This window comes from Helianthus annuus, chromosome 3 (assembly GCF_002127325.2).
Source record: "Helianthus annuus cultivar XRQ/B chromosome 3, HanXRQr2.0-SUNRISE, whole genome shotgun sequence".
NCBI classification, from domain to species: Eukaryota; Viridiplantae; Streptophyta; class Magnoliopsida; order Asterales; family Asteraceae; genus Helianthus; species Helianthus annuus.
The window spans coordinates 69,125,791-69,197,879 of NC_035435.2; the positions used below are offsets into that span (position 1 = coordinate 69,125,791).

Genomic DNA, 72,089 nt, shown 5'->3' on the forward strand with positions numbered 1-72,089 from the left:
CCTTGATACCGCCCACGTACGTGTTGAGGTGGGTCTACGCGCCCCGCCTTTACTTAATATTTATTGTTTTTATTTTATTTTTAATGTTATATTGCATTTTGGGCTCGGTTTTCACATACGGGGTGTAATATAAGACATATTGGGACATTTTAAGATATACTAGGGTGTCGGAACTTATTATGAGGGTGTTGGTTTTACCGAGGGTTGTTACATTAGGGCTACAGGAAAACTATGGGTCTATATAATGGGGAATGTAATTTAAAAAATAACATTTTAAATCTTCATGAGATCCGCCACATATTTGACACCATGTACCATAAGAGGAGCGAAAGTAAACATGATCAGTATCACTCATGTTTGTGTCAGAAATTACCAACCGTCGGGATCTTACGGTTCTGTTTTCAGTATCTGAAGCTTTGGCACGGGGGCGTGTTCAGTGGGCACGGCCCCGTGTTCAACTACTGTCTAACTTAAAACAGGATTGCCAGTACCAAAGATTGGGCACGAGGGCGTGTTCAGTGGGCACGGCCCCGTGCTGCAGTCTGCAGAAACTGAAACATTTAGAAAAAATCCTTAAAAAACAGAAAAAAGATAAACGATTAGGCCGTTGATTCCTAACTTTCTTAAAATCCTCGTGTCCCCGGCAACGGAGCCAAAAACTTGATGCGTGTGTAGCGTTATATGTTTTTCTTAATATTTTAAGCCATTTTTAACATATTAGTCAAGTTTTAAATTTATAAAACACGATATTCTACTAGTACTAAACATACATATGGGCAAGTGCACCCATCGTGAGCGTAGTATAGTGTTGGTAAGATACCGAGGTCGTCGAAGGACACAAGAGATTTTAGTACCGGTTTATCCTCAACGCCTAATCAAATCAAAAGTTTTAGAAAAGGTTTTAAACATGAAAAGTAAAAACTTAAAATGCTGAAAAATAAAAATAAAATAAAACAGATAGACAAGATGAATCACTTGGATCCGACTCGCCTTTAGTGTAACCTTTGATGATTTCCACACTTTTGCACTTTCTAAGAGATTATCTTAGTTATGGTAGTAGGCCCCTCTTTTGAAGGTGACGTTACCCTCAACCCAGTGGTTTGAGTCAGCAAGGATACAATCCCAAAGGGTCGGAATATTGAAAGATGATTAATTAAGTTATTAATGTGTAATGTGGTAGACCCCTCTTTTGAAGGCGATGTTACCCTTGTCACACCCCCAAAATCCACATGCGGAGTATCACCGCTTGGGAGCGTGACATGACCAGGATCAAGCCACCAATCATATTGAACATGTAATTAAATAGTAAAAGTTACCCATCAATACGAAAGGTGTTTATCAAAACCAACATAAGTAAATGTAGCGGAAGCATTTATGTAAAACCCAACATAAGTATTAATGTTTGAAATGTCATAAGTGTTTAATAAGTAATCACGATCCGTCTGCCCACAACGACCTGCTCCTCCTTGTGCAAGCTCCGTTAGTACCTAAGGTCCTGCAAGGCATGCAGCAGAGAGTCAACAACTAGTTGAGCGAGTTCACAGAAAGTAAATGCGTAACAGTAAGTTCATGAGTATCAAGTGGCTCTACTGGGCCAATATAGGTTTCTATTAGTGGGGGCTTCCCAAATATTAATCCACTAGACTATGCGTAACCATATGTGTTCTTCACAACCGAGAACAGTAATACGTACAAGTTTACGCAGGATTTACGTAAGTATCCTTCACAACCGAGGATAGGGTACGTGGGGGTTTACGTAGGTTTTACGTAAGTGCCTGACACAACCGAGGCAGTAGTGAGTATCCGTTCACGCAGGCTTTACGTGAGTATCCTTCACAATCGAGGATAGCGAGTAACTTAGTTATACGTAGGTTTTACGTATGTGTCCTGCACAACCGAGGACGATGGTTTGGTAGTCTAGTAACAATGTCCGTATGAATCTATTCAACCTTATCCTTATCAATCCCATTCCCAACACCCCGGGAATCCCATGCCTTGGTAAGAGTGTGAACTCACCTTGGGTTGCTCGGCAGATACACAATAAAAGGTTCTTGAACTAAAGTGGTCAACCACGTCCTAACAGGGTTACCACACAAGTCGGGTTTTGACATCAAGTGATGCACGTATAAGTCATACAAGTTAACACGTTACGAGCACGTATACAGTCAAAGCATAACAATGAAATCATACTTGTGCGTCTAAACCATTAGCCCAACGATACCCGGCCCACAATTAAGTAACCAGTCCAAACATATACGGCCCAAAACAAATAAACAACATCTTGTGCGACCCGGTTAACCTTGTGCGACTCGGTTAACCTTGTGCGACTGAACTGGATTGTGCGATTGGCCTTTGGGCTTTGAGGCCCAACACCATCAGTCCGTTGTCATACGCAGCCCAATGGACGATGTAGCTTATGCGATCCGGATGGGCTTGTACGATCCGGTAATCTTGTGCGATCCGTACCAGCCCAGTCCGATATGCACGTCCGGCCCAACACGTGATAGTTTGTGCGATCCAAGGAAGCCTTATGCGATTCGCTGGTTCTTGTGCGAGTGACTTGTACGCTTGGATCAGATCTTGAATGATCTGATCTTGTGCGATTGGGCCAGCCTTGTGTGATGGGGGGGGATCTCTTGTGCGATTGGTTTGAATTTCCGGAAAACATGCATTCGGTTACAAGCATTTAGTAATTTCCAAATTTACAACAAACAATCAACACATTATCCAAACATTCAGTTACCCTAATATCGATCAGACAGGGATTTTGAGCATCAATTCTTACGAGCCCTAATCCTGATTCAAAGCATAGCAACAACTATCAACTCAAAACATTTAAACATATAATTCTAGCTTCGTGTTCTTGATCCCTAACACCGAACATGTGAACAATATTCAACCAAATAACATCATACAACAGCCGATCCATCATGCAATCATATATCCGATTCATGTGCAAGCCGATTACATGAACACTATATATCATTAATTAGCAACATCCAATCTAACATTATCATACAATAATCTGAATATATAACATGGTGGCCGATTTTCATCTCTTATGCTTAAACATCATGTTCATCATACATACAATACAAAATCATTTAATCAATCGTGAAGTCATAACACACTAATCATAATACCATGTAACAAAACATAGATCACTAACCGATTAGAAGGTAACAAGGGTGATCCGAATAGTATGAATCTTCGGTTAGGAATGGGTGTTTTGCCCTCGGCTTCAAGAGGATGGAAGAACTAGGGTTTTGTGTGTGTGAGGGTTTTGGTAACAAATGAGGAGTAAACACCCTCACCATGTGTTATGCGATCCAAAGAAAGAGTGGGCCGAACCCTCTCTTGGGCTGCCCAATGTTCCGTGTGCAAAGCATAAGGCCCGAATGGGCTTGTGCGAGTGATACATGTTGTGCGGTTCGGATTGTGTGCTTAACATACATACTTGTAACACATAAAGCACATAACATTTCATAAAAATCATTAAATAGAAAACTTTCACATAAGCACGTAACGTTACAAGATAAGTCTAAAGTACGAGTTGTCACATTATCCCCAACTAAAAAGAAATTTCGTCCCGAAATTTGGTATGCACTCACTGAGGAAGCTAGGTAAGTTCAATCGTTCACTGGTTTTCCTGGGGTGTCACATCCTCCCCCCGTTGATCTGGAATTTCGTCCCGAAATTCCGCAGTAGTAGCTTCAGTCTCAGCAGTGGTTGCATTGGTTCCGAATAACTGGGGGTACTTTTCTGTCATCCTGTCTTCGCGTTCCCAGGTGTACTCTGGGCCACGTTTGGAGTTCCAACGTACTCGAACAAGAGGGATTCTCTTGTTTTTGAGGACCTTCACATCCCGGTCCGTGATTTCAACTGGTTCCTCGACGAACTGCAACCGCTCGTCGATAGTGAGTTCCTTAAAAGGAATGATAAGGGTCTCATCTGATAGGCACTTCTTCAGATTCGACACGTGGAAGACGTTGTGAACTGCACCGAGTTCAGCTGGTAGGTTCAACTTGTAGGCTACTTTGCCAATCTTTTCTATGATTTCGAATGGTCCGACGTACCGCGGATTTAGTTTTCCCCGTTTGCCAAAACGTACCACACCCTTCCAGGGTGAAACTTTGAGTAAAACCCGGTCCCCGACCTGAAATTCCAAAGGCTTTCTACGCTTGTCCGCGTAGGCTTTCTGACGGTCGCGTGCTGCCGCCATGCGTTGTCGTATCTGTGCTATCTTTTCCGTGGCGTCCACTACGATCTCTGGACCCGTGATCTGACTATCCCCTACCTCTGCCCAACAGAGAGGTGATCGGCATTTACGTCCGTACAATGCCTCGAATGGAGCGGCTTGAATGCTGGTGTGATAACTGTTATTGTACGAGAACTCCACCAAAGGGAGATGTTTTTCCCAGCCGTTGCCGAAATCGATTACGCATGCCCTAAGCATGTCTTCAAGAGTTTGGATCGTTCGCTCAGACTGCCCATCCGTCTGAGGATGATACGCTGTGCTCATGTCTAATCGTGAGCCGAAAGATTTGTGCATCGCTTGCCATAGCTCTGACGTGAATCGTGCATCCCGATCCGAAATGATGGAAGTGGGCACTCCGTGCCTCGAAACAACTTCTTTAAGATAGATGTCTGCGAGAGTGGAGAACTTATCCGTTTCCTTTATAGCCAGGAAGTGTGCAGACTTGGTGAGTCGATCCACGATCACCCATATGGTATCATTCCCACGCTGGGATCTAGGTAGGCCTGTAACAAAATCCATGGAAATTTCTTCCCATTTCCATTGCGGTATCTTAGGTTGTTGTAGTAGGCCTGCTGGTTTCTGGTATTCGACCTTGACTCTCGCACAGGTCAAGCATTTTCCAACGTACGTAGCGATGTGGGCCTTCATGCTAGGCCACCAATAAGTAGTTCTGATGTCGTGGTACATTTTGTCCGACCCTGGATGTACCGAGTAACGAGACTTGTGAGCTTCGTCCATCACAAGTTCGCGTAGACCGCCATAAAGTGGGACCCAAATACGCCCCGTTACATAGTAGGCACCATCTGCCTTCTGTTCCATTCGTTGTCGTGAGCCGCGTAAGGTTTCAGCTTTGACATTTTCAGGTTTCAATGCTTCTACCTGAGCATTTCGTATCTGTGCTGGAAGACTAGACTGAATCGTAAGCTGTAGCGCCCGCACGCGCCGAGGTAAAGTGTCTTTCCGACTGAGGGCGTCAGCCACAACATTGGCCTTGCCTGGATGGTACTTGATGGCGCATTCGTAATCGTTCAGTAGTTCAACCCATCGTCGTTGACGCATGTTCGAATCCTTCTGCTTAAGAATATGCTCGAGACTCCTGTGAGCGGTGTAAATCGTGCACCTGGTACCGTACAGGTAGTGTCGCCATATCTTAAGCGCGAAAACAACAGCTCCCAGCTCTAAGTCGTGCGTCGTGTAGTTCCGTTCGTGAATCTTAAGTTGGCGCGAGGCGTAAGCAATAACCTTATCGCGCTGCATTAACACACATCCAAGTCCCCGAATGGATGCATCACAATAAACCACGAAGTCGTCTGTGCCCTCTGGCAAAGAGAGGATAGGTGCACTGCAAAGTCTATCCTTTAGGTGCAGAAAAGCAGTTTCCTGCGTGTTGCCCCAACGGTAGGTGACACCCTTCTGTGTCAGTAGTGTAAGCGGCTGAGCAATCTTTGAAAAGTCTTTAATAAACCGTCTGTAGTAACCTGCCAAACCCAAGAATTGGCGTATTTCCGTTGGCGTACGTGGTGCAGGCCAGTTTCTGATCGAGTCTACCTTGGATGGATCGACATGGATCCCATCCTTGTTCACTACGTGGCCTAGAAAGTGGACTTCACGAAGCCAGAAGTCGCATTTCGAAAACTTAGCGTACAGCTGTTCCTTTCGTAGGAGTTCCAAAATAAGGTGTGACACCCCAGGAAAACCGGTAAACAACACAACTTACCTAGCTTCCTCAGTGAGTGCGTACCAAATTTCGGGACGAAATTTCTTTTAAGTTGGGGATAATGTGACAACTCGAGTTTCTGAACCTATCTTGGTGTTTGATGTAACTTGTTTGAACGTTTATAAATTGTTTTATGTGATACGTGGAATATTATATGTGAATGTAATTGTTAAATAGTACGTGTTTAATATCATGTGTATGTTTGTGAACATATGATTTGGTGGGGAACCCTTGGTCGCACACTTCATCTCGGGTCACACAAAAAACCTTCGGACCGCACACTTCGCTCGTAACCGTACACCACTATTTAGATAGTTTGGGCTTTCGGCCCAATCCCTACACAACGCTAAGCTGGTAATAGCCCAAGACCTTCTCGAATTCATGCTGGGCTCGGCATGTCCCCTTATGCTTATACTTGCACACTTTTGTGTGTAACTTATCACGTATTGCACACACAAAAGAACTCCAAAAAAAAAACCCTAATCACTCTTCACCTCCTCTCGCTACCCTTTGAAACCCGACGGCAAACTTAAGATCCCGAAGTATCTTGCACCGACCGATTCATCATCTCTCCGGTTTGGGTTAGTAAGTCAAATATTGATAATTAGTTGATTGAATTTATCATGAACTATTCGTTGTCATCATGTGTCAATTGTTATGCGATTATGGTGGTGGCTCAATTGTTGGTAAATAGTTGTATGTCACTGGTTGAATTGTCGGCTGCCTAATTGTTGGTTCAATCAAAAAAAAAAAAAAAAAAAAAATAAACAAAGAAATGGAACACACTAAATACTCAAATATATCAAAGGTCTATTGTGCATTCATGTGATATCTTTTTATATATTGTCGGCCAACATGTAGAATCGGTCCAATAGTTTTCTTTTAGGGCGGCTAGTTTTGTCTTCATCATATATGCATAGCCAAGTTTAGTTATATGTATCATGATAACCATGTTGAAATCTATAAAAGTTAGAATGAATGTTGGTCCAATAGAAGCATGGAAACAATATGTACTTGTCGGCTAGTATTGAATTGTTTAATGAATGTGTTGGTGATTTATATGTAAATTTATTGAATGAGTTTTGTACCATTGGTTCAATTGGTGGCTGAATGAAGGGTGGTCCAATCGAAAATGATGGAATGTTGCACACTCAAATACATTAAAGGACTATGGTGGAGAGCATGTGATTCTTAGCAAATGGTCGGCTATTATGCATGTGCCGCCCACCAAAAATGAATCGGTCCAGTAACCTTTTGTTAGCTTTAAATAATTGTCGGTCCAATAATCTTTTGTTGTTTGTTTGATAATATTTTTGGCCGGTAAACTAGGTAAGTTCTTTTGTGGATGGATAACTAGGCATAGCTGGTACATGTGATGTTGATTAATTATGACTTATAAGGCAGGGGTTGGTTGGCATGTTTAACTCTTATTTTGTTACGCACGGTCCGGGTTGTACATGATAACGGTGAACATATGTGAGCTCGAAATAACTGAAAAGTGTTAAGTGTTAGTGTTGCTTGAATACACATTTATGATTATGACCTATATGCGAATGATATGGATGCCAACTGATATGATATGTATGTATGATACTGCAAGCTTCGATTGAATTGTTATGTTACCTGAACTCTCATTACAACTTGTATAATGATGTGTGATTACGTGAACGCTACTTGTACAATGTGAATATGGAATACATGATTCGTGTGTACATGTAACTGATTTAATCTTTGGTAACCACAGTAAGGTTTGGTTGACCAACTGGGGACTGATCTAGTAACTTAGCATACCGAGCAAACCCAAGGTGAGTTCACACTCTTACCAAGGCATGGGATTCCCGGGGTGTTGGGAATGGGATTGAAAGGTTGATTAGATACTCTATTGACACTATGACTAGACTACCACTTTACTATCCTCGGTTGTGAAGGATACCTATAGTTACGAGTAGTCTAGTGGTTATACAACGTGGAACACCACCACCAGTAACGTGGAACACCACCACCAGTAACGTGGAACACCACCACCAGTAACGTGGAACACCACCACCAGTAACGTGGAACACCACCACCAGTAACGTGGAACACCACCACCAGTAACGTGGAACACCACCACCAGTAACGTGGAACACCACCACCAATAGAACATACAAACGGCCCAGTAGAGCCACCTGTTACAAACGAATTTACTATTACGCATTTACTTTCTGTGAACTCGCTCAACTAGTTTGTTGATCATTCTGTTGCATGCCTTGCAGATCGTTAGGTACTTGGAGCTTGCACACGGAGGAGCGGGTCGTTGTGGGGCTTGGATCTTGATCATCTTGTTAAACACTTTTGATGTTTGATATTTATTTGCTATGGGTTTTACAATAATACGCTTCCGCTAAACAATGACAACTTACTTATATTTTGGAAATACCTTTCATATGGAATTGGTTTGGATTATAATGCTTTTACTTTTACTTTATACAATGTTCTGTATGATTGGTGGCTTGATCCTGGTCAGTCACGCTCCCAAGCGGTGATACTCCGCGTGTGGATTTTGGGGGTGTGACATAAGGCGTAGATGCTGCTCGTGCTCCTCCTGACTCCTGGAGTAGATCAGAATGTCGTCGATGAAGACAATGACGAACTTGTCAAGATAGGGTTTGCACACCCTGTTCATAAGGTCCATAAATACGGCAGGTGCGTTCGTTAACCCGAACGGCATGACAAGAAACTCGTAGTGGCCGTAGCGAGTTCTGAATGCTGTTTTGGAGACGTCCTCCTCCCGGACTCTCAGCTGATGATACCCTGACCGTAGGTCTATCTTGGAGTAGTAACACGACCCTTGCAACTGGTCGAATAAGTCGTCTATGCGTGGAAGAGGATAACGGTTCTTCACCGTCACCTTGTTGAGTTCCCTGTAGTCTATGCACATCCTGAAGGTACCATCCTTCTTTTTCACAAATAGTACTGGAGCTCCCCAAGGCGAAGAGCTTGGACGAATGAAGCCCTTTTCCAAGAGCTCTTGTAGCTGCTTTGACAATTCCTCTAATTCTGATGGAGCTAGACGGTATGGTGCGCGAGCTATGGGTGCTGCTCCTGGAGCGAGCTCGATTTGAAATTCGACCTGACGATGAGGCGGTAAACTAGGTAAGTCTTCAGGAAACACCTGAGGGTAGTCACGAACGATTGGAATATCCTCCAATTTCTTTTCCTTCACTGATGCATCTGAAACGAGTGCCAAGATTGCGGTGTGACCCTTCCGCAGACACTTCTGAGCCTTCAAGAAAGAGATGATGCCAACCACAGACCATTCTTGTCGCCTTGGACTTCGAGAGGTTCTTGACCAGAACGTGGAATACGAATGATCTTCTCACTGCATAAGATCTCTGCCTGATGTTGGGACAACCAATCCATCCCAATAACGATATCAAAACTTCCCAAGACTATGGGAATAAGGTCGATCGAGAATATCTGACCGGCTAAGACGATACTACAACCCCTGACTATCTGCGTGGCTTCTACACTCTTACCATTAGCTAGTTCTACGACGTGTTTGTTGTTTAGGGGTGTTGATGTACGTTTTAACAATTTACTCATTTTCAAAGACATGTAACTTGTATCCGCACCCGAATCAAATAAAGCAGTAACATAAATGTTGTCGAGAAGAAACTTACCCATAACGACGTTGGGATCATTCCTGGCATCACCCTGCCCTAACACAAATGCACGACCCCTTGCCTCGTTGCCGTTGTTGTTTCCCCCGTTGTTGTTGCCATTGCCCTGATTGTTGTGATTGTTGTTCTGGTTCCTGTTTAGCTGAGGACAGTGCCTCTTGAAGTGACCTTCTGCCCCACACTGAAAACATACTTTGTTGCCCTGTTGCTGATTCTGCTGTGCTTGTGGCTGCTGCTGGTTCTGGTTCGCCGGATGAGGGCTTCTACAATCCTTAGCCTCATGACCCATCTTGAGGCATCTTTAACAGCGACCCTTGTTACACTGGCCACTGTGGTGTCTACCGCAGTTGTTGCACTTTGGGAGGTTCCCTCGATATCCGCCCTGCCTGTGATTACCTGAAGAGTGTTGACTGGGACTCTGATAATTGTCAGTCTTTCGCTGCTGGGCCTGAGACTGAACTGAAGCTGATCCCTTGCTGGAATCCCCATCCCATTTTCTCTTACTGTCACTGGGAGTAGCAGGAGTAGCTGAAGTAGTAACGGTAGCAGTAGCGCTGATACGTTTAGGCAGTTTGTTCTGATCCACTGCCTGGTCTGTGATGCGGTGAGCGAGGCGTTGAATATCCTGAATGTTATCAAGATTAGCCGAAGTAACGTGGCTCTGGATCTCTAGCGCCAACCCTTTGAGATACAACTCAATGCGCTTAATTGGAGGGTCCACCATAGTTGGACACAGCACGGCCAGTTCGTTTGACCTTTTGGTGTAAGCTTCAATTTCCGATCCAGTCATCTTCAGATGGTAAAACTCATCCTCCAGCTTATGGATGTCTTCCCGAGTACAATACTCCCTCTTGATCAGTTCCTTGAATTCGTTCCAGGGTGTGGCGTTAGCAGCTGCCAACCCTAAGATCTGAACTTGGGCGTTCCACCAAGTTAGTGCTATTCCTTCTAGCGTGCCAGTGGCGTATTTCACCCTGCGAGCCTCAGGGCATTCACACATCTCGAACACAGACTCGAGCTTTTCAAACCAGTGGAGGAGTCCAACCGCTCCTTCAGTGCCACTAAAGGTACTTGGACGACAGTCCATGAAGTTCTTGAAAGTGCAGACAGGTTGCTGCGCGTGTTGACCTATTGTGTACGAATAGGACGAGATTAAATACGAGAGTTAATGCAGGATCTAAGGATCCTAGTATGAGTCTATACTGCAGGGTATACTACCTGCTTGAGCAGCTGCAAGTGCCGCAGCAACTTGAGCTTGAACGAGAGCCTCTAGCTGGGCTTGAGTCATGTTGATTCGTCCAGACATGATCTTCATAGTATAAGTAACGTAAGTGAGAGTGGTTCGCGAGTAGGGCGATGACAGAAAAGCGTAAGCACGTAGGTATTCTCATGTAATAAAGTCATGTGTATCTAAGCGTAATGCGAGCAAAGTTCTAAGCAGTTCTAGCAAACAGGCAATAAACATAAACCTTATTACCTAGGATGTCGAGTCTTGCACGTGGAGCGATGCGTCGTTGTGGATCGTTGAGAGCACTGTTCTGGTTATAGTATGGTTTTAATAAAACGTTTTCCCATATTAAAACCTAGTTCTCTATAACCAATGGCTCTGATACCAATCTGTCACACCCCCAAAATCCACATGCGGAGTATCACCGCTTGGGAGCGTGACATGACCAGGATCAAGCCACCAATCATATTGAACATGTAATTAAATAGTAAAAGTTACCCATCAATACGAAAGGTGTTTATCAAAACCAACATAAGTAAATGTAGCGGAAGCATTTATGTAAAACCCAACATAAGTATTAATGTTTGAAATGTCATAAGTGTTTAATAAGTAATCACGATCCGTCTGCCCACAACGACCTGCTCCTCCTTGTGCAAGCTCCGTTAGTACCTAAGGTCCTGCAAGGCATGCAGCAGAGAGTCAACAACTAGTTGAGCGAGTTCACAGAAAGTAAATGCGTAACAGTAAGTTCATGAGTATCAAGTGGCTCTACTGGGCCAATATAGGTTTCTATTAGTGGGGGCTTCCCAAATATTAATCCACTAGACTATGCGTAACCATATGTGTTCTTCACAACCGAGAACAGTAATACGTACAAGTTTACGCAGGATTTACGTAAGTATCCTTCACAACCGAGGATAGGGTACGTGGGGGTTTACGTAGGTTTTACGTAAGTGCCTGACACAACCGAGGCAGTAGTGAGTATCCGTTCACGCAGGCTTTACGTGAGTATCCTTCACAACCGAGGATAGCGAGTAACTTAGTTATACGTAGGTTTTACGTATGTGTCCTGCACAACCGAGGACGATGGTTTGGTAGTCTAGTAACAATGTCCGTATGAATCTATTCAACCTTATCCTTATCAATCCCATTCCCAACACCCCGGGAATCCCATGCCTTGGTAAGATTGTGAACTCACCTTGGGTTGCTCGGCAGATACACAATAAAAGGTTCTTGAACTAAAGTGGTCAACCACGTCCTAACAGGGTTACCACACAAGTCAGGTTTTGACATCAAGTGATGCACGTATAAGTCATACAAGTTAACACGTTACGAGCACGTATACAGTCAAAGCATAACAATGAAATCATACTTGTGCGTCTAAACCATTAGCCCAACGATACCCGGCCCACAATTAAGTAACCAGTCCAAACATATACGGCCCAAAACAAATAAACAACATCTTGTGCGACCCGGTTAACCTTGTGCGACTCGGTTAACCTTGTGCGACTGAACTGGATTGTGCGATTGGCCTTTGGGCTTTGAGGCCCAACACCATCAGTCCGTTGTCATACGCAGCCCAATGGACGATGTAGCTTATGCGATCCGGATGGGCTTGTACGATCCGGTAATCTTGTGCGATCCGTACCAGCCCAGTCCGATATGCACGTCCGGCCCAACATGTGATAGTTTGTGCGATCCAAGGAAGCCTTATGCGATTCGCTAGTTCTTGTGCGAGTGACTTGTACGCTTGGATCAGATCTTGAATGATCTGATCTTGTGCGATTGGGACAGCCTTGTGTGATGGGGGGGGATCTCTTGTGCGATTGGTTTGAATTTCCGGAAAACATGCTTTCGGTTACAAGCATTTAGTAATTTCCAAATTTACAACAAACAATCAACACATTATCCAAACATTCGGTTACCCTAATATCGATCAAACAGGGATTTTGAGCATCAATTCTTACGAACCCTAATCCTGATTCAAAGCATAGCAACAACTATCAACTCAAAACATTTAAACATATAATTCTAGCTTCGTGTTCTTGATCCCTAACACCGAACATGTGAACAATATTCAACCAAATAACATCATACAACAGCCGATCCATCATGCAATCATATATCCGATTCATGTGCAAGCCGATTACATGAACACTATATATCATTAATTAGCAACATCCAATCTAACATTATCATACAATAATCTGAATATATAACATGGTGGCCGATTTTCATCTCTTATGCTTAAAAATCATGTTCATCATACATACAATACAAAATCATTTAATCAATCGTGAAGTCATAACACACTAATCATAATACCATGTAACAAAACATAGATCACTAACCGATTAGAAGGTAACAAGGGTGATCCGAATAGTATGAATCTTCGGTTAGGAATGGGTGTTTTGCCCTCGGCTTCAAGAGGATGGAAGAACTAGGGTTTTGTGTGTGTGAGGGTTTTGGTAACAAATGAGGAGTAAACACCCTCACCATGTGTTATGCGATCCAAAGAAAGAGTGGGCCGAACCCTCTCTTGGGCTGCCCAATGTTCCGTGTGCAAAGCATAAGGCCCGAATGGGCTTGTGCGAGTGATACATGTTGTGCGGTTCGGATTGTGTGCTTAACATACATACTTGTAACACATAAAGCACATAACATTTCATAAAAATCATTAAATAGTAAACTTTCACATAAGCACGTAACGTTACAAGATAAGTCTAAAGTACGAGTTGTCACAACCCTCGGCTAAGTGGTTTGAGTCAGCAGGGATACAATCCCAAGTAGCCGGGTTAATGTATTAATAGTAGTTTACATATGAGGGGATCAAGCTATTCGCACCCCCGCCATCCAATACCAGTGGGTATTGAAGGAGGTCCTAGTAAGCTTGACCTAGATCCTTGCAGGATTTATACACTGAACAAGGCAAGAACCTTACCAAACCATTCCCTTAACCCCCGACCAGGTAGCCAACATATCTCTATATAGACCGTATGTCACAACCCCCGATCCCTAGTCCCCGGGAACGGGCGGCCGCGAGCCAGTTTCGGTGGTATCACGTTTATTTATCCAATTTGGCAGCGGAAATTTTCATCAGGACCGTAGTTAGGAAATATTTAATCAGAGTAAACCACCATGTTTTATAACATTAAATACATGGGTAAAACCCAAGTTTTCATTACACACATTTCATGGGAGTAAATCCTATTTTTTTTAATAAAAACATCTATTTTATTCTTAGGTAACTTTATTGCTACTTTTCCAAGCCTTCAGTGCTGTCCAGCTGGCTTCTATTTGGCTTTCACATTTTGTTACCTGAAACGCGTTTTAAAAACATTTTGTCAGTGGAAATACTGGTGAGTGAATCCCAGTTTAATCAAGTTTAAATAAAAAGTCACAGTGAACAGTATTGAGGGCGATCCCGCAATTACATTTGTTTCCAAGTTATATCAATTATCACGTGTCGGTACTGTCAGACCTGACTTGTGGAAATGTTACTCCTTGACCAGGTGGTAACAAATTTTGTATACAAAACCCCAACATACCCACGATAATTGTATTCTTACAAATACTCAATAACTGTTATTCGCATGGAAAGGTATTTAAGGTTTTGTAAAAACAATTAACAAAAGGTTTACAAAAAGTGGATCAACTCACATTGCTGTCTTAGGGTTTTCAGTAATGATTTCCTGGGAATAATCTATAATTTACACAAATGCACGTGTGTTAGTATAATAACCCATTTTAACATTAGTAATACCCTCCCCGAGATGGCATTCCAACGATTACGTCGGGCAGAACCACGACAGCCGTTACGGAACCCTAGATCAATCGGGCAGCGTATCTAATACGTCTCCAGGGGTTATAATACTTACATCGTAGCATAACCTCGCTATTTAGGGGGGTATAATGCCTGGTTATAACTTCTACTATTCAGAAATTAAGATTGAGAAAAGAAATTTGAACGAGCAGACTGAAGGCCCGTTGCCTTCTTATATAGGCCTGAAATCTGGGTCTCTCGCGGCCCGCGTAAAATAAGCACAAGGCTTACGCGGCCCGCGTCAAAGCTAGGTCAACGCGTAGCTTGTCCGGATCACCACTAGGCTTGACACGATGCTGACACGTGTCAGCTCAGGGCTGCGCCACAGCTTAGGTCGCTCGCGGCCCGTGTTAACTATCGTGAACTATTACGCGGCCCGCTTCAACTTAAAGAAATCAAAGGAATCCGGTTTACACCTTCATACGGCCCGCGTGAATGGTTGGGGTTGGTCTACGTGGCCCGTCTCAACTTAATATTTATTGTTTTTAATTTATTTTAATACTATAACGTATTTTGGGCTTGGTATTCACATACGGGATATAATATAATACATATTGGGACATTTTTATAATAGGGTGTCGGAACCTATTTATGAGGGTGTTGGTTTTACCGAGAGTTGTTACATCCTCCCCACCTTGTTTTAGAGCTCGTCCTCGAGATCTACTGGAACAAGTGCGGATATTTCTTTTGCATTTCTGATTCAAGCTCCCATGTGTACTCAGGTCCTCTTTTGGAGTCCCACTTTACTTTGACCAGAACTAATTTCTTATGCTTGAGGTTCTTGATCTTCCTATCTTCAATTTGTAAAGGTCTTTCTACAATTTACCTCTATATCCTTAAGAGGTACTATTAGTGATTCGTCGGATAAGCATTTCTTGAGATTAGATACATGAAATACATCATGTATTCCTGCCACCCCTGGCAGTTGTAGCTGATAGGCTACATGTCCTATTCTTCTAATAATCTTGAAAGGTCCAATATACCTGGGACATAGCTTTCCTCTTTTGATGAATCTTACCACTCCTTTCCAGGGAGAGACTTTTAGCAATACCTTGTTACCTACCTGGAATTCTAACGGTTTACGTCTATTATCAGCGTAGCTCTTCTGTCGATCACGTGCGGTTTTCAGTCGTTCCTTGACTTGAATGATTTTGTCAGTTGTTTCTTGTACTATCTCGGGTCCATATAGTTGCTTTTCCCCAATTTCTGCCCAACAGACTGGGGTTCTGCACTTTCGTCCATAAAGTACTTCGAATGGTGCAGCATTGATACTTGTGTGATAACTGTTATTATAAGAAAATTCTATCAAAGGTAAGTGTTCGTCCCAATTACCTCCGAAATCAATTACACAAGCTCTAAGCATGTCTTCCATGGTCTGAATTGTCCTTTCACTTTGCCCGTCCGTTTGAGGATGATAAGCGGTGCTTAGATTTAGCTTGGTTCCCATTGCTTTTTGGAAACTTGACCAAAAATGAGAGGTACAACGGCTATCCCTATCAGAAACAATTGATAAAGGTATTCCATGTAATGAAACAATTTCATTTACATACAATTTAGCTAATTGTTCCATGCTAAAGGTTTCCTTCATTGGTAAGAAATGAGCTGACTTGGTTAGCCTATCTACAATCACCCAGATTGTATCATTACCTTTTCTTGTTTTGGGTAATTTGGTAACAAAATCCATTGTTATCAATTCCCATTTCCAAACTGGCATTTCTAATTGCTGTAATAAACCTGAGGGTTTCTGATGTTCAGCTTTACCTTGTGAGCAAGTTAAACATTTAGAAACATAAGCTGCTATATCCTTTTTCATTCCTATCCACTAGAAATTTTCCCTTAAATCCTGGTACATTTTATCATTTCGTGGATGCATCGTATATTTAGATTTATGTGCTTCTTCTAATATACGGTGGCGTAAGTTTCCTAATTTAGGTATCCAAATTCTCTTTTTATGGAACCTCCAAATTCCATCTGTTCCTTGTTCTAACTCCTTAATCATTCCTTTTAATTATTCAGTATCTTCCTTTTTTTGGGTAAAGGGTTACCCCGGTAAATTTTATAAAATAAACCAATCAGTACAAAGGTATGTCAGTGTAACACACCAACTAGACTTGACATGCCAAGCCTAGGAAAACACAAACCACAACCAACAAAACAAAACCAGTCTAAACACTCACAACTCAAACTACCAGACCCAACCGAAAAAACAAAAAACACAGAAATAAGACTCTAGCCGGGGTCCGCTCCATTATCTTCAATCTTCCATCTTTTGAAAATCCTTTTCTTAGCCGAAGCAAGCCGAAATCTGAATCCCATGAGCTTCAACCGAACCGAAGACTTAATAACCTCAGCCACTTGTTCAGCCGTTCTTCTGTTGTTCTTGAAAAGCCTGTTATTCCGCTCTTGCCATATATAATAAGCCGAAGCCGCAATCAAAAGTTTGCACACAATATGATCTGCGCTCTTAGATTTTGCATGTAGCTCCACCCAAGAAACGACCGACGACCATGAATTATTAACATTGCTCAAAGTAACCAGCTTCTTAACTTCATTCCATGTCTTCGCCGCGAAAGAACATTGGAAAAATAGATGATCCCGAGTATCTCTATCATGGTTACACAGCGGGCAACACATTAAATTCCAATTGGTATGACTACCCGCTTCCCAAATAGACAGTCTATCCTGCGTTTTGAGCTTGTTCCTAAACGCCAACCATAGGTGAAAAGAATGCCTAGGAATACATTGCGTATACCAAACCGTATCAGCCCATATCACCTGCCCTTCCCGATTCCGGATTGTATTCCAAACACTAGCCGATTGAAACTCTTGAATCTTACCTTCCACATCTTTCCATACTAGAGTATCCTCACCATTAGGATCAATTGTCGGAACCGCTATTGTGATTAAGACTGGAAAAAGATCAAGCCAAGCTTGAGGCCATCTCCAGTTACCATCCTGATCAATCATATCCGCAACTGTTGAGCTTAGCGAAAAACCAGCATTCGCTATGTTTCTAGGCGAGATAAAAGAAATAAGAGGACTACTCGAACACCACATGTCACTCCAAATATTCGTTTGAGTACCGCTCTTGATAGCCGACCAAACATGAGGCCGAATGATGTTTCGGATGGATAATAATTTACGCCACCCCCAACTCATACTCCCTCTACATGGCACCTCCCAGAAATTCCTTCCTCTAATCTTGTAGTCGTGAATCCATTTCACCCAAATAGAATCCCTTTTGGTAAGAATACTCCAAATGTGTTTAGCCATTAAGGATTTGTTAACATCGGCAATGCTTTTAATACCCAAACCTCCTTCCTGTTTAGGCAAACACACATGTTTCCATGCTACTTTAGCACGAATTCTGCCTTCCGATCCTGTGTTCCAAAGAAATCTTCGAATCTTCTTTTCAAGATCACTAATAACACGAGCAGGCATAATAAAAACCGAAGCCCAATAGATGTGCATGGAAGAAAGGACTGAATTAATGAGCTGAAGCCGCCCGGCAAACGACAACGACTTAGAGACCCAATTAACAATCTTTTTCTCCATACGCTCAATAAGAACCTTGCAATCATTATACACAAGTCTCGAAGATATAAGAGGAACCCCCAAATACCGAACCGGAAGGGTACCTTCTTGAAACGGCATAATATTGAGAATTGCTTGCTTTACCGAATGAGGAACATTGCAAAAGAATACTGTACTCTTAGCAGGACTAGGGACGAGACCAGACATCTTGGTGAAACTCTCCAGCGCCTCTTTGATCTTCTTGACCGAGACCACATCGCCATGAACAAAAATAAATAAATCATCCGCAAAAGAGACATTAATTATTTTTTCTTTGGCACAGTGAGCATGAAACTTAAACGGACTGACAGCAGCTCGACGAAGCAACAACGATAAAACCTCCATGACCAAAGTAAACAAATAGGGGGATAACGGATCTCCTTTCCTTAGCCCACGTTTACCCTTGAAAAAACCATGCAAATTCCCATTGATACTCAGAGAGTACGACACTGTGGATACACATGTCATGATCCACTTGACCATGCTGGAATGGAACCCGAACCCAACCAGAATACCTTCCAAAAACCTCCAATTGACAGTATCATAAGCTTTCTGAATATCAATTTTAAAAGCACACCTAGGCTGCCCCCTATTAAGATGATAATTGTGCATGAGCTCCTGAGTAAGAAGAATATTATCCGAAATCCTCCGTCCAGGCACAAAGGCCGATTGGTTGATGCTGACAAGATACCCCAAGCTGCCTTTCAACCTATCCGAAATAACTTTGCTAATACATTTATATAAAACATTGCAGCAAGAAATCGGTCTATAATCCAAAACCGAGTCAGGAACGTCTTTTTTAGGCAATAAAGCAAGGACAGTATGGTTAATCTGATTCAGAATTTTACCATTTTCGAAGAATTGAAGAACCGCATCCGTCACTTCTTTACCGACAATATCCCACGCCTTTTTGAAAAAAACCGAAGTATATCCATCAGGCCCTGGCGCTTTGTCATCTCCAATACTGAACATGGCTGTTTTGACCTCCTCTCGAGAAACAGGACGGATCATATGCTCGGCCATCTCATTACTAAGGACTTTAGGGAATAAGTTATCTAGATTAGCTTCTTCCACCTGAGTCTCGTTACCCAAAAAATTAGTATAGTGCAGCACCATAGCATCTACAACCGCCTCGCCATCATATCTCGTACCCGTAATATCAACAACACTATGAATTTTGGTTCTAGCATTCTTTGATTTCACAGTATTATGAAAAAACTTCGTATTCGAGTCACCCGCACACAACCAATCAACCTTCGATTTCTGTTTTAAAAAACATTCTTCATCGTACACAGCTTGTTGAAAGTCTTTCAAGCAATGTGTTTCTAACAGCCGCAACTGAACATCTAAAGGGTTTCGGTCCACCTGAGTCTGCAAATCATCCAACTTTTTACGCAACTCATTGACTTTGACATGCAAATTACCTTGATCGAAAAGCATTTTCCTCATCTTTGGCTTTAAGTTTTTCAACTTGCTAACAACCGAAAACATAGTGACCCCCTCAACTTGCTTCACCCATTCGGTTTTCACCGTATCTTTAAACTCCGGTTTAGAGGCTATGAAATTCGGAAATTTGAAAGGTTTAGGCCGACTCCCAAATGTACCCAGACCTTTCAAGATACAAGGAGTATGATCCGAAGCTCTAAACGGATGAAATAATGCATAAGCAGAAGAAAACTGGTCCAAAAAAACCACGTTCCCCATTATACGATCAATCTTTTTCAAAAGCCCTACACCACTCTTTGGTTTTTGGTTCCATGTAAATTGCAAACCATGAGCCTTAACATCCATCAATTCAGCTTTAAAAATACAATCATTGAACTCCCGCATGCCAATAGAATGAGTTGAAGTTCCATATAACGCATCTTCAATGTTTAAAGCAACATTAAAATCTCCCATAACAACCCAAGGCTTATCATGACACAACGCTTTGTGCTTACATAAATCATCCCAAAGCATTCGCCTATCTTTATATTTATTTTCCGCGTACACAAAAGAACAAAACAGCACTTTTTTACTATCTTTAAAAATCACCTGAGTGTGAATAACCTGATCAGTTTTAGCAATAACCATCACATCCAGATAATCCTCGTTCCAGCCTAGAATTATTCTCGTCCCACGACTACACAAACTACCATTAGAAGTCCAACTCCAATTGCGAAAAACAAAGTTACAAACTTTAGGCAAATTACTTACGTCCACATGCGATTCAAGAATGGCACACAACTGTAAATTATTTTCAGCCACAAGGTTGCGAACCTCACTTTGTTTCAGGGGCCGGTTCAATCCCCTTACATTCCATGACATGAGACTACCCATTTAAACCGTGGTTACCGGGAGTGCTTGCCCCCTCAGAAGTATCAACCTGCTTGTCATTTGCCATGAAATTAGCCATTTCCGTAGGAGTCCCTTCCATAACCTCGTCTAGACTATTTCCTTCATCCCCATTCGGTTTTCCAGCCCTAGTATCAGTCACCTCCGTATCTTCCGAATTGAGCGCTTGAAAGGCATTTGACGTTTTAACTTGATTATCCTTAACACCCGCACGATCATCCTTTTTTGTACCCGACGTACTCGCTCCATTTTTATTCAGTTTTGGCCTATAAACGAATTTCGTTTTTTGTTTTTTCTGCCCTGTACCATACTTTGCTACTTTCCTTCTATCCGTGACAAACCCTTCATCATCAACAGTAACCTGCTTAACACTTGGTTTCGGATTTTCGTTAACAATTTTAGGACAATTCTGGTCATTGTGACCAAAAATACAACAGTTAGCACAGCGGTGTGGCTTCCATTCATATTCTACCGTAACCTTTTCCATGATAAACCCATCATCATCAAGTTTCGGAATGGCCACTACTATATGATCCCTAAGAACATCATCCGCGCTAACTTCAATCAAGGCTCTAGCAAAACTGCTCCTACCCCAACTGTCCGCACACATATCCGTCGTATAGCTATCCAATCTCTTAGGACTACCAATCTTCGATGCCAACAAACTCAACCCATCATCCGTATAAATGGAAATAGGCACATTATGAAGTTTAACCCAAATAGGCACCGACTTTATTCCCTCCTTTTTCAAACTGACCGAAGGAGACCAGATATTGAGGAAAAGTGGAACCTTTCGTATCAGCCAAGGACCACCCTCCAAAACTTTATTCATTCCTTCCTTAGAATCAAATTTGAAAAAGAAAAAACCTTCCGCATTCATCATGATTTTAGCAAAACTAAATTTCGACCATACATTCTTGACATAGTACTCAACAACCGGAAATGGTAATCTATTTCCCAGAAAATAGCCAAACAAAACATTATCAAACCTGTCCCGCACTGTTTTGACCACCTCCTTCGGAATCACGATATCAGCTTCTTGATGAGATTCCATCGAATGCATCTTCCTGAAATTTACTTCACGCATAGGCTTAGCGTTCGACTTCACCTTTTGCGCATAAGAAACCTGATCCTCATGATGTTTATCCGCATATAAGTTCTGAACCGGATCAGCATATGACACCGACGACTTCCCATGCTGATTATCCTGATCATTAGAGCCGTTCATAGGCAGCTGAACTGGGACCGTGATTTTCTGCAATTCATCAATAACATTGATGACCTTTGGATCTTTCGGCACAACACCTCGACGAGGTATCAACGGATTCCCATCAATCCGCATCGGTTTGTTCAGCGAGGAGGAACTTTGACGCATATCTTGAACATTAATCGAACCCTTGGATGTAATGAACACATCCTCATGCATTCTTTCCGAAAAGGACCTAAACCCTAGATCCTCCAAACTACTGTCGCGATTTCTTTCCATGCAAGAACCTGAACAAGAAACCCTAGACGGCAGCAAAACATGCAACGTGAATCAACAAATCAAGCAAGACCAAACAAACTAAACTCGCGGCAAAGAAACCCTAGACGGCAACAAACATGCAACGTGAATCACCAACACAAGCAATACCAACACAATCTAAACTCACGGCAACACGGCAAAGAAACCCTAGATGAGAAGAAACGAAACGAAAACCCTAACTCTGATTGCAAAAGATTAGAAACCAGGATTGAAGTCTAGAACCTTACTCTGAAGGATCGACAACACCCCAATACCTAACCCAGATAGATCAAAATTAAGGTTGAAGAAACAAGAACTAGGGTTTCTACAAAAGATCGCCAAAATCGCCTAGGAGCCAGAGAGAAAAGCCATTTGCGTATTCAGTATCTTCCTTGATTACTGATTCTTGTGCTTCTCTAATCTGATCATTTAAATCTACTTGTAGATTTAATTTAAGAGAACGTACCCTTTTTGGCTTTTCGTGATACTTTCGACTTAAAGCATCAGCCACCACATTGGCTTTTCCTGCATGATACTGGATATTACAATCATAATCGCTAAGCAATTCCATCTAGCGTCTTTGTCTCATATTCAACTCTTTTTGCCCAAAAACATACCTTAAGCTCTTATGATCTGTGAATACGGTAAACTTACTACCATAAAGATAATGTCTCCAAATCTTAAGGGCAAAAATTATGGCTCCTAATTCCGAATCATGGGTTGAATAATTCTCTTCATGATTCTTAAGCTGTCTAGATGCGTAAGCTATAACCTTTTGATGTTGCATCAATACACATCCATAACCTAACTTGGAATCATCACAATAGACTACAAAGTCTTCAGTTCCTTCTGGTAATGCTAGTATGAGTGCATGGGTTAATCTTTGCTTAAGGATTCTAAATGCTTCTTCTTGTTTTGGTCCCCATTCAAACTTAACAGATTTACAGGTTAACTTGGTTAAGGGAATGGCTATTCTAGAAAAATCTCGGATAAATCTTCTATAATAACCGGCCAATCCTAAGAAACTTCTAACCTCAGTTGGTGACTCAGGAGTTTTCCATTTAGTAATTGCCTCGATTTTTGTTGGATCCACATGAATTCCTTCATGATTAACTAAATGTCCAAGGAATTGTACCTGTTCTAACCAAAACTCGCACTTTGAAAACTTAGCATAAAGCTTTTCCTTTCTTAATAAACTTAGAAGTAAGTGCAAGTGCTTTGCATGCTCCTCTTTACTTTTAGAGTAAATTAGGATATCATCTATGAGACAATTATGAATTTATCCAAATATGGTTTACATATTCGGTTCATCATGTCCATAAATGCGGCTGGGGCATTGGTTAAACCACATGGCATGACAGTAAATTCATAATGACCATACCTTGTTCTGAATGCGGTTTTAGGAATATCCTCCTCCTGTACCTTTAATTGATGATATCCCGATCTTAAATCAATTTTAGAGAAAAATCGAGCTCCTTGAAGTTGATCGAATAGATCATCGATCCTCGGTAATGGATACTGATTCTTAATCGTGACTTTTTTCAATTCATGGTAGTCAATGCACATACGCATTGATCCGTCCTTCTTTTTAACAAACAAAATCGGTGCTCCCCATGGCGATGAGCTTGGTTGTATAAATCCTTTCTCCAACAATTCGTCTAATTGGTTTTTTCAGTTCCTGCATTTCAGCGAGTGCCAATCGGTAAGGTGCTTTGGCAATTGGTGCTTTGGCAATTGGTGCTGTCCCTGGTAGCAGATGGATTCTGAATTCAACTTCCCTATCTGGTGGTAGTCCTGGCAATTCCTCTGGAAAGACATCTGAAAACTGGGACACTACTGGAATGTCGTTTAATTCTTTTCCTTTAGTGTTAGTGATTATAGAAATCAAATACACTATAGATCCTTTTCTTATATAGCTTGCAGTTTTCATCACAGAGATGAATTTAGTGGATCTAGATGGTTTATCTCCTTTAATTGTGATCTTTTCACCCTTTGGTGACTTTACTTGAATTGACTTTTGATCACATAAAATACTGGCTTTATTAGCTATTAACCAATCTATTCCTAACACAACATCGAATCCAGCCAGATTCATTGGGTAAAGGTTTGCAATAAATTTTTGATTAAAAATTTCTATTCTTGCTCCCTGCAAGATTTCAGAAATCCTAACGGTTTCTCCATTTGCTGTCTCTACGAGACATTCTTGTGGTAGTTTAGTTAATGACTGATTTAGGAGTTTGCAAAACGAAGTATTAATAAAACTTTGGTTTGCACCAGAGTAAAATAATACTTTAGCAAAAATATCATTAACTAAAAACGTACCAGCTATGACGTCCGGGATCATCTTGGCTTCTTCTGCAGTTAGAACAAATGCTCTGGCATTTTTAGTGTTATTGTTGTTTGCAGTTGGGGCTAACTTCGGACAGTTTGGCTTGATATGACCTTTTTCTCCACAGTTGAAGCACATTCCATTACTGGTTTTTCTCCTGCAATCTTCTTCCTTGTGTCCTGGTGCCTTACAATAATTGCAGTGAGTGGAGCATTTTCCAGAATGCTTCTTCTTGCAGATCCTGCAGTATGGTGCAGAGGTAGAACCTACATTCCTACGGTTGGAATTCCCAGAACGGAATTCTTGAGTAAGCCTTTGGGTCAGGTTTCTCCTCTGGTCTTCTTCTCTAGTACGGATTAACTCATCTGTCAAGGTATTAGCTAGTTCTACAGCTTCTTCTATGGTTTGGGGTCTAGCTGCCTTGACTACATGTCTAATTTCTCCAATTAATCCCCAGATGTAACGGGAGATTAATACCGGCTCAGGTGATGCAAGGGTTGGTACTATCCTAGCATATTCAAAGAATGTGGTAGTGTAACCCTTACTATCTACCCCGGTCATTCTAAGGTTCGGAAACTTATTTGCTATCTGTTCCTTTTCATTGGGAGGGCAGAACTTCCTTTCTACCATATTTTTGAACTCTTCCCAGTCCATGTTATAAATCCTATCACTTCCTTTTGACTGGAGGATAGTGTTCCACCATTCTAAGGTTGCATTTTTAAACAGATTCGAAGCAAACATTATTTTATCTTCTTCAGCACAGTTGCTTATTTTCAGAACAGCCTCAGTTTTCTCTATCCAGCGTAGGGCTACAATGGGTCCTTCATTGCCCGAGAATTCTATTGGTTTGCAGGACCAGAATTCTTTATAAGAACAACCATATGGCATGGTTCTTCTTCTTTTGGGAATGGGCGCTTGAAGTACAAGTCCATTGTTCACGCTGTGTTCTGGTTCAATTGGCCGCTTACTGCTATGCTTACTTTTATTATTCGCTTCTTGAACTGTTTGAATAATAAATGGCATTGCATCTATAATTCCTTGTGCCACTATGTGTTGAACGGCACTATTATCCATTTGGTTTCCATTGTTGTTCGGATTCTCGTTAACCACGTTATTGTTACTCTGGTTATCGTTATTCAGATTATCTTGATTTCCCTCGTCGGCCATCTGAATTTTAAACATTTACCAAATATTAATATCACAAATAATATTTGAATATAGCCAATCACATGACACGCACTTTTAGCCAAAAGCGTCGAGCATTGCGACTTTTACTCTATTCATATAGTATGCATCATTACACACCGGTACTGAAATTAAAATTACAATACCGACTGAAATGTAAAGTTACAATACTAATAGTATGCATCCGTAGTTTTTTTTCTAACACGTACACACATATATTATTATTATTATTATTTTATTATTATTACTACTACCGTTCCCACCATCACATTCAGGGATATGGATTAATCCAAAAATCCATATTGCGCTCGTCGTATTTCCATACGAGACGCTCTCCCACCTGTCTCATTCTCTCACTGCTTTCTAAAATTTCCTCACCGAAAGTCCTAAGTTCTTGTACGTTTTCTACACTCATTGGAGGTGCAGGTTCTAGGATTGGGTTTGGAATCTGGGGTGCAGGTTCCTGGTACGGAGGGATAGGGGCCTGGTATGGGTAGGGATTCTCTAAGATCTCCCTAATGTATGCATCACTAATGTTATAGGGATCTTGAGGATCTAACCCTGGGTAGGCTCCTAGATTGGGCATTGGCACATTTTCCTGTATCGGGTTTTGTTGCACGTAGTCCCTAACATCGTCCCACCAGGGGTCGTAATTGTTTAGGTCTAGGGGATTTGGTGCAGGTACCCTAGGTATCTCCTCCGGGTTGTGATCAGGCATTTCTATTTGGTTTTCAGGGTTTTCTAGCTCCATGGGTTGATCAAGAATTGGTGGTTGTGGTTGGGGTGCTAGCATTTGCTCCAGGTTTGGGTCAGCTGCAGTGGTTGCTAAAATGTGGATATTGGCTCTACCCTTATTGAGCATATCCTGGGCATAGGCATTGGTTTCTCTTTTAGCTAAGGCTAACACTCGTTGTTCCTGCAACTTGTTCATACGTCTCCTACGCTCGTGTGCTCCCCTACTGAACCATCCCCTCTTTTTCTGAGGAAATGGCTCTTCAGACTGAGCCTTAAACACAAAGATTCCTTCTTTCGTATCAGCAGAGTACCCTGAGAGGGCAGGCTGAGAAGAGGAGGTGCCTTCGCTTCTAGGCGAACCATACAATTGACGGTACGCGTCAGATGGTCATTGGTCGCTCATACTGTAAACTAACAGATAGTCAGATAACACATAACAAGAAAATACAATTATGCATGTATTTCCATAATTTCCTAACACTTTGAATTTTGATGTCAGCAGAACACTTCTGTAGCTGAATCAGTGGCATAGCTCTGATACCACCTTCTGTCACAACCCCCGATCCCTAGTCCCCGGGAACGGGCGGCCGCGAGCCAGTTTCGGTAGTATCACGTTTATTTATCCAATTTGGCAGCGGAAATTTTCATCAGGACCGTAGTTAGGAAATATTTAATCAGAGTAAACCACCACGTTTTATAACATTAAATACATGGGTAAAACCCAAGTTTTCATTACACACATTTCATGGGAATAAATCCTATTTTTCTTTAATAAAAACATCTATTTTATTCTTAGGTAACTTTATTGCCATTTTTCTAAGCCTTCAGTGCTGTCTAGCTGGCTTCTATTTGGCTTTCACATTTTGTTACCTGAAACGCGTTTTAAAAACATTTTGTCAGTGGAAATACTGGTGAGTGAATCCCAGTTTAATCAAGTTTAAATAAAAAGTCACAGTGAACAGTATTGAGGGCGATCCCGCAATTACATTTGTTTCCAAGTTATATCAATTATCACCCGTCGGTACTGTCAGACCTGACTTGTGGAAATGTTACTCCTTGATCAGGTGGTAACAAATTTTGTATACAAAACCCCAACATACCCACGATAATTGTATTCTTACAAATACTCAATAACTGTTATTCACATGGAAAGGTATTTAAGATTTTGTAAAAACAATTAACAAAAGGTTTACAAAAAGTGGATCAACTCACATTGCTGTCTTAGGGTTTTCAGCAATGATTTCCTGGGAATAATCTATAATTTACACAAATGCACGTGTGTTAGTATAATAACCCATTTTAACATTAGTAATACCCTCCCCGAGACAGCATTCCAACGACTACGTCGGGCAGAACCACGACAGCCGTTACAGAACCCTAGATCAATCGGGCAGCGTATCTAATACGTCTCCAGGGGTTATAATACTTACATCGTAGCAGAACCTCGCTATTTAGGGGGGTATAATGCCTGGCTATAACTTCTACTATTCAGAAATTAAGATTGAGAAAAGAAATTTGAACGAGCAGAATGAAGGCCCGTTGCCTTCTTATATAGGCCTGAAATCTGGGTCTCTCGCGGCCCGCGTAAAATAAGCACAAGGCTTACGCGGCCCGCGTCAAAGCTAGGTCAACGTAGCTTGTCCGGATCACCACTAGGCTTGACACGATGCTGACACGTGTCAGCTCAGGGCTGCGCCACAACTTAGGTCACTCGCGGCCCGCGTTAACTATCGAGAACTATTACGCGGCCCGCTTCAACTTAAAGAAATCAAAGGAATCCGGTTTACACCTTCATACGGCCCGCGTGAATGGTTGGGGTGGGTCTACGCGGCCCGTCTCAACTTAATATTTATTGTTTTTAATTTATTTTAATACTATAACGTATTTCGGGCTTGGTTTTCACATACGGGATATAATATAATACATATTGGGATATTTTTATAATAGGGTGTCGGAACCTATTTATAAGGGTGTTGGTTTTACCGAGAGTTCTTACACCGTAGAGATATGAAAGGTGAAAATCTTATATTTTATATAGACAGTAAAATAATGCCAAGACACCACGGACAAATGATAAGGAAGTTTAACCTTCAACATAATAAACTAGTTATTAAAGTCATTAATACAAAACCAAATAAAAAGTGCGAAAAGATTAAAAATCAAAAGTATTAGATTAAATGCTTGTCTTCACCAAGTGATGTAAGAGACTTAGGCAAACATGGCCTTTGATTGTCAAGAACTCTTGCTATCAATCTTGGATCCCGTGACTACTACACACACTCTAAGGTGAATGATGGATGATGGTGGTGGATGTGGGTGTTGTAGTGGTGGTGGAGTTGTGGTGAAGTGGGAGAGAGGTGGTTTGCCAAGGGATGCCTTTGAAGTGAACCAAGCACCCCTATTTATAGCCTGCACAGAAGCCCGGACACGGCCCCGTGTCCATTGGACACGGCCCCGTGTCCATCGTCTTTCTCTTTCTTCATTAATTGCAATGGTCTGTATTAGGCTCCACACGCCCCCGTGTTCGCTGTGCACGGCCCCGTGTGCAGAAGCGTATCTGTACTATCAAGATTTGCTAGATTCTGCGAATCTTAGCGTTGACCACGACCAGTGTTGGGCTGGGCACGCCCCCGTGCTAGGAATAGAAGCTTCTATAGCTTTGTCTTTTCTACAGACACCTGGCCACGCCCCCGTGTCCGCTGGGCATGGGGCCGCGGTCAGCCTTCTGTTTCTTGTTTTTGCTTGGGAAGATGCTGTTGAGGGGTCGGGCATGCTACGTTTATTCCTTTTCTTTGTATTTATGTTAGTTTTTGGTGCATATTTGTTCCTTTTGTTCATTTGAGCTCATTTGGTCCTGAAAATACAAAAGGAAGACAAAAGCACACTTTTTCCAACAAAAAAGGGTTAGTTTTATGCCTCATTTAATGTAATTTATATGTTGCATTTTACACACATCAAGGTCAAAATTATTATCTTCCCCCAACTGATTTTGGAAAAATTCTTGAATGGGTGGTCCCTGGGTAGAACCTCCAGAAGGGGGACTTCTAGTATTTCTGGGCCTTTTACCCAACGCAATTAGTGGAGTTGGATCAACTGGCTATGTGGGCCCATGAACCCCACTAGCACTTCCACCATTAAAACCATTATCTAGCCCAACTTTGTTTTGCTGCACATGAGAATCGTGGTCCCTACTCATAATTGCATTCTTTTAGGACATCTCCCATTGATCCGAATTCCCCATGAAAGGCATGCAAAGAGTGACCTAGGTCTCGAGGTGACACTTGATTACCCATACACGAACCGTTCAACTCCCCTCCACCGGACTCTTCCACCAGTTCGATAATCACTTTTTCCCAAGATTTTTGTAAATCCCCAGACAAATTATTCTCTCTCCTAGGTGTCTGCCCTACCTGGTCGACGCCTACCTCTTCCCCATGCATATGTCGTAATGAATCATGCACCCCATGCCACTTAGCACCTCTTCATTTCCCGGCGACTCATGAATCATCTCCGGTGCCGCCCCATCGTTTCCCATCTGAGCAACATGTACCTCTTTTGGGATTTCCCCCTCCTCCATCTCCACCTCTTCATCAAACACAGACGCAGCAGAGGCAACCGGTGATTCACGATTTACAAAAGACAAAGCTTCAAAAGATGACCGTAACGTTTCGTCTTCGACCTCCAAAACCCACACTAGGAGATCTTTTCCTTCCCACCGAACTACAATTTCCTCTTTTATCCTCAACCCCGACCTTTTTATCACACCACAAGTTGCACCGGAATTATCCGGAACATCCCATGAAAATTCTGACTTCCTAACGACCTTCCCAAAGGCTTCTCCAATCTTATCAAAATACTCATTTTTTCGAAGCTGGAGTGGGACTCCCAAAATTTTAATCCAAGCTAGCCTAGTGAACTCCAGCTGTTCACCTTCCCACAGCTCTACCGAGGACAACAAATCTCCCCACAACTCCTCCTTTCTCTGGATAAACTCTAAAGCCAGTCTTTTTTCTCTAAAAAGAACCATGAGCTTGAGGCCGCCTATGTAACTAAACGGACATTCATTATATCCCCCTCGGTCCAATATTCCTTGGATTTTTTCCACCACAGCTACGTCAATCGCCTCCCAAATCACTGCCCTCATGATGCAATGATTAGGGTAAAGTGCACCCCTGCACTCTATATCCACCACTTTCCTATTTTCATTAGCATCGGCCTTGTTTCGGAATAAATCTGCGAACGAGACACCTCCGTAACGGAACGCCATGTTTGACGGACCGACTTCGTTCGGCTACTTATCCATCATAGGGTTTGGGACATGATTCTGGTCGGATTCCTTAGGCCTCCAAATTTCCTCACCCCTTAGTTCAGAGGTTTATATGAATCTCTTATGATTCTTATCATACTTAGCCAATGTAACAGTAAGCTTTGCTTCATAAATTTTGACGGTATTCATGTTCTTTAGAACCTCATTAAGTTTTCCAACCACCACATACCTAACAAAACCAAAGCAACCTCCTCTAGCATCCTTTTTATGAGCGACGTAAGCATCTGTTATGAATCCGTGAGGCTGGAAAGCTCTCCATAGCAAGGATTTAGATACTCCATTAGGGAGATTCTGCACCAGGAAGGTCATCTCAACACCGTCTGGACAGTTTCGCTTGTTTTTCCGATATTGGACTTCTGACCAGGGTGTGTCTCCATTGTCAACACCAGCTCCCGCCATACTCCTCCGGCACCAAGAGAACTGATTTTTAAAGGTTAACAGGATTCGTATCGATCAAGCTTAGCTATCCCGATAGCCACAACCGATAACAGACCTGCTAAGCAATCAAGATCTGGACTTTGGCTGAGGCAGACACACCAAGAAAAGAAATCAGAAGACCACAGACCCAGAAGGCGAATGGATGAAAATAACAAAACTGATTAGGATGGAAGGTAAACTATAGGATCCCTAACAATAGGAGGGCCGAGTAAACCTCACACACTAAGCAGAATTATTCCTCATCGTCGAGCATTTCCAACGACTGGATAGATGAGTTGTTGTTAAGTGATCCTTATGGTAGTGGGTTAATATTTATCTAAGCTATTAGTTAGAAAATGCATTTCACTAGACTTCTAGCATGCTTTTAAAACTAATGTGAGACACATCTTTTAAGTTTTAACCTACTATAATAAAGCCAAACTTTCTTTTTAACCATGTCCAGAAGGAAATTTTGTTTACACCACTAAAAAGTTGGTGAAACTACTTTTATTAAAATAAAAATGCATGCGAGCACAAATGTCAGTTTTTTAAGCTACACTCTTCACAAATAGAGATTACCAACTTTTATTACTCTTTAATGACCTGTCACATTCATTGGAAATTGTCACAACTTAATATAGACCCTACACATACCTTTTCAGACTAAAAAGGGTGTAGGTTAAAGGTAATTCTTTTAGACCTGTGGTTTGGGTAGTTTTTTTGGGGACTATTCACTACGTAGGCATCACGTCAGCAGGGTGGAGGACCATCCCCTTATGGACTACCTAAGGGTGTGGAGGATAGTCCTCTCCTCTTTTTTAATTATTTTTTTTATTTAGTTAAATAATTAAAACAAAGTAAATAAAAATAAAAAGTTACATTTAAATAAAAAGCTAAAGTTACATTTAAAAAAAACTAAACATTAAAAAAAATACAACAAAAATAAATAAAAAACTACTCGTTGTTTTCTTCGAGATTCCAAATGTGTTCGATCAAGTCCGATTGAAGATTGGCATGTGTGAAATCGTTATATAACGAGAACCTGTTTAAATCTTGTTGTTCTTCGCTAACCGGAACATTATTCTGCTCCACCGCATTCTCATAATACTCACAAATTGCATGCCCTTCGTCTTCGATGATCATGTTATGCAACAAAATACAAGCATACATACAGTATCGCAACTTCTTGGATGTAAAAGCGTGTGCTGGGTTTTCAATAATATGTCATCTTTGTTGGAGAACACCAAAACACCATTCAATATCTTTTCTCGCCGCTTCTTGAAACTTGGCAAATTTCTTTCTTTTTTCATCTGACGGATGCCTAACAGTTTTAACATTGTAGAGTACTGTGGGTATATTCCATCAGCAAGATAATACCCGCGTCTGTACTCCACTTCCAAAACCGGAAACCTCGTATCATGACCGGTCCCTTTTATAACATTGTCAAAAACCTTGGAATTTTGTAGAACGTTGACATCGTTATTCTAACCTGGAATCCCAAAGAAAGCATGCCAAATCCATAGGTCTTGAGACGCAACAGCTTCTAGAATTATTGTTGGATGTCCTTGATCGCCTCGCGTATACATTCCTTGCCATGCGGTAGGACAATTCCGCCATGGCCAATGCATGCAATCAATGCTCCTGCGCATTCCTGGGAAACTGTGCCTTGCTTTGTGGTGTTGATACAATTGTTGTACCTCATTGTAACTCGGTTTTCGCAAATATTTTTTGACACGTAATCACACCGTCTCGGTTAAACCGCAAAACTTTTCAACTTAGCTGATTTTAAAAAAATTGCAAAACATCAAGTCACCGATAGAATAGTCGTCCGATCGGATGACCATCCATTCGAAAGACTATTCGACCAGGTGTTGAACTTACTTAAACAATTTCTCAAAACTTCAAAGGGTATCACACTTCCAATCGAATAGTCATCGGATCGAATGACTATCCGACCAGGAGACTTATTCCTTTGTAACCTTCCACACTTAAACGATTTGCTCAAAACTTCAACTTCTCGATCGAATGGCCATCCGATCGAATGACTTGAACTATACTACAACGAAAACTTCAAAAGTTCAAACATTGTTCAATACACTTCTTCAATCAAATGACCAACCAACCGAATGGTCATCCGTCCATATGACCATCCGTCTGGACGGTCATCCGATCGAGCCACCATCCGATCGTTCATCTCACCGACACGCTGTTTTACGCACTGTTCAACACTTACACTATCGTACTGTGATCAGGCTAATCTCTCAAGCGCTCCCTTTAATCCAAGACTGTGTTTATTCACTAAGTACTCTCTGTGAGTATACTTGACCCCTTTTTAATGCTTTAAACACACTTTGGGGTGCAACCTATGTTCATATCTAAAACGCACTTATCAAAACTATTATCACATGCGAATTACTGTCACATATATTTACACGTGATGCTTGATACATATGTGCTAGGACTTTTACTCGCGACATCCCACTTAGCTAGCATCGAGTGACTTAGCTGGTAGTATTTGTGTGTAGTGTATATGTTGTGTATCTTGTTTATGTATGTGGAAATTCGTAGCACTCTATCTACTTTATTTACCATGTCAAACCTGTATACTCGCCAATACTTTTTTGTATTGACGTCGCTTTAACGTATGTTGCAGGTTAATCGCAGGCTATCTCGAAATCAAGCTAGGAAGTCTAGAAACTCACAATACATCTAGGTTGTCGGATTTGTATTGTTTGAGAGAACATGAAAAATCTGTATGACTGTTTACTGATATATTGTTTGTTAGTATAGGATAATGAACACTTTAAATATCGTCACTAAATAGTTGTTATGGATTCTCTTGAGCAATCTGATTCGCCTAGTGCCGCGCCCCGATGATTCCGCCATCAGTTGGGGTGTGACAGATTAGTATCAAAGCCATAACTATAGGGAATTAGGAAAGACTCGACCTAGTCCAGGTTTGTTGTCTTAGAATTGACCTAGCCTATAGTCTAAATACCTACCTTTGACAGCTGGCCTGTTGCTTCGTGCGAAACCGGTAGGGTTTCTGTACGAGCCAAAGTGCTGTTATACTCTCATTCGAACTCGCGAAAGCTACAATTTCGTACGACCTCCCGCACATACAGCTTCGTACGATAACGCCTTTCTTAAGGTTGAAAACATAATTTTCCTTTCCTAAGGCTAACACAATACACACGTTTTACAATACTCGCCTAACACCAACGAGTGATTGAGTCGAGAATAGGTGTGATAACCAAGAACTCTCGACAAGATCGTTCACTCAGCGCATTATTCTAAGCACGAGAATTTTCGTTGAGCTAGGAGTGACATCCACATCTCAGCGGAAATCTCCATTTCTATCTAGTGGGACTCCCGAATTTATTCGATGAGCACAACCACAACTAGGAGCGAAGTTGTTAAGTCAGGGGTGAAACCCGCATCTTAATAACCCGTTCCACTCTCTAAAATGGTTTTCAAAAGCTCTCACCAAAGTCTCGAGTGTACCAACAACTCGAGCCGCGTTGTAACTAGAAGGACGAAGCGGTAGCCGCAGCCCAGTGAGAGCATAGCCCATCAGGCCAACGCGTGTGTCTGAACTTGTTAGGGATAGTTGAATCACTTTGGGTAGTCAATGTCTAACACCCCAGACACTCCATCTATTTTAAAGCCGCAATCGTCGAATTTTTACGTATCAATGAATTTTACGAGTTTACGATTTTACGCTTCATCGAATTTATGCTTACAATTTTACGCTTTATCGATCTTTCAACTTTACCGCTTTGTCGATTTATCGCTTTTCGCTCCCCGCTTTATACGCACAACTCACACAACCATCGCAATCTAAAACAAAAGCCGAATGATTGCAACAAAACTAAAATCTAATAACTCGCTCTCTCTCTCCGTCGCGTCCTCGCGATTATCTATACAAACATATATGTACGTAAGGATATATATATATATATATTATACGACTATATGTGTTATACGTGAGAACTTAGAAATCTCGTGTCTCCTATGTGGCTCCTATGTGAATACGTATTACTATACTACCTTCAACAAATTTTAAACGCGCTCAATCGCATCGCATACTCAAAATTTATTATGATTGAATCTCACTCCAAATCTCTCTTCATTTAGATGTCTTCGAACGACTTTACCTCGAGACGTACAGCCAAGATAAGAGCCAGACGAAGCGCCGATCAGAGGATCGCCTCCCTTGTGGCCAAGGAAGTGGCCAGGGTCATTCCTCAAATCGTTGCACAGGTTCAATCTTTCAGCAACTCTCGAACTTCATAGGACTCTCAGACCAACGCGCCGCAGTCTACATTCTACTACAAACACTTCAAAGCCTGTGACTCGATGGTCTTCACAGGTGAAGGAGGTGTACTTCAACTACTCTAGTGGTTTGATGCCATCGAGGTGACCCTTTGTCAGAGTGGGTGCCCCGAGCATTTTCGTACCACATGCGCTACAGGAGTATTTCAATCAAGAGCCCTCGACTGGTGGACAGCCGAACGTAACAAACGTGGGAACGATGCAGCTTACGCTCTCTCCTGGAACGAGCTGAAAGGGATCATAAAGGAAGAGTATTGCCCTCCCCACGAAGTCCAGAAGCTAGAGAATGAATTTTGGGAAATCAAGCAAATCGACGATGACAATCACGGCCTCATAGTAAGGTTCAAACAGCTTAGCATTATTTGCCCAAGCCAAGTCGGCACTCCCGCAAAGGCTATCAAGAAGTACATCCGTGCCTTACCAGAGTGTGTGGGCGATTTTGTCGATGCTGCGAAACCTGCTACCATCGAAGAAACCTATCGCTTAGCCGCAGAAATCAACGACAAACGAGTCTTGGATGGATTCTTCTCCAAGAATCCTATCAAAAAGGCTAACCAAGTAACAGTCATCGATTCCTCTAATGATTCCTCCGACGATTCCTCCAGCGAATCCTCAGATGAATCCCCTGAGGACACCGCACCGCCGCAAGATGCTTAGCCCAGCCGCAAACAAAGGAGCTCAAGCCTAAACTCTCCAACAACTGAACTGCTGCAACCAGAGCCTCTCCGCGTAGCCCCAATTCACCAAAAGCGCGCCTACACTGGAACGCTTCCCCTGTGTCTGAAGTGTACATATCACCACCAGCCAGAAGCCGACTGCCGCTATTGCGCGAATTGCAACTGTCTTGGTCACCATACCCATCACTGCCGCACTGGGCCACGAACTTAAGGCACGCTGGCACCCCCCCCCCCCCCCCCCCCCCCCCCGCACACCGTCAACGCAGACCACGGCTTCAGCAACAACCGCAATCCAAGCAGGAGTCTACTACACCAAACACCAACCAGGAGTAGATTAACGTTGTAATGATGCTAAACTTGATGAAAACTCTTGTGTACTTATTCTATTACTCGATGTAACGTTGACTCTCTCTCTCTCTCTCTCTCTCTCTCTCTCTCATTCTTACACTTAGTCTAAGTTCACACAACACAATAATACTAATACTATATACTATATCACGATATAATGTGTTTTACCCTCACTATGCGTCCTTGAAATAAGTTACGATAAACGTGCAAGGAACAACTTAATCACGGGTGCACACAGGATTATTTTGGTCAGTGCACGGAGATCGTAGTAAGTTCCAATGATGCTATAACGTTCAAAGCATGGTTAAGTGTGGTGGATACGTCACTAGTACTTCCTATATATAAGCGTCTTAACCATGTCGACAAAGTGTGACACCTATTCACGGGACAGAGGCGTGTGGTGGAAGCATGGTGGATACGCCGCTGGTACTTCCTATATATAAGTGCTTCGCCATGCTAACCAAAGTCTTGTGAAGAAAGTGCCATGTAGAGTTGAACATTATTAGACCTCTTATACTATTGAGATTGTTTTCAACACGCTAAACTCATTCGCAAGGCGTAACATCTCATCGGAACTCAACGCGTCATCGCTAAACTTTTCGTAAGTCTACTCGCACGCGATCGCACATTCGCTAGAATCTACCTCGCACTCATTATCACTTTACGCTTAAACACTAAAACACTTATCACTTATGTCGATCTCAATGCTTCGATACTCACGTCGCTTCTCCCTCTTATCGCGTATCACTTAACGCTCATTGCGCATCTCTTCACGCGTGTCGCTTACTGCTGTTCGCTTATCGCTAAACGTTTATCGTCTATCGCTTTTCACTATTCGCTGTTCGCTTATCGCTTATTGTGTATCGTTGTTCTCTTAACGCCTACCGCTTTTCGCTTACCGTATAACGCTCACTGCCTATCGTGACTCGCTTATCGCTCATTGTTTATCGCTACCTCGATGCTTCAATCGCCGACTCGTTCGCACACTCGTATCGCTAAACTAAGTTCGTAAACGACTCGTCGCTCAGTTGATCAATCTCCCTCACAGACTTGGTCCAACCAATCGCTCGGACCGAGAATGCAAAATCTATCCATATCACATCGACACACATGACAACGCTTCAAGGGACAGAAGCAATATGGTTAAAACATGGTGGATACGCCGATGGTACTACCTATATATAAGTGTTTTAGCCATATTGACAAACTTTCGTGGAACGGTGCCATGTGGGGATCGATGTTAATTAAAACTTATTGAACTATTTAAACATTTTGTAAAAAACGAGATTTTCTTACAAACTTATTGGAATAAATGGAAATTTTTCTGAAAATTCTAATTAAAATCCTATTTGACCAACAAAACTCTCTTGTAACATTGGTTTGACAATCGACTCAGGTTAACACCACGTTATAAGAACCTTTTTTTCGATGACTCACAAAAACCATTTCGACGGCCACTCGGATGCTACGCCTCGAGGCACCCCGTAGCCCCGTTCCCCACATCAACGGCCACTCGGATGATACGCCAAAGATACATCGACTAGTAAATAAAATAAACAAAAAAAAGAAAAAAAAGAGTTGCAACAGGAGGACTTCCCAAGGGGTCACCCATCCTAGTACTACTCTCGCCCAAGCACGCTTAACTGCGGAGTTCTGATGGGAACCGTGCATTAGTGCTGGTATGATCGCAACCGAAAGAATACCAGCTCCTTATTCCTTTATACCTTTCCACGCCTTGATCCCATGCCCACCTATGCTCTCATGTATGGCCTACGTTACGCGTCTCGGGCCCGCCGTGCGAGCGCACGCCTTCGTCAAAGCCTTCCGTTGACCAAAGCAGCCACTCCCGTCAATAAGCTCTCACGCTTGCCAATAAATTAAGGACAAGTCAGGCCAACGCCTAGGAGCGGGCCCGTCTCCCCATATCTGGCTCCCGCGCCGACAAGCCTTCGGCACGGTAAACCGTGTCTAATCGAAAGCGCGCCTCCGGGCACCCCGTAGCCCCGTTACCCACATCAACGGGCACTCGGATGCTACGCCAAAGATACAGCGACTAGTAAATAAAATAAACCAAAAAACGAAAAAAGGGTTGTAACACGAGGACTTCCCAACGGGTCACCCATCCTGGTACTACTCTCGCCCAAGCACGCATAACTGCGGAGTGATGGGATTCGGTGCATTAGTACTGGTATGATCGCAACCATAAGAATACCATCTCCTTATTCCTTTATACATTTCCACGCCTTGATCCCATGCCCACCTATGCTCTCAGGTGTGGCATACGTTACGCGTCTCTGGCCCACCGTGCGCGCGCGCGCCTTCGTCAAATCCTTCCTTTGACAAAATCGGCCACTCCCGTCAATAAGCTCTCATGCTTGCAAATAAACTAAGGAGAAGTCGGACCAACGTCTACGAGCAGGCCCGTCTCCCCATATCCGGCTCCCACGCCGACGAGCCTTCGGCATGACAAACCGTGTCTAATCAAAAGCGCGCCTCCGGGCACCCTGTAGCCCTGTTCCCCACATCAACGGCCACTCGGATGCAACGCCAAAGATATAGCGACCCGTAAATAAAATAAACCAAAAAATGAAAAAAAAGTTGTTGCAACACGAGGACTTCCAAGGGGATCAGCCATCCTAGTACTACTCTCGCCCCAACATGCTTAACTGCGGAGTTCTGATGGTATCCGGTGCATTAGTGCTGGTATGATCGCAACCGAAAGAATGGGAGCTCCTTATTCCTTTATACCTTTTCACGCCTTGATCCCTTGCCCACCTATGCTCTCATGTGTGGCCTACGTTACGCGTCTCGGGCCCGCAGTGCACGCGCGCGCCTTTGTCAAAGCCTTGCTTTTACAAAAGCGGCCACTCCCGTTAATAAGCTCTCACGCTTGCAAACAAACTAAAGACAAGTCACGCCAACGCCTAGGAGCGGCCCCGTCTCCCAATATCCGGCTCCCACGCCGACGAGCCTTCGGCACGGTAAACCGTGTCTAATCGAAAGCTTGCCTCCGGGCACCCCGTAGCCCCGTTCCCCACATCAACGGCCACTCGGATGCTATGCCAAAGATACAACGACTAGTAAATAAAATAAACCAAAAAACGAAAAAAAGTAGTTGCAACACGAGGACTTCCCAGGGGTCACCCATCCTAGTACTACTCTCGCCCAAGCACGCTTAACTACGGAATCTGATGGAATCCGGTGCATTAGTGTTGGTATGATCGCAACCGAAAGAATACCAGTTCCTAATTCCTTTATACCTTTCCACGCCTTGATCCCATGCCCACCTATGCTCTCATGTGTGGCCTACGTTACGCGTCTCGGACCCGCCGTGCGTGCGCGCGCCTTCGTCAAAGCCTTCCTTTGACAAAAGCGGCAACACCCGTCAATAAGCTCTCACGCTTGCCAATAAACTAAGACAAGTCAGGCCAACGCCTACGAGCGGGCCCGTCTCCCCATATCCGCCTCCCGCGCCGACGAGCCTTCGGCACGGTAAACCGTGTCTAATCGAAAGCGCGCCTCCGGGCACTCCGTAGCCCCGTTCCCCCCATTGACGGCCACTCGGATGCTACGCTAAAGATACAGCGACTAGTAAATAAAATAAACCAAAAAACGAAAAAGACGGGTTGCAACACGAGGACTTCCCAGGGGGTCACCCATCCAAGTACTACTCTCGCCCAAGCACGCTTAACTGCGTAGTCCAGATCGAATCCGATGCATTAGAGCTGGTATGTTCGCAACCGAAAGAATACCAGCTCCTTATTCCTTTATACCTTTCCACGCCTTGATCCCATGCCCACCTATGCTCTCATGTGTGGACTACGTTACGCGTCTCGGACCCGCCGTGCGCGCGCGCGCCTTCGTCATAGCCTTCCTTTGACAAAAGCGGCAATCAATAAGCTCTCACGCTTGCCAATAAACTAAGGCAAGTCAGGCCAACGCCTACGAGCGGGCCCGTCTCCCCATATCCGGCTCCCACGTCGACGAGCCTTCGGCACGGTAAACCGTATCTAATCGAAAGCGCGCCTCCGGGCACCCCATAGCCCCGTTCCCCACATCAACGGCCACTTGGATGCTAGTAAATAAAATAAACCAAAAAATGAAAAAAAGGGGTTGTAACACGAGGACTTTCCAGGGGGTCACCCATCCTAGTACTACTCTCGTCCAAGCACGCTTAACTACAGAGTTCTGATGGGATCCTATGCATTAGTGCTGGTATGATCGCAACCGAAAGAATACCATCTCCTTATTCCTTTATACCTTTCCACACCTTGATCCCATGCCCACCTATGCTCTCATGTGTGGCCCACGTTACGTGTCTCGAGCCCGCCGTGCGCGCGCGCGCCTTCGTCAAAGTCTTCCTATGGCAAAAGCGGCCACTCCCATCAATAAGCTCTCACGCTTGGCAATAAACTAAGGACAAGTCAGGCCAACGCCTACGAGCGGGCCCGTCTCCCCATATCCGGTTCCCGTGCCGACGGGCCTTCGGCACGGTAAATCGTGTCTAATCAAAACCGCGCCTCCGGGTACCCTGTAGCCCCGTTCCCCACATCAACGGCCACTCGGATGCTACACAAAAGATACATCGACTAGTAAATAAAATAAACCAAAAAATGAAAAAAAAGGTTGCAACAAGAGGACTTCCCAGGGGGTCATCCGTCCTTGTACTATTCTCGCCCAAGCACGCTTAACTTCGGAGTTCTGATGGGATCCGGCGCATTGGTGCTGGTATGATCGCAACCGAAAGAATACCAGCTCCTTATTCCTTTATACCTTTCCACGCCTTGATCCCATGCCCACCTATGCTCTCATGTGTGGCCTACGTTACGCGTCTCGGGCCCGCCGTGCGCGCGCACGCCTTCGTCAAAACTTTCATTTGACAAAAGCGGCCACTCATGTCAATAATCTCTCACGCTTGCTGATGTGTGTAAAATGCAACTTATAAATTACGTCAAATAAGGCATAAAACTAATCCTTTTTTAGTACTAATGTTGGAAAAAGTGTGCTGCTGTCTTCCTTTTGTATTTTCAGGACTAAATGAGCTTAAATGAACAAAAGGAACAAATATGCAGCAAAATCTAACATAAATACAAAGAAAATGAATAAACGTGGCATGCCCGACCCCTCGACAGCATCTTCCCAAGCAAAAACAAGAAACAGAAGGTTGACCACGGCCCTGTGCCCAGCGGACACGAGGGCGTGGCCAGGTGTCTGCAGAAAAGACAAAGTTGTAGAAGCTTCTATTCCCAACACGGGGGCGCGCCCAGCTCAACACGAGCCGTGTTCAACGCTAAGATTCTTAGAATCTAGCAAATCTTGATTGTACAAATACGCTTCTGCACACGGGGCCGTTGACGTGATGTCGTGGTCACAATCAAATTTAATCCAAATACAACTAAATAGATAGCGGTAAGTGGGTATCGAACACAGGGAGTTTGTGGAAAATGTGCTATTTTGAAGTTTATCTATTTAACTAAATTAATCTAGTTGCATATAAAATAAAATTCACGAGTTGGTTTAATTGGATTGGTTTTTAAAACTAAGATTACTAATTAATTTGCGAAATGAGAATTGAGTTTGTAAACAATTTAGAGACAAATGACCATCCTAAGTTTCCGATTTGTTTCAACGTTTGTGCTATCATCCACTAGAAAGAACTACATAGACATAGTTCATGTGTAATTACTTGTTGTGATAAAAGGGAACGAAGTACTCAGATTCCTAGAACGTGAGGTTGTTACCCGATGACCAATCACCCTTACCCAATCCTAATTCTACCCATGATATCTCGATTGCCAACGGCACCAAGAACGTATGGTTTCAAACTAGAATATCATAAGAATCAAAAATTTTACAAGTAAGCAATCACACACCATAATAAACAAGACATAGATAAAGTTTACCATTCTAGAAATATGGAATCAAAACACAATTGTCTCCAACAAACCTTCAACCTAGGATGACCATAGAGTGTTTAGCCACGCATGGCTTGAAGCGACATCATAATCAAATAAAAGAGAAAATTGTTCAACACAATTACAAGCAACAAAGTCTAGATGAAAGATAAGTGATAAGATAGATTTCTTCAAGTCCCCAAGTGTCTAAATATACCCAATTTTCATTCCTCATGCAGATGTAACCGAAATCCCATGATAGCATAGCATAAAACATCATCAAGTGCCCATTAAATGCATGAGTTATATTGTAGGAGCAGTCGGCGCCGTAAGCTACACCAGAGGTGTGACATCTGTGTCACCTCAACCATCAAACAAAAATACCAAACCAATGAAATATTGTATTTCATACTTGGGATTTGTATAAAAATGTGTATCATTTGCACATATCAATTCTTGTTTGATTTCGGGCTCTAAATCGCTTTCTTGAAGGTTATACGTGCATTGTTGCGTAAATATAACCAGTTTAATGCAACAAACACTCCGGAATAGTGACATAGGCTTAACATACCTTAAATAACCTTTACATAACTTAGAAATAAGTTTTGGAAGGTTTGGTGTGCCGAAATCAAGTTTATTCGCTTACAGGGACTAAATTCGACAAACTGCGAAAGTATGTCGATTCGTACTGTAACGAACATTCTGGAACTTGATCATAAGTTAAACATACCCTAATATCCTTTACATAGCTTAGAAATAGGCTTTGAGGGGTTCGATATGCTAAAATAAACTTATTTGATCAATAGAGACTAAAAGCGTCAAAAGTGCATAAGTTTGCATTTTCGCGCATATCTTTCGTCCTGAATATATCCGGACATCCAAAAATTTATGTAATCATTAAAATATTTTATTTTAGTTATTGGCATAATAAAATTCCATTCGTCGCGTAATTTGGATTGTTTTTGCGTTCATTACGATTTCCGTCGTAATTAACCGAACAACGCAACCGTACGACCAAACAAACCGACATCCAAGATGTTTTTGAGCATATTTTAAGTTCCCTATAATTTAACTTTATTTTAGAGCCTTGAAATGGGGTTAACGGGGCTTAAAAGTGCAAAACAATCAAGTTTTACAAGTGTAGGGACCATTTTTGAAATTTCTGGCAGATACATTGAACTTGGTCCACTTTTGAGATTTGATGGTTTTAAACCCATGGTTTTGCAATACCATGGGCTGATATTTAATGGTTATTACAATTCTATGGGCTCATATTAGGGGCTCCCATGGTTTTACAAAACCATGGGCACATGTGTACGGTTGAGATTAAATCACGTTTTTCGACAAACGATCTTAACGGTTCAAGGAAATCTATAAATACCCAACCCAACTTCATTCATTTCCCACATTTAATTTGATTCAAAGCTTTCTAAGTGGAAGTATATACTTCCTACCTGAAAGCGAATCGGGTTAAATCTTGCGGGGACCTTCTGTAAGTATTCTTTCGCGTTTTTCATTCGTTTTAGGGTTAAAGTCAAACTGCGTTTGACTTTCTGCATTGACCAGTTTATGGTCAATGCAAAGTTTGTTTGAACTTCATAACGTGAGCGTAATAACGATGGTTATAGTCCCTAGTGACTATACCTACTGATTTCCACGTTATCTAGGCTCAGTGACGAGTCGTAGTTTCGGCCAAAATGCGTTTTGTGACAACTCGAATTTCCAAGATTCCTATTTCGCATTTATTGCACGCTCATTTATTGTTTAGTTGTTTATTTGCACAATTGATTGCTATGGAATTGTATACGTTTTGATTCAATGAAGTGTATTGCGTGTTTGTGCATGGTTATGTGTTAATTGTGATAGACTTGTCAAATGCATGAACTTGGTGGTGAAACTATGAAATGGTTATGAGATGGTGTACATGTGTAAAATATGATACTTAGGGAGGTAGAGGGTAATTAGTGAAATCCTAGAGATACTTAACCCTAATCCCTTTTCACTAATCATTTGCACACAAAACAAAGCACGTACTTTCACTTCTTTGGTTCTCTCTAGCAATCATCACCATCATCATTGGCAAGCTATTCATCACTTTCGATTCCGCATTTTCTCTAGAATCATTCAAGGTAATTGTTTATTGATCATTGTAGTACTTGTAAACCCTAATTGATTTCTTGATTATTATCAATTCTTGATTCTTGATTAGGTGTTCATAAAAACCCTAGTTCTTCATATAATACTCTGCGATTCTTGATTTGATTCGGATTATGATGATAATGATATTGAATAGTTGTTTAATCGATTCCCTGTGAATGATAGAATGGTTGGATGTTGAATTGATGTTAGCAATGCAATGCAATGAAATTTAGGTTTCCAGATCGTAGAAAATAAGAACGTAACTGATTGAATGTATGTGTAACTGTTACAATTGTGATTGTGATGGTCTGAGTTTTGATTCATGAATAAAGTCCGAGTATTATACTTAATAACTTGTCCGAATTATTTGATAATCACGTGTTGTCCGACCTTTGTTGCATGAACATTGTCTGAGTTTGTTTGTTATAAGAACCCTAAGGTCCGACTTATAGGGACATCAAGATGTCCGACTTTTATAGGGATTAAGGGTCCGATGTTTACTTCATTTTAGTGTTGTCCGAATTTTATAAGTGTGTAAGGGGTCCGAGTTTTGCCCCTTACCCATGTCCGACCTTCATCACCTAATAAAGGTCCGAGCTTCCTCATTCTCATGTATGTCCGAGTTTTAACTAGTGTCCAAGGGTCCGAGGTTGTGGGGTGGTGATTAGTCCGACCTTTTTGGCTTCATGATGTCCGAATTATGCAAAGGACACAAGGGTCCGACTTTCACCCACCCATGTGATCCGAGTTTTTGATCCCCACACCCCCTAGTCCGAGTTTTTTTAACCCTTGCCACTCGATCCGACTTTTAAACAGGGGAAGCCCCCCCCCCCCCCCCCACTTGTCTGTCCGAGTTTTGAATAGGGCAAGGCTCTGTCTAACTTTGTATGATGTTTAAGTGAAGCTGAAAGTATGTTATTAGTTATTACATGATTGAACCTGTTAAGTGTGACTATGTTATACTCGTCAGATTGTGAAACATGCAACTGTTGTTTAGCCTGATGATCCATAAAGTGTGTTATTGATTAACTACGTTAGAATTGACCGATGAACGTGAAATATAACTGTTATGCGTTGCATGATGATGATTGCTTAAAGAAATTTCGTGACATATGTTGCATGCGAAATCCGTGAGAACTTAACTGATTATGTATACATGCATACTATAGGACGTGATTGAGTATTCGTGAGCACATAGTGTAACATACCGAGCAAACCAAGGTGAGTTCACACCCTTACTAAGGCATGGGATTCCCAAGGGCTTGGGAATGGGATTGAAGGAATGAGATTGACTAGATTCGTACATACACTGTTACTAGACTACCATACCATCGTCCTCGGTTGTGCAGGACACATACGTAAAACCTACGTATACTTATGCTACTCGCTATCCTCGGTTGTGAAGGATACTCACGTAAAACCTACGTGAACTTATACTCACTACTGCCTCGGTTGTGTCAGGCACTTACGTAAAGCCTACGTAAACCCCAGCGTACCCCTATCCTCGGTTGTGAAGGATTACTTACGTAAAACCTACGTAAACTTGTACGTATTACTGTTCTCGGGATATGTAGAACACTTATGGTTACGAATAGTCTAGTGGATATACAACGTGGGAAGCCCCCACCAATAGAACGTACAATCGACCCGGTAGAGCCACATGTTACATACGAACTTACTATTACGCATTTACTTTCTGTGAACTCGCTCAACAAGTTGTTGATCCTCTGTTACATGCCTTGCAGGTCGTTAGATTTATGGAGCTTGCACAGGGAGGAGCTGGTCGTTGTGGGCTTGGATCATGATTGTCTTGATAAACACTTTATGACATTTGATACATTATTAAGATGGGTTTTATTTACACGCTTCCGCTAAACAATGATAACTTACTTATGTTTTTGGAACACCTTTCATATGGATTTGGTTTGGTATAATGGCAATTACTTTTACTATATATATTGTTCTATATGATTGGTGGCTTGATCCTGGTCAGTCACGCTCCCAAGCGGTGATACTCCGCAGGTGGATTTTGGGGGTGTGACAGATTGGTATCAGAGCCAGGTTATAGAGAACTTGGTTTTAATATGGGGAAAACGTTTTTATTAAAACCAGACTATAACCAGAACAGTGCTCTCAACGATCCACAACGACGCTTCGCTCCACGTGCAAGACTCAACATCCTAGGTAATAAGGTTTAAGTTTATTGCCTACATGCTAGAATTGCATAGAACTTTGCTCGTAGTATGCTTAGATTACATTGCTCATTACTTGTTATTGCTTGAGAACACCTATGTGCTTACACTCTTCTGTCATCGCGCTATTCGCGAACCTTTCTCACTTATGTTGTGTCACACCCCCAAAAAAATCCACACGCGGAGTACCACCGCTTGGAGGCGTGACATGACCAGAATCAAGCCACCAATCATATTGAACATGTAAGTAAGTAGTAATAGTTATCCTTCAATACGAAAGGTGTTTATCAAAACCAACATAATCAAGTGTGGCGGAAGCATAAATGTAAAAACCCAATCCATAAGTATTAAGTGTGTAATGTTATAATGTTTAACAAGCATTCATGATCCATGCCCACAACGACCTGCTCCTCCCTGTTGTCACACCCTGGCTTTGCGGAAGCGTGGTTAATTTGGTGTGACTTCTTAATACCATAGCTTAATCATAACAAAGCTATATGAATTAAAAACATGCAAGAATCATCCATTAAATTTTTAAAACCAAACATAGTTTCATTGTTTAAACGGAACAACACTCTAACAACCATAACATTGTTTCCCAAACAAAACATCTTAAACATAACATAAACACAGTTTAAGGACTGTGACTTGTCCAGGAAAGAGTCACATTCCCTAAACCCCGGATGATCTTGGAAACTAATGCAGCGGGAAAACGCGCCATACCGTGCCAGATCTTTTAATTCCCTGAAATACATGTAAGTTGAAAAATCAACAATAATGTTGAGCGAGTTCATGTGTATGTGAGTAAATAAACCCTTGTATTTATCAAAAATCCTGGTATGTAGCAAATAAGGAAAAAGAGATCACCAATGGTTTGCAAGGCCATTGATATGTGTGAAATGCAAGTAGGAAGGCTCAAACCTAGCAGATTTATGCGTCGGGTACAAAGTCATCCCGAGGTCCGTTATGCTGGGCCTGGGACTGGGCTCGCTACACCCAAATAGATCTATCGCTCCTGCCCCTCGGTCCTACCCTAAGGATTAATGACCTCAAGTTTCCGCCTACCCATTCACATGATCTAGATAGTAACCCTCCTTACGCTAACCATACCATGTATAAAGTAATCATAAACATTGTAACATGTATTTCACCCCCGCAGTTTAGAAAACTGAAAACAGTTAAGAGAAAAGGGGGACATGAACTCACAGTCAGTGCGTCTCTACCAAGTACTCCGAATGTCAGCTGTGCGACGACCTACATGTACTAATTCCATTAGACGGATGGCCGTGCCTTAGCTTTATAGTTTAGGTTTTTGGGAAATAGTTAGACAACTATTCCGTGTTTATACTTTGCATGTACTTGGTAGTTAATCTCCTTCCCAAGGATGGGGGATTTAATACATGTGCGTTCAAATTATAATATTAAGTCTCACTTAATATATTTTTATTCCAAATATAAATATTTTTCTCAAAAATATTATATTTCCATTTCACATAATTTTTCCCCAAAAATAATATGTTAATAAAATATACGTTCATAATCATTTCCGTATAATGCGTAAGTTACGTTTTAGTAATCGTGTGGTAATAATAATTACCGTAGTAACTTATATGTTTATCGTGGAAGCGTTTGATTATTTTGGATTTGTCAACGTTTGCAAATATTATTTTTACTCTAAAAATAATATTTGTGTATTTTCACAAAATAATCATAAACAGTGTTGTGAAAAATTATATTTACCAAATATATATTTATCACGTTTAGTTTTGTGAAAATCCCACCTCCGAATATTTGTAAATAAAGTCGTGGCGAAATATATTTTGAAAACATGTCGAAAATAATTCTAACACTTGTAAATAATTCTAAGTGTTAGGTTTTAGAAAAATTTCGCCAGAGTTTCCTCTGTAACTGGAGGTGGCCACGCTTTCAAGCGTATCATTTTCTTTTACCAAATCATTTCAATAACTTCTTGATTCAACCAAACAATTTCTGACACATCAAACTAGTCGACAAGCATGTAAATCGCATAATCACATGAACTTGTGGTTTTTCCGAAAACTATAGTGTAGATCCCGTTATATTTTGTGGATCTTTGTATAAAGTAACTCAATCTTGTAAAAACCTCGTTTTTAGAATAAATCCATCTTTACAACTTCCCGTCATTTTTCACAAAGATTGTTATTTTGTCGGATCTTTCATTTCACAAGTGTTTATACACTTGTGGTTTGTAAAAATCACACTTGTTAGTGTGTTATCCGTCTTTTAGAAAACATGATTTTTCTCGACACTTGGTCCTTTGAAAATACCACTTGCAGATACGTAGATCCGCTAGTTTTAAACACTATTTTACAAGTAAAAATACTTTTACACAAGTTCATGTTTCTCGTGTGGTAGAGTTTCACCTTTTAACCCTTGTACCGATAGAAACAAGCTTATGTCAAGATCTATGATCTTAACAAAGTCGGGTTAAACGATGATCCGAGCTACCACAACGTAGATCGGGCCTCAATATTCACAACTTTCCAATACTACAACTTTTACACAAGTATTAAGCTTTTATCCAACAATATTCATGCATTTAGTAGACTTTAAAGATTCAAAAGATAAGTTTCCGAGTTTTAACCGTTACAAATCTTATTAACCACCTTAGAATGATCCGAGTATGAGTTTTAAGTGTTATACCTCTAGCTCGGGGCTAGGGAAGAATCTATGCGAAAATGTGGTGGATAAAAACAAGATATCGAGGTCCTTTGCCTTCCGCTTGCTCCAAGACTCCTTATGCGTGACCCGTAAGACTTGTATGATGTTGGAATGAGAAGATCAAAGCTCGAAAATGGATGTAGAGGGGAGGGGTGTTTCGGCCGAGAGTTAGAGAGCAAGAGGGAGAGAGTTGGTTGAGTGGTTTGGTGATAATGATCTTCCATGTAACCCAAGTTACTTATAGGCATTAGTTATGGTTATGATCCAATGGATCCCTTGTCTACTAGATATGGGACAAGTGATTATAAAATAATCAAAAATGGTACAAGCTTAGTTACATTGGGACCGAAATCGGTCATGGGGGGGGGTCTAGTTCGATCTCAACAAGTAGATAGTTAGTGTTTAGTTAAGTTAAACCAAGTTAGATTTAGGGTTAACTCGGTTAGTTGTATGATGTGTTATAATGCGGGTGTTAGGGTATTCAGGGACCCTAACTGGCTCAGAAAAAGACCAATAATATCATTGTCAATATTTTTATGTTCCGGGTATAGTCCGGTTGTTCGGTTGGATAGTAATCCGTTAAAGTGCTTAAGTAAGCTTTTAAGTGTCGTAAATAATATTTTTAGTGACACAACTCATTCTGCAAAGTGTCAGGAATATTTTCCTCATGTTTTGGCACTTTATTAGTTAGCCAGAAGCTAGCATGTTAATAAAAGTGCTGTGTTTCGTGCTTAGAGTACGTTTTAGGCACATCCAATCATTATATCTTATTCCTAGAGACGCAGTTCTACAACCCTTGTATCCCTACACTCACTATGGGTGTAGTAAAATATTTCTGGCTCATACAGGCCCTTAGAGGCAGTGTCTGCCTGATGCTGGCTTTATCAGCATGTTCAATAGGTTATCCGTTCTAATGCTACTGTGCTTTAGTGCATCATGTTTGTCACTAAGGTTCAACTTGTAATAACGTAGTGACGGAAATCAAAGTATGATGCAGGAATATACAAGTACTAGAAATCAAGTAGCAGTTCGTCAGCAATTTCAGTTAAGCACAGTAATTAAGCAGCAATTAATTATTAATTAAATCGTACGGATACCTGGTTTAGTGAGGGTTGTCACATTCTCCCCCCGTTAAAGAAATTTCGTCCCGAAATTTTAAGTTCTGCTTGTAGAAGCAGGGTTCTCAGGAAATAAGTGGGGGTATTTCTCTTTCATTCGGTCCTCACGCTCCCAGGTGAATTCAGGACCATGTCTAGCATTCCAACGAACTTTGACGAGCTTGACACTGCTCCGGCGGGTCTTGTTTACTTTCCAATCCGTGACCTCAACAGGTTCTTCAACGAAATGGAGCGTGTCGTCAACATGAATTTCGTCGGTAGGAATGACAACGGTATCTTGTGTTGGACTTCTCTTCAGATTGGATACATGAAATGTATCGTGAACGCCATTCAGTTCGGCAGGTAGGTCCAACTTGTATGCTACTAACCCGATTCTCTCCAAGATCTTGAACGATCCAATATACCTCGGGTTCAACTTTCCACGTTTCCCAAAGCGTGCCACACCCTTCCAGGGTGATACCTTCAACAAAACCATCTCACCAACCTCAAACTCTAGAGGTTTCCTGCTTCGATCCGCGTAGGCTTTCTGCCTGTCACGAGCCGCACTGATGCGATCTCGGATTTGTGCGATCTTGTCGGTGGTTTCCTGGACTACTTCAGGACCAACCAATTGTCTATCACCTGCGTCAGCCCAACAAAGCGGTGATCTGCACTTGCGCCCATATAAAGCTTCGAATGGGGCGGCACCAATACTGGTGTGGTAGCTGTTGTTGTAGGAAAACTCAACCGGAGGCAAATGCTTATCCCAGCTACCGCCCAAATCCATCACACATGCTCTCAGCATATCTTCTAGTGTCTGTATCGTCCGCTCGCTTTGGCCGTCGGTCTGCGGGTGAAAGCAGTGCTCAGATTCAACTTTGAGCCAAAAGCTTCCTGGAAGGATTGCCATATCCTCGATACGAACCTTCCGTCTCTATCGGAGATGATTGAGAGAGGTACTCCATGGCGTGTAACAATCTCTCTCATGTAAATTTCGGCCAGTTTGCTCGTATTATCCTTCTCTCGGATAGGTAGGAAGTGTGCTGACTTCGTTAAGCGGTCCACTGTTACCCAAATAGTGTCATGACCTCTTGGCGTTCTTGACAACTTCGTAATAAAATCCATAGAGATTTGTTCCCACTTCCACTTGGGAATCTCTGGTTGCTGCAGAAGTCCCGAAGGCTTCTGGTATTCCGCCTTAACCTTGGCGCATGTTAAACATTTGCTCACATAAACAGCCACATCGCCTTGCATCCTAGGCCACCAATAATAATCTTTAAGATCCTGGTACATCTTATCCGCTCCAGGATGGATAGAGTACCGCAACTTGTGAGCTTCATCGAAAATAACCTTCCTTAAACCACCAAACAGAGGAACCCAAATCCTTTTCTCAAAACACAACGTTCCTTCCCTGTTTGGTTCCAATAACTTCTCCATCCCACGGAGATACTCTTCTTCAAGGTTTCTTTCTTTGAGAGCTTCCTTCTGCGCGGCACGAATGCGCAGAGGAAAGTCGGTTCGAATAACCATCTCCAAAGCCCTAACCCTTATGGGCTTGATTCTCTCTTTTCGACTTAGGGCATCGGCGACCACATTCGCCTTCCCTGGATGATACTTAATCTCGCAGTCGTAGTCATTCAACAGTTCTACCCATCGTCTTTGCCTCATGTTCAACTCCTTCTGGTTGAATATATGTTGGAGGCTCTTGTGATCTGTGAAGATTGTGCACTTCGTACCATAAAGGTAGTATCTCCAGATCTTTAAAGCAAAAACTACTGCGCCGAGTTCCAAATCGTGTGTGGTATAGATCTTTTCATGTATCTTCAGTTGGCGTGATGCGTAGGCAATAACCTTTTGGCGTTGCATCAACACACAACCCAATCCTTGACGCAATGCGTCGCAGTATACCACAAAATCATCTGTACCCTCTGGTAGTGCTAAGATTGGCGCGTTGCAAAGCTTATCTTTCAATATCTGAAATGCTTCCTTCTGTTTGATTCCCCAATCAAACTTCTTGTCCTTCTGAGTGAGGAGCGTCAATGGTTGAGCGATCTTTGAAAAGTTCTCGATGAACCTTCGATAATAGCAAGCTAAACCCAAGAATTGCCGAATCTCGGTTGGCGTCTTTGGCGTTTCCCAATCCTTGATCGCCTCGATCTTGGTGGGATCCACGTGGATTCCATCTCCATTCACCACATGCCCAAGGAATTGCACTTCTCTTAGCCAAAACTCGCACTTAGAGAATTTGGCGTACAGCTGTTCCTTCTTTAGCAGCTCCAAAATGGCTCTTAAATGCTGCTCGTGCTCAGCCTTCGTCTTTGAATAAATCAAAATATCATCGATGAATACAATCACGAACTTATCCAAGTACGGCTTACAAACTCGATTCATCAAATCCATGAATACTGCAGGTGCGTTTGTCAACCCAAACGGCATAACGAGGAACTCGTAGTGTCCATATCGAGTTCTGAAGGCTGTCTTTGGGATACTCTCCTCCTATATCCGTAGCTGATGGTATCCAGATCGAAGATCGATCTTTGAATAAAAGCTTGAACCTTGTAGTTGGTCAAACAGATCATCGATTCTTGGCAGGGGATACCTATTCTTGATCGTCAGCTTGTTCAACTCTCTGTAGTCAATGGAAACTACCGTCTTTCTTCTTGACAAACAAAACTGTAGCTCCCCAAGGCGAGAAGCTCGGTCGGATAAATCCCTTGTCTAACAACTCTTGAAGTTGTGTCGACAGTTCTTGCATCTCAGACGGAGCAAGTCTGTAGGGTGCCTTAGCCACAGGCGCGGCGCCTGGAACTAAGTCAATGCGAAACTCCACTTGTCTTTGAGGCGGCAAGCCGGGCAAATCTTCTAGGAAGACTTCTGGGTATTCCCTCACGACAGGGATGTCTTCGATCTTTGGTTCTTCAGCTTTCTTATCCACAATGTGTGCCAGGAAAGCAACACATCCTTTCTGCAAACACTTTCTTGCCTTCAGGCAGCTAATAATCCTCAACGGCGTCTCACGCTTCTCTCCGTGAACAACAATGGTCTCACCATCATCGGTCGGGATACGAACGACCTTCTCATGACAAACCATCTCTGCCTTGTTACTCGATAACCAATCCATTCCTACTACCACGTCGAAGCTTCCCAACTGTACTGGTAGTAGATCTAGAGCGAACTCGCGCTCTCCCAATTCGATTACGCAGCCTCGAATCACTTCATTAGCCTCTACTAACTTCCCATTTGCTAATTCAATCGAGTACGGAGTATCTAACTTACTAGCGGCTAAACCAAGCATATTCTTAAATTCTAACGACACAAAGCTATAATCGGCGCCAGTATCAAATAAAACGGATGCATAGCGTTGGTTTACAAGGAACGTACCAGTGACAACATTGGGATCCTGGCGCGCTTCCCTTGCTTCTATGTTGAAAACCCTTCCGCGGGCTTGGTTCAATTCCGGGCAATTCCTCTTGTAATGCCCAATATCACCGCAGTTGAAACATCCGGGCCTCTGCCCGTTTCCACCATTTTTTCCCGCTTGGTTGTTTCTCTGATTACGATTCATGGCGCCCGCTTGGTTTGCATTGTTAACCCGATTCCCATCACCTCCATTGTTCCCTTGGGGGCGATTTCCATTTCCGCCCCAGTTGGTGTTTCTGTTTCCAAATCCTCTCTGGCCTCCCTGGCCAGCAGTGGCCCAACAAGACTCCTTTAGGTGGCCAGTCTTTCCCCATGCTTCACAAACCTTCAACCCACAACGGCCAGAATGATGGCGCTGGCAGTTATTACACTTGGGCTGGGCGCCCATGTATCCCTTTCCTTTCTTCCTACTACCAGCTGTATCTTGTGCTGGCGCATTTGATTCCCCTTTCTTAACCACCACCCCGGTGCCCTGCTTGAAGTTTGAAAACTTCCTCTTGTTTCCTCCAGATGACTCCACATGAGTCTCCTTCTTCTTAGGCTCCACTTCATCAAACTTGTTCAAACGAATTGCCTCCTCCGTAAGAGCCACGCTCAAATCAATGGCTTCAGTGATAGTCGCAGGTTTGGAGGAGGTCACCATGCTTATGATTTGAGGAGCTAATCCCCAAATGAAGCGTTCGATTCTTTTGAACTCAGGAGTGACCATGTAGGGTACCACATGCGACAAGTCGTGGAACCTTTGAACATACTCGGCTATCTTAGGACCTTCCATTTTTAGATGCCAGAACTCGGTCTCCAATCTCTGGATTTCGGCGCGAGAACAGTACTTTTTGCGCATGAGTTCCTTCAATTCTGTCCATGTCAGTGCGTAAGCAGCAGCTTCGCCAAGTGTCTGTACTTGCAAGTTCCACCAGGATAGGGCTCCATCCAAAAATAGCCCAGAGATATAAGTGACTTGCTGGTCCAATGCGCATTTGCTCATGCGAAGAACGGATTCGGTTTTCTCAGCCCAGCGGACAAAAGCGACAGCACCTCCGGTGCCATCAAAGTTTACGGGCTTGCAGTCTAAGAACTGCTTGTAGGTGCACCCTGCACATACCTTACAACGCATGATTGGCATTAGCACTCTTGCTAAGGGGATCCATTTAGGTCATGGTATGTCTTAATGACTTAGGGTTACCATGAGGTGGATTGTTGTTGTTGCCAGTGTTGCCAGAGTTGCTTCCACTCATTCCTCCTTGAGAGGCAACATATTGAGCAATAGCAGCAGCAATGACTTGCTGTAGTTCGGCCTGAGTCGTAGGCATCTGCTGCTGTTGACGTCTTGGCGGCATCTTCTAAAGATGTGTTTATGTCGGTCAGGCCATAGTAAAGCGTACGTATATAGTAATAGTAATAGCACATAACATCTCATGTTATCAATACTTCACAAATACTAATCACACAACATCCCATGTCACAAATATTATACACACAACATCCATGTCATCAATAATGTAAATAAGCAATCAAGCGAATCAAATATGATGAGAATACTGCGATTGCCATATATATCGAGACCACAACGTAAGTGTATCAGTACATCACTGTGTCATACAATCATCAATCAACTAGGGGCTACATCACCCCTGTCCAAAAGCTATATCAAATCAGTGTCAAATACATCAAATACATCAGGTATGTGTCAAAAGTCAGTATCGTCATGTAGTCTCCAAAATGCTATGCAACCAAAAGCAATCGCGGTCCTCTCACCAACGTCTATGCAAGCAGTACTGATGAGCTCTATACAGATGGCGGTGGAGGAGGGGGAAAGTGAGTGTAAAGCAAGCGACGTAACTGGAGCCAGTCCTCCTCCATAGCTTGTTGAGTACGGATGACAGAAGCAACCTGCTGCTCTAGTGTAAAGAGACGAGCAGCATAATCTGGGGGTAATGATCGACATGGCTGAAGAGGAGAGTGTATCTGACCATGGCATGAACATGGTGGCAGCTGAGCTCTCTCAAGCTCCTGGAGACGCTGCGTGTGTGACTCGTGCTGATGAACGAAGGACATCAAAACGTCCTCTATGGTGTGTCCCACATGAAATGGATGGTAAGGATCAGTAGGTGGCATGACTGGTGGTGTCGACCAAAGCAAAGGCTCACTGGTGGGGTCAAACGGTGCCACATGAAACGGTGAAGTAGAGGGTGGAACAGATGACATCTGGGGCATGAAGGGAATAGACATCGGTATGTGCCCAAAAGGATGGGCTGAAGAGCCCTCTCCAGGCCTCGCTGGAGGTACAAACTGAGGAACCTGGAAAGTGAAATCAATATGTCGTGTAACAGGAATCTGAGGGGGCAAAGGTGGAACATCCTCATCAGCAGGTATCCGACCGTGCTGTGCATGCTCATCTGGTGGATCCATGTGGTCTGCAAACAGTGCGTGCTCAGGCTCAAGTGGAACGGGATCAAGTGGGGGAGCAACAAAAGGGTGAACAGGTGCAATGTGATCGACAGGATGGTCAACAGGCATATCAGCAATAGGTGGGGGAACAACAGGATCGACAGCAATAACATGATCACCCTCCAGATGATCATCGACAGGCGGGTCAGCTAGAACAGGCTCAACTGGGATGCCAGCATGTACGGGGTCATGCTCGGGCATAGGATCTAGAGCAGTTGCCTGCTCAAGAGCCAAGGCAGGCTCATGGTCATCAAAAGCCATCTCGAAATCAAAATCGGGATCAATAGGATCAACTGGATCGGCGGGATCCTCCATGGGCTGGTCCATCGGGATAAACTCAATATCATGATCCGGGTCGAATCCCGGAGGAAAGATGGGATCAGAATCCTCTATGTCATCATGCTCAAATGCAAAGCTCGGAATAGGTGCGGCAGAGGACGCCTGGTCAGGATCCGAATCGTGTGCAAAGTGCTGTGCGCTCACCTCGTGAGATGGTGCGGATGCCACAGACTCAAAGGAGTCTGGGACCGGTGAATGTGCGGGTGAGTCCTCGACAGGGACATCAGCGATCATCAGAAGATCGCCAGCAGGAAATAGGGCTGCGTCCGGGATCTCATCCTCGATAGGCTCATCCTCAAACAGATCGATATCGCCGATTAACTGGGTCAACCGGGTCCTCCATAGGCTGATCCAGTGGTATAAACTCGATCTCCTGATCTGGGTCGAACCCAGGGGGAAAGACAGGATCGGAATCCTCCTCAATATTGTGATCGAAAGCAAAGCTCGGGGCAGGGGCAACAGAGGATGCCCTATCTGGATCTGAACCGTGAGAAAAGTGCTACGCACTCTGAGTGTGTGATGGTGCGGAGGCCACAGACTCGAAAGAGTCTGGGACCGGTGAGTGTGCAGGTGACTCCTCAGCTGGAGCGTCTGCGAGTAACAAAAGATCACCAGCAGCTAGAAGGGCCTCGCCCTCAACATCATCCTCCAGGGGCTCGTCATCAAACAGATCGACGTCGTCGTCAACATCGGTGTCAAGAAGCATATCGAGAACAGGATAAGCGGCCAAAGGTATGGGGACAGGGATCTCTACGAGCGGTAGGTCCCCAGCAAAAGGGCCATCAGCGGGTTCGTCGACAGCGTCGGGCAGCGCAAAGGGCTGGAAGTCATCCTCATCTGTGCTGGTAACATCTGATGTGTGGACCTCATGCTCCGAAGACTCTAGGTCGTCTGATACAATGGGCCTAGGGCCCGTAGTGTCCGAATCACCAGTGCCTGAGGAGTCCATGGTGTCTGTATAACACAAATATGCACAAATAATCAATCATACAATCAGGTAAACACATTAGTCACCAATTAAGCAATCAAATAGTTCTCCTAGTCCCACTAGCCTCCCAGCCTCCCAGACTGATCTTCCTAGTCCCACTAGCCTCCCAGCCTCCCAGACTGATCTTACTAGTCCCACTAGCCTCCCAGCCTCCCAGACTGCTCTTCCTAGTCCCACTAGCCAATTCTCCCAGCCTCCCAGACTGACTCTCTAGTCCCACTAGACAACTACCTCGGTCTCCCAGACCGAGCCTCGGCCTCCCAGACCGAGCCTCAGCCTCCCAGACTGAGCCTATATCTAATAAATAAAATGTGCTCAACATTTGTTTATAAAAACGTTTTGGATCTGGACTTAAGTGGTATACAGTGTAAAAATGTTTTCGTGAGAGCCCTAGTGATCATAGTCTAGACTCGAGAAGGAATCCTAGTTCGCTATGATCAGAGCTCTGATACCAAGCTGTCACACCCTGGCTTTGCGGAAGCGTGGTTAATTTGGTGTGACTTCTTAATACCATAGCTTAATCATAACAAGCTATATGAAATAAAAACCATGCAAGATCATCCATTAAATTAAGTTTTAAAAACCAAATACAACAACATTGTCTTAGGACGTTGACTCAAGCAACTGAAACCACAACCTGATAACATAAATCATTGTTCAGAAAATACAAACATCGACATGAAGCAAACACAGTTTAAGGACTGTGACTCGTCCAGGAAATAGTCACATCCCCTAAACCCGGATGACCTCGTAACTCCTATGCAGCGGGAAAACATAACATACCGCTCCAGATCTTTAATTTCCTGAAATACATGTAAGTTGGAAAAATCAACAAATAATGTTGAGCGAGTTCATGTGTAAGTGAGTAAATTCACAAGTGTTGTTACGGAAAATATATATACTAAATATATATTTTAGCAAGTTTTATTTTGTGAAAATCCCACCTCCAATAATTAGAAATTTTGTAAATAAAGATCGTGGCGAAATTTATATTTTTGAAAACAAGTTAAAAATGTATTTCTAACACTGGTGATGAAAATATTTCCAAGTGTTAGGTTTTTGGAAAAATTTCGCCAGAGTTTCCCCTGTAACTGGAGGTGGCCACGCTTTCAAGCGTATCATTTTCTTTTATAATTCAAATCAACAATTTTCTCATTCACAATAACAATTTCCAAACCATTAAACTAGTCAATATATATGTAAATCGCAAAAATTACATGAACTTGTGGTTTGTCCAAAATATGTAGTAATTTCCATTACTTTCAGTGGATCTTTGCAATAATCTACTTGGTTTCTTGTGAATCTCGTTTTTAAAGAAAATATATTTTCACATCTTCTTGTAAAATTTGACAAAACTAGTTCTTTGTCGAAACTTAGTGTTACACAAGTGTTTACACACTTGTGTGTTTAAAAATCACTCTTGTTTTATGAAAGATCCGGTTTTAGAAAATATGATTACACTTGACACCTGGTTCTTTGAAAATACCACTTGTAGATCCGTAGATCTACTAGTTTAGAACACTATTTCGTAAGTAAAATCGATTTTACCCAAGTTCATGTTTAGTGTGTGGTAGAGTTTCATCATTTAACCCTTTTTACACTTAAACAAACTTTATGCCATGATCCATGAACATGACCATCCGGGTTAGATGATGATCCGAGCTACCACAACATAGATCGGCACTAAATAATCACCACAAGACAAGTTTTACAAGATTTACACAACAACATAGCCTTTAACCAACATCTTTAACATTTTAGTAGACTTTTAACATATCATCTTGTAAGTTCATGAGTTTTAACCGTCATTTTCATTTTTTTTTGGGTAAAGGGTTACCCCGGTGAAATTTTATATCAACCAACAATCAAAAACAGGGTGTGAAAAGACAAGAACACACACTTCTAGGCTTGGCATACCAATCCTAGCAATAAGGATTCCCCGTCCTCTTGTGAATATGTATTAATTTCAGTCATTAATTTAGCCGTTTTAGCGGGAGGGAAATACTTATATAGAAATTTTTGGGCTAGTTCATCCTAGGTGTTTACCGATCCAGCTGGGAGGATGTTGAGCCAAGCTTTTGCTCGGTCTTTTAGCGAGAAAGGAAACATTCGAAGGCGGATGGCGTCATTTGATGCTCCATTGATCCAAAAGGTATCACATATTTCTAAGAAATTAGTAATATGTAGATGGGGATCCTCGTCCGCAAGCCCATGGAAGGTTGCGGAGTTTTGGAGCATTTGTATCAAATGCTGCCGAAGTTCGAAGTTATTGGCTTCAACATTTGGTGCATTGATAGCGGCGCCTAGGTTACCTACGGTAGGTCGTAGATAATCCATGAGAGTACGTTGGTCCGCCATAGGAGGTGGATTCCCTGAAACTTTCTCTTGGTGTTTGGCTTTTAGTCTTTTTCTGAGAAAGCGTTCGGGTTCTTCTAGAGGTTCTTTTATGTCCTTATTAGAACTGGAGCTCATACACTATGTAAGATGGCGTCTGGTTCCAAGTCCTGCAATAAAAACAGAAAAGAATGCTGGTCAGAAAGTTCACCACGGCCCCGTGCTCAGTGAACACGGCTCGTGGTCGGAGTTACAGTGATTGTTTTCCAGATCCCAGTTACTGGAGAGTTGGACACGGCCCCGTGTTGCACCGACACGGCCCCTGGTCAGCCTTCTGTAACTTAGAAAACTAAAAACTGCCAGTGACTACGCTGGGCACGGCCCGTGTCCGACCAGGCACGGCCCGTGCTGAGCTCTACAGAAGCTAAAAAACTAAGAAAATTCTAAAAAATTAAAAAGAAAGATAAAAATATGATTAGGCCGTTTATTCCTAACTTTCTTAAAATCCTTGTGTCCCCGGCAACGGCGCCAAAAACTTGATCCGACTCGTGTATTAGTATAACCTTTGATTATTTTCGCACTTTTGCACTTGTTTAAGAGATTATCTTAGTTATTGTAGTAGGCCCCTTTTTTGAAGGCGACGTTACCCTCAACCTAGTAGTTTGAGTCAGCAAGGATACAATCCTAAAGGGTTGGATTATTGGAAGATAATGAATTAAGTTATTAATGCAAATTATGGTAGGCCCCGCTTTTGGCGGTGACGTTACCCTCGACTAAGTAGTCTGAGTCAGCAGGGATACAGTCCTAAATAGCAAGTTATAGTATTAATAGTAGTTAACTTATGAGGGGGTCAAAGAGTTTGGATCCCCGCCATCCAATACCTATGGGCATTGAAGGAGATCCTACTAAATTTGACCCAGGTCCCTTGCAGGACCTCTAAACGCTGAACAAGGGCAAGACCCTTACCAAACCGTTCCCTTAACCCCCGACCAGGTAGCCAACATACCTCCATATAGACCGTGGAGATATGAATGGTGAAAATCTTTTATTTTATATAGACAGTAAAATAATGCCAAGACACCACGGACAAACGATAAGGAAAGATCACCTTCAACATAAGTAACTAGTTATTAAAGTCATTAATACAAAACCAAATAAAAAGTGCAAAAGATTAAAAATAAAAAGTATTATACTAAACACTTGTCTTCACCAAGTGATGTAAGAGACTTAGGCAAACATGGCCTTGATTGTCAAGAACTCTTACGATCAATCTTGGATCCCGAGACGACTCACACACTCTATGATGGACAATGGATGATGGTGGTGGATGATGGTGTTATGGTGGTGGTGGGTGGTGGATGAAGTGTGAGAGAGGTGGTGTGCCAAGGGAAGAGTTGCAATGAAACCAAGCACTCCTATTTATAGGCTGAACAGAAGGCTGGGCACGGCCCCGTGTCCGCTGGACACGCCCCCGTGCATGTCTGACACTCTCTCTCTTCATTAATTGTAATTCGCAATTACAATTAATGCGCCTGCTGTACTTTCGCCACGCCCCTGTGTCCGCTGGACACGGCCCCGTGGTGGGCAAAAGAAGCTTCTATAGGTTTGTCTTTTCTGCTGCTTCTTGGGCACGACCCCGTGCTGGCTGAGCACGGGGCGTGTTCAGTCTTCTGCCTTCTCTATTTTGCTTGGGAAGATGCCGTTGAGGGGTCGGGCAGTCCACTTATGTTCCTTTTCTTGTATTTATGTTAGATTTAGCTGTCTTTTTGCTTTTTTTTGTGAATTTGAGCTCATTTAATCCTGAAAATACAAAAGGAAGACAAAAACACTCTTTTTTCAACATTAGTACTTAAAAAGGGTTAGTTTTATGCCTCATTTGATGTAATTTATATGTTGCATTTTACACACATCAGAAGTCGCAGCCCTTGTCTCTCAGCAAATGGCTGCTGTGCTTCCAGGCATTGTGACCCAAATCCACGAATTATACAACAACAATAATAACAACAACAATGCAGCGTGTAATTTCAAGAATTTCAATTCTGCGAAGCCGCTTAAGTTTTCTGGTTCGCAAGGAGCAACCGCACTCCTGCAGTGGTTTGAGAGTATCGAGAGCACATTCAAACATGTGTAGTGTCCGAATGCACGCAAGGTTGAGTTTGCATCTAGTGTGTTCGAGAAGCGTGCACTTACGTGGTGGAACGAAGTGATGCGTGATAGGGGTGCCGAAGTGGCATTAGCACAAACTTGGGAAGAGCTCCGAGCTCTCATGATGAGAGAGTTCTGTCCCCGTCACGAGATTCGAGCTTTGGAACGAGAATTCGATGATTTGTAACAAGACGGGGGAGAACACCGTGCTTATATGGATCGATTTGAGGAGCTCAGCTTGTTATGCCCCACTATGGTTACCCCAATGGATAAAGCAATCGAGAGGTATATCGATGGTTTACGCGATTCCATTCAGGACATTGTGACTGGCATTAATCCTACTACCGTCCGTCACGCGATCGAGTTGTCTGCCACCCTGACTGAGTCTCAAGTCAGGAAGGGTAAACTTACCCGCAAGGGTGATAAAAAGAAGTCAACCGATTCTGATAAGGAAAAGGGTAAGGGTAAGGGTAAGAAGCAGGGTGAGTCTTCTAAAAAGTCAAGGAAGCGTAAGGCTTCCCAAAACTTTGATGTCACCAATCAAACTGCTCAGAACCCACCGACTCAACCTCCTACAAAGAAAGCATATGCTGGTACCGCACCTCACTGTGCTCGATGTAATGGTCACCATGTTGCTCAACAGGCCTGTAAACAGTGTGCTACGTGTGGTAGACTTGGGCATTTGGCCAACATTTGTCGTTTTGGTCAAAATCAGGCTGCTCAGGTTCCAGCACTAGCTCAAGGGAATGCTGCGAGATTCCCACCTGGTTCGTGTTTTAATTGCGGAGAAATGGGTCATTTCCGCAACAACTGCCCGAGATTGGTAAATGCGAATCCAAATGGTAACGCGATCGCGAATGTAAATCCCGCTCGTGGACGAGCATTCAATCTGAACGCGAACGAGGCGAGGGAGGACAACGAGGTTGTTAACGGTACGTTCCTTGTTAACAATCAACTTGGATCTGTTCTTTTCGATTCTGGTGCCGATAGGAGTTTTGTTTCGTTGTCCTTTGAGCCTTTACTTGCGAAACCTAGAACTAAACCGAGGAAGCCTTTATCTGTCGAAGTTGCTACTGGTAAACCACTTGTACTCGATTCTGTTCTTCGTGGTTGTCAATTGAACCTCGATAACCATCTTTTTCCTATTGACCTCACGCCGATGCAACTTGGGAGTTTTGACATCATCGTAGGGATGGATTGGTTAACCAAACATCATGCCGAGGTTGTTTGTTTTGATAAGATCATTCGTATTCCTCTTTCATCTGGTGATGTCCTAGAAGTTCGTGGCGAGAAACCATCTGTTGGTTTAAAACTCATGTCGTGTACGAAGGCCCAAAGCTATCTACGAAAAGGATTTGTTGCTTTCCTGGCACATGTCACCGAGGAGAAGGGCAAGAACAAGAGTATTCAGGATATTCCGATTGTTCGGGACTATCCAGAGGTGTTTCCTGATGAACTGCCTGGTTTGCCTCCAGTTCGTCAAGTCAAGTTTCATATTGACCTTGTACCCAATGCCAACCCGATTGCGAAAGCACCTTATCGTCTTGCACCGTCTGAGATGCAAGAATTATCGAAACAACTTCAAGAGTTATTGATGTGCATGTAGCGTTATATATTTTTGATGTATATTTAAGCCCTTTTTACACTTTTAGCCAAGTTTTAAATTTATCAAACACGATATTTACTAACACTGAACACACATATGGGCAAGTGCACCCATCGTGGACGTAGTATAGCGTTGGTAAGATACGGAGGTCGTCCAAGGACACAAGAGCTTTTAGTACCGGTTTATCCTCAACGTCTAATCAAATCAAAAAGTTAGAAAAGGTTTTTAAACTAATAAAATAAAAACTAACTAAATGCTGAAAATTAAAATAAAATAAAAACAAATAGACAAGATGAATCACTTGGATCCGACTCGTGTATTAGTATAACCTTTGATTATTTTCGCACTTTCGCACTTTCGCACTTGTTTAGGAGATTATCTTAGTTATTGTAGTAGGCCCCTCTTTTGAAGGCGACGTTACCCTCAACCCAGTAGTTTGAGTCAGCAAGGATACAATCCTAAAGGGTTGGATTATTGGAAGATAATGAATTAAGTTATTAATGCAAATTATGGTAGGCCCCGCTTTTGGCGGTGACGTTACCCTCGGCTAAGTAGTCTGAGTTAGCAGGGATACAGTCCTAAATAGCCGGATTATAGTATTAATAGTAGTTAACTTATGAGGGGGTCAAAGAGTTTGGATTCCCGCCATCCAATACCTATGGGCATTGAAGGAGATCCTACTAAATTTGACCCAGGTCCCTTGCAGGACCTCTAAACGCTGAATAAGGGCAAGACCCTTACCAAACCGTTCCCTTAACCCCCGACCAGGTAGCCAACATACCTCCATATAGACCGTGGAGATATGAATGGTGAAAATCTTTTATTTTATATAGACAGTAAAATAATGCCAAGACACCACAGACAAACGATAAGGAAAGATCACCTTCAACATAAGTTATTAAAGTCATTAATACAAAACCAAATAAAAAGTGCAAAAGATTAAAATTAAAAAGTATTATACTAAACACTTGTCTTCACCAAGTGATGTAAGAGACTTAGGCAAACATGGCCTTGATTGTCAAGAACTCTTACGATCAATCTTGGATCCCGAGACGACTCACACACTCTATGATGGACAATGGATGATGGTGGTGGATGATGGTGTTATGGTGGTGGTGGGTGGTGGATGAAGTGTGAGAGAGGTGGTGTGCCAAGGGATGAGTTGAAATGAAACCAAGCACTCCTATTTATAGGCTGAATAGAAGGCTGGGCACGGCCCCGTGTCCGCTGGACATGCCACCGTGCCCGTCTGACACTCTCTCTCTTCATTAATTGTAATTCGCAATTACAATTAATGCGCCTGCTGTACTTTCGCCACGCCCCCGTGCTCACTGGACACGGCCCCGTGGTGGGCCATAGAAGCTTCTATAGGTTTGTCTTTTCTGCTGCTTCTTGGGCACGGCCCCGTGCTGGCTGAGCACGGGGCGTGTTCAGTCTTCTGACTTCTCTTTTTTGCTTGGGAGGATGCCGTTGAGGGGTCGGGCATTCCACTTTTGTTCCTTTCCTTGTATTTATGTTAGATTTAGCTGTCTTTTTGCTTCTTTTGTGAATTTGAGCTCATTTCATCCTGAAAACACAAAAGGAAGACAAAAACACTCTTTTTCCAACATTAGTACTTAAAAAGGGTTAGTTTTTGCCGTGTGAAATCAGGCTAGGGTTTGTGCGAGTTCTGATTTTTCTTTCGGTTTGAATAAGGTTTGATTTCTGTTTTCGTATTAAGGGTTCCAGCTTTCTTCTCCGTTTAATCGATTATTGTCAATTGCTAAGTTGAGGGTTCCGATTGGATTCTGCTTGGGGGTTGTTCGAAGTCTGATTAACGGCGCTAGGATTTTCAATCTTGTAGGCGGCTAGGGTTTCCTAGTTGTGTTCGGCTAGGGTTTATCTTATTCAGCCGATATTCCTTAGCTGAATCTCTAGTGACGGCTGCTAGGGTTTGCCAACTGTGGGATGGATGATGTTTGTGACAACTCGAACTTTAGACTTGCTTAGATGTAACGTTATGTGTGCTTATATGACACTTTGAGTTAACGAATATTATGATGTTACGTACAATGTGAACTATGTGATTACGTTGATTGATCGAATGTTACGTGCTATATGATTTCATGAGAATGTGTATGTTACTACTTGAACCGATTAGCAAATCACTTACAAAACCCACTCGGTCAACATAGTGGACTCGAGACCATGACACAGCCCATGTGGGGTTTCGGCCCACACCTCCTCTACGTATATGCTCACACACACACAATTAGGGTTTTTAGTTTTCTCAATCTTTGCAACCAAGAAGCACACACACAAACTCTCTCTCTCTCTCGGAACCGGCGATCACACACCCACCCTTTGAAGCTCTCGGCTCCGCTCTTGTTTTCATCTCGGTTAGTATAATGCCCTGATTGTATGACTTTGTATGTGTTGTTACTATTTGGATTTCATGACCGATTAAGGTGCATGCTAGTAAGACACAACAGAATCTATATATTTACTTTCGGTGATATATGTTGATATGCTAGAACAGAACCGGATCATATGTTGCTGATTAGTCGATGTTCTTAGTGTTAAATCGGTTGAATTGCATGTGCTTGTAACCGGCTGTGATGTTTTAGATTGCATGCTAGCTTATAAGTTAGTTATTTACATGTTTGATTATTAGAAATTGGCTGTTCTTGATGCTGATTACACGAGTTGATCATATGAATATGTTATGAAATTGATAAATGTTGGTAATTGATCTGATAATTGCCATGATTGATCTGTTATTGAAACTGCCAAATCTGTTTGCTGGAATTACGGGATTTTGTTAAATGAAATAAGGAAACTGTTATGATCCGTTACATGATCGGTTGCGACACACTGTTGCGAGTCGAAACCCATAGTCTCGACTCGAGACCACAAGCAGCATAACCCGAAATCATGGTTGCGAGTCCCGTTGCGACTCGTAACTGGACCATGATGAGCCGAAACCATAGTTGCGACCCGTAACCTTCTTGCGACTCGAAATCCTCTGTTGCGACTCGAGATCGCCCGTTGCGACTCGAGACCAGTTTTACACGCACATTGTCTTTGGGCCTACACTGTCACGGGTCCAATCGATTGGGCCACGTGATTGGACTTATGTACTGGACTGCTATTTGGACTGTATACGTGATTCTTGCCATGATTATATGTGTATACATACGTGTAGGTTATACGTGCAATAGTTGAGTACGAACCTAACTTGCATAAGTAACCATGATAGGACGTGGTTGATCTCTTACTTGTATACTTGAGCATTTTATTGTCTGCCGAGCAAACCAAGGTGAGTTCACACAGCCAAGGCATGGGATTCCCGGGTTGGGAATTGGGTTGGATATGTTGATATTGAAAGAGTTACTCGTACTTACGCACTCACTAGACTATAGACCATCGTCCTCAGGATAGTCAGGACACGTTACGTAAAGCCTACGTAACCCAGTATTTGCCATTTGTCTCCCGGGTCGGGAGGACACGTTACGTAAAGCCTACGTAACCCAATACCTTTTACTGTCTTCCGGGTCGGAAGGACACGCTGCGTAAAGCCTACGTAGCCCCCACGCGTACCACTGTCCTCGGGGAAGGGCACGTCACGTAAAGCCTACGGGACCCAGTACGTATTCCTGTTCTCGGTAAAGAAGAACACATGGTTGGAAGTTAGTCTAGTAAGTACCACTAATGAGAAGCCCTCGTTAGTATGGATAAACGTGGGAAGCCCCCACCGGTAATATAAACACAAGGTTTGGGAAGCCCCCACCTTTAGTACACACTAGTATGGGAAGCCCCCACTAGTTAAACTTACACACTATGTTATAAACTTACTTTCTGTGAACTCGCTCAACTAGTTTGTTGATTATTTGCTGCATGCCTTGCAGGACCTTAGGTACTTTATGGAGCTTGCACAGGGAGGAGCAGGTCGTTGTGGGATTCGGATCATGAAAGATATTTGAACTTATAACTATCTTGAGTTTACATTACTATGCTTCCGCTACTTAAACAATGTTTGGTTTTGAAACATCAATCATGTCGTGATGAATTACATTAATTACTTTCATTATTAAATGCTACGTTTGATATGATTGATGGCTTGATCCTGGTCATGTCACGCCTCCAAGCGGTGGTACTCCGCGTGTGGGATTTTGGGGGTGTGACAAATTGGTATCAGAGCCATTGGTTATAGAGAACTAGGTTTTAATATGGGGAAACGTTTTATTAAAACCAGACTATAACCAGAACAGTGCTCTCAACGATCCACGACGACGCTTCGCTCCACGTGCAAGACTCGACATCCTAGGTAATAAGGTTTATGTTTATTGCCTGTTTGCTAGAACTGCTTAGAACTTTGCTCGCGTTACTCTTAGATACACATGATACTATAGCATGAGAATCCCTACGTGCTTACGCTTTTCTGTCATCGCCCTACTCGCGAACCACTCTCATTTACGTTACTTTTTACTATGAAGATCATGTCTGGACGAATCGACATGACTCAAGCCCAGCTAGAGGCTCTCGTTCAAGCTCAAGTTGCTGCGGCACTTGCAGCTGCTCAAGCAGGTAGTATATCCGGTAGTCATAACTTACGTTAGGATCTTTAGATCCTACACTCCTAAACTAGCCCTCGTATTTAAACTTTGCCCTATTCGTACAATAGGTCAACCAGCGCAGCAAGTGTGCACCTTTAAGAACTTCATGGACTGTCGTCCAAGTACCTTCAGCGGCACAGAGGGGGCAGTGGGACTCCTCCATTGGTTTGAAAAGCTAGAATCAGTATTCGAAATGTGCGAGTGCCCTGAGGCTCGCAAGGTCAAGTTTGCCACTGGCACCTTGGAAGGAATCGCGCTAACCTGGTGGAACGCGCAGGTGCAAATTCTGGGGTTGGCAGCTGCTAACGCTACCCCATGGAACGATTTTAAGGAACTTATCAAGAGGGAGTATTGTACGCGTGAAGATATTCACAAGTTGGAAGACGAGCTGTATAATCTGAAAATGGTTGGATCAGAGATCGAAGCGTATACTAAACGGTCGAATGAGCTGGCCGTTCTGTGTCCAACTATGGTGGACCCTCCATACAAGCGCATTGAGATGTATCTCAAGGGGTTGGCACCAGAAATCCAGAGCCATGTTACCTCGGCTAATCTTGACAACATCCAGGAAATTCAGCGCCTCGCTCATCGCATCACCGACCAGGCAGTGGATCAGAACAAATTGCCTAAGCGTGTCAGCGCTACTGCTACAGTCACTCCTTCAGCTACTCCTGCTACTACTAGCGAAAGCAAAAGAAAATGGGATGGAGATTCCAGCAGGGGTTCAGCGACTGTTCAGCCACAAGCTCAGCAGCAGAAGATTGACCACTATCAGAGTCCCAGCCAGCAATCCTCTGGTGGTCACAGACAGAGGAGATATCAGGGAAGTCAACCTAAGTGCCACAATTGCCACAGACATCACAATGGCCCGTGTAACAAGGGTCGTTGTCAAAGGTGTCTTAAGATGGGTCACGAGGCCAAAGACTGTAGGAGTCCACGGCCTGCGAATCAGAATCAGCAACCTCAGCAACCAGCTCCACAAAACCAGCACCAGCAACAGCAGCCACAGCGTGGAAACCGGGGATGTTTCCAGTGTGGGGCTGAAGGTCACTTCAAACGCGATTGCCCTCAATTAAACCAGAATCAAAATCACAACAACAACAACAACCAGGGCAATGGGCATAACAACGGCGGGAACAACAACAATAATGGCAACGAGGCAAGAGGTCGAGCTTTCGTTTTGGGAAGAGGAGACGCAGTGAACGATCCCAATGTGGTTATGGGTAAGTTTCTCCTCGACAATATTTACGTTACTGTTTTGTTTGATTCGGGTGCGGATACAAGCTATATGTCTGTGAAAATGTGTCAACTGCTAAAACGTGCACCAACACTTTTACCCACCAAACACGTAGTAGAGTTAGCTAACGGTAAAAGTCTAGAAGCCACGCACGTAGTTCAGGGTTGTAATCTTATCCTAGCTGGCCAAGTTTTCTCTATCGATCTCATTCCCATAGTGTTGGGTAGTTTCGACGTCGTGATTGGGATGGATTGGTTGTCCCAACATCAGGCAGAAATCTTATGCAGTGAGAAGATAATTCGCATTCCTCGTTCGGGTCAAGGACCTCTTGAAGTTCAAGGCGACAAGAGTGGTGCGGTGGTTAGCATCATCTCTTTCTTGAAGGCTCAGAAATGCTTACGTAAGGGTCACACTGCCATTCTGGCACTCGTTACAGACGCATCAGTAAAGGAAAAGAAATTGGAGGATATACCAGTCGTACGTGACTTTCCTCAGGTATTTCCTGAAGACTTACCTGGATTACCGCCTCATCGACAGGTCGAATTTCAAATCGAGCTCGCTCCAGGAGCAGCACCCATAGCTCGCGCACCATATCGCTTAGCTCCATCGGAATTGGAAGAGCTGTCAAAGCAACTGCAAGAGCTCTTGGAAAAGGGCTTCATTCGTCCAAGCTCTTCGCCATGGGGAGCTCCAGTACTTTTTGTGAAGAAGAAAGACGGTACGTTCAGGATGTGTATCGACTACCGTGAACTCAACAAGGTGACGGTGAAGAACCGTTATCCTCTTCCGCGCATCGACGACTTATTCGACCAGTTGCAAGGGTCAAGTTACTATTCGAAGATAGACTTGAGGTCAGGGTATCATCAGCTGAGAGTCCGGGATGAGGACGTCTCCAAAACCGCATTCAGAACTCGTTATGGTCACTACGAGTTTCTTGTCATGCCGTTCGGGTTAACGAACGCGCCTGCCGTATTTATGGATCTTATGAACAGGGTGTGCAAACCCTATCTTGACAAGTTCGTCATAGTATTCATCGACGACATCCTGATTTACTCCAAGAGTCAGGAGGAACACGAGCAGCATCTTCGTCTTATTCTGGAACTCCTTCGGAAGGAACAACTGTACGCTAAGTTTTCAAAATGCGACTTCTGGCTTCGTGAAGTCCACTTCTTAGGCCATGTGGTGAACAGGGATGGGATCCATGTCGATCCATCCAAGGTAGATTCAATCAGGAACTGGCCTGCACCGCGTACACCGACAGAAATACGCCAATTCTTGGGTTTGGCAGGTTACTACAGACGGTTTATCAAGGATTTCTCAAAGATCGCGCAACCACTTACACTACTGACACAGAAGGGTGTCACCTACCGTTGGGGCAACGTGCAGGAAACTGCTTTTCAGTATCTAAAGAATAGGCTTTGCAGCGCACCTATTCTCTCATTGCCAGAGGGCACGGATGACTTCGTGGTATATTGTGACGCATCAATACAGGGTCTGGGTTGCGTATTGATGCAGCGGGATAAAGTTATTGCCTACGCGTCTCGTCAATTAAAGGTTCATGAACGGAACTACGCGACGCACGATTTAGAGCTGGGAGCTGTTGTTTTCGCGCTTAAGATATGGCGACACTACCTGTACGGTACCAGGTGCACGATTTACACCGATCACAGGAGTCTCGAGCATATCCTTAAGCAGAAGGATTTGAACATGCGTCAACGGCGATGGGTTGAATTACTGAACGATTACGAATGCGCTATCAAGTACCATCCAGGCAAAGCCAATGTTGTGGCTGACGCCCTCAGTCGGAAAGACACTTTACCACGGCGCGTGCGAGCGCTACAGCTTACGATTCAGTCTAGCCTTCCTGCACAAATACGAAACGCTCAGGTAGAAGCATTGAAACCCGAAAACATCAAGGCTGAAGCCTTACGCGGCTCACGACAACGAATGGAACTAAAGGAAGACGGCGCCTACTATGTAACGGGGCGTATATGGGTCCCACTTTATGGCGGTCTACGCGAACTTGTAATGGATGAAGCTCACAAGTCTCGCTACTCGGTACATCCAGGGTCGGATAAAATGTACCACGACATCAGCGCTACTTATTGGTGGCATAGTATGAAGGCCCACATCGCTACATACGTTGGAAAATGTTTGACCTGTGCAAGAGTCAAGGTTGAATATCAGAAACCAGCTGGCCTACTCCAGCAGCCTAAGATACCTCAATGGAAATGGGAAGAAATTTCCATGGATTTTGTTACAGGCCTACCTAGATCCCAGCGTGGGAATGATACCATATGGGTGATCGTGGATCGACTCACCAAGTCTGCACACTTCCTGGCTATAAAGGAAACGGATAAGTTTTCCACTCTCGCAGACGTCTATCTTAAAGAAGTTGTTTCGAGGCACGGAGTGCCCACATCCATCATTTCGGATCGCGATGCACGATTCACGTCAGAACTATGGCAAGCGATGCATAAATCTTTCGGCTCACGATTAGACA

At 42.9% G+C, this 72,089-nt stretch overlaps 5 non-coding genes and 2 pseudogenes across 5 annotated transcripts; all 7 read right to left on the minus strand.

The window, feature by feature from the left end:
• Window positions 1-38,027: 38,027 nt before the first annotated feature.
• On the minus strand, window positions 38,028-38,145 carry LOC118490718. Its single transcript, XR_004889968.1, has one exon. It is a non-coding gene; the product is annotated as a 5S ribosomal RNA (ribosomal RNA).
• A 393-nt stretch (window positions 38,146-38,538) lies between these two features.
• Window positions 38,539-38,654, minus strand: LOC118490773 (annotated as a pseudogene).
• Window positions 38,655-39,050: 396 nt separating this feature from the next.
• On the minus strand, window positions 39,051-39,169 carry LOC118490762 (annotated as a pseudogene).
• Window positions 39,170-39,564: 395 nt separating this feature from the next.
• LOC118490729 lies at window positions 39,565-39,681 on the minus strand. Its single transcript, XR_004889979.1, has one exon. It is a non-coding gene; the product is annotated as a 5S ribosomal RNA (ribosomal RNA).
• A 394-nt stretch (window positions 39,682-40,075) lies between these two features.
• On the minus strand, window positions 40,076-40,194 carry LOC118490740. The gene has a single exon (XR_004889990.1). It is a non-coding gene; the product is annotated as a 5S ribosomal RNA (ribosomal RNA).
• A 368-nt stretch (window positions 40,195-40,562) lies between these two features.
• LOC118491071 lies at window positions 40,563-40,681 on the minus strand. The gene has a single exon (XR_004890294.1). It is a non-coding gene; the product is annotated as a 5S ribosomal RNA (ribosomal RNA).
• A 394-nt stretch (window positions 40,682-41,075) lies between these two features.
• LOC118491037 lies at window positions 41,076-41,194 on the minus strand. The gene has a single exon (XR_004890262.1). It is a non-coding gene; the product is annotated as a 5S ribosomal RNA (ribosomal RNA).
• Between the last annotated feature and the right edge of the window lie 30,895 nt (window positions 41,195-72,089).